The 72,089-nt window shown below is 36.9% G+C and overlaps 2 protein-coding genes across 3 annotated transcripts; both read right to left on the bottom strand.

Moving 5' to 3' along the window:
• Positions 1 to 6,997: 6,997 nt before the first annotated feature.
• On the bottom strand, positions 6,998 to 7,920 carry LOC131491302 (olfactory receptor 2G3-like). Its single transcript, XM_058694085.1, is given in 2 exon segments — positions 6,998 to 7,278; positions 7,281 to 7,920. Coding segments are annotated over 2 exon segments (921 nt in total).
• Positions 7,921 to 33,996: 26,076 nt separating this feature from the next.
• GCSAML (germinal center associated signaling and motility like) lies at positions 33,997 to 58,746 on the bottom strand. Of its 2 annotated transcripts, XM_058740842.1 has the most exons (5): positions 58,550 to 58,746; positions 50,795 to 50,854; positions 44,589 to 44,638; positions 35,148 to 35,176; positions 33,997 to 34,272 (listed from the first exon to the last, which is right to left on the bottom strand). In XM_058740842.1, the coding sequence occupies exons 1-5, from the start codon at positions 58,576 to 58,578 to the stop codon at positions 34,030 to 34,032; spliced, it is 411 nt and encodes a 136-aa protein (XP_058596825.1). In that variant the 5' UTR covers positions 58,579 to 58,746; the 3' UTR covers positions 33,997 to 34,029. The 2 variants fall into 2 exon arrangements, with proteins under 2 accessions (XP_058596825.1, XP_058596826.1); XM_058740843.1 differs by lacking the exon at positions 50,795 to 50,854 and having other exon boundaries at positions 58,550 to 58,745.
• Positions 58,747 to 72,089: the final 13,343 nt, after the last annotated feature.

Here is a 72,089-nt window from a genome sequence, read left to right as displayed (position 1 = left end):
TAAAAAACGTTGAAAAAAAAAATTTAAAAAAAAAATAAAACAAAGACTGTAACAAGATACAAAGAAGGGGAGTATAAAATTAAAAAAAAAAAGGTAATCCAACAAGAAGATTATTGTAAATACTACAACATAGAACATAGAAACACCCAAATACATAAGACAGTTAATAACAAACTTAAAGGAATGAATCAGTAATAAAGCAATAACAGTAAGGGACTTTAACACCCCACTTACATCAATGTATAGATCATCTATACATAAAGTTAACAAGGAAACAATGGGTTGGAATGACAAACTGGACTAGAGGACTTAACAGATATATTCAGAAAATTCCATCCCAAAGCAGCAGAATACACATTTTTTTCAAGTGTACACAGAACATTCTCCAAAATAGATCACATATTACCCCAAAATCCCCCCCTCAACAAATACCAGAAGACTGAAGTCATACCATGCATCTTTTATGATCACAATGCTATCAAGCTAGCAAATAACCACAAGAAAAAATCTGGAAGGACAACAAATAAATGAAGGTTAAATTGCATGCTACTGAACAATTAATGAGTTGATCAGGATATAAAGAAAAAAAAATTAAAAGTACATGGAAAGAAATGAAAATAAAATGGTACCAAACCTTTGGAATGCAGCAAAAGCTGTTCTAAGAGGGAAGCATATAGCACTACAGGTCTACCTCAAGAAGAAAGAAAAATCACAAATAAATAACCTACCCTTGGAATGCCTGGGTGGCTCAATTCGTTAAGCATCTGACTCTTGGTTTCAGCTCAGGTCATGATCTCATGAGTTTGTGAGTCTGATCCCTGCATCAGACTCCATGCTGACAGTGTGGAGCTTATTTGGTGTTCTCTCTCTCTCCCTCTCTCTCTCTCTCTCTCTCCCTATCTCTCTCTCTCTCTCTCTCTCTCTCTCTCTCTCTCTGTTACTCCTCCCTCTCCCCCTCTCTCTCTTAGGATAAATAAATAAACTTAAAAAAATAATAATCTACCCTTGCACCTATAGCAGCTAGAAAAAGAACAAACAAAACCTCAAACCAGCATAAAAAGGGAAATAATAAAGACTAGAGCAGAAATAAATGATACAGAAAACAACAACAACAACAACAACAACAACAAAAAGAACAAGAAAAGGATGTACACTCACACTACTTTAATTTAACATAGTAGTGGAAGTCTTAACTGCAGTAATCAAATAAATAAATAAATAAATAAATAAATGCCATCTAAACTGGTAAAGAAGAAGTAGAACTTTCACTATTTTCATATGACATACTCTATATAGAAAACCTGAAAGACTCCACCAAAAATAAAACTACTAGAACAGATAAACAAATTCAGTACAGTTGCAGGATTCAAAATCAATGTACAGAAATCTATTGCATTTCCATACATCAATAATGAAGCAGCAGAAAGAGAAATTAAGAAAACAATCCCATTTAGAATGACATGCAAAATAACAAGATACCTAAGAATAAACATAACCAAAGAGGTGAAACACCTGTACTCGGAAAAGTATGAAATGCTGAAGAAAGAAACTGAAGATGACATAAAGAAATGGAAAGATTTCTATGCTTACAGATTGGAAGAACAAATATTCATAAAATGTCTATAATACCCAAAACAGTCTACACATTTAATGCAATCCCTATCAAAATACCACCAGAATTTTTCACAGAACTAGAATAAACAATTCTCAAATTTGCATGGAGCCACAAAAGACCCTCAATAACCAATAGAAAAGCTGGTGACATGACAATTCCAGACTTGAAGGTATATTCTATAGCTGTATAATCCAAACGGTATGGTACTGGCACAAAAATAGACACATAGATCAATAGAACAGAATAGAAAACCCAGAAATAGACCCACACTTATATGGGCAATTTAATATCCAATGGGAAAAAGACACTCTCTTCAACAAATGGTGCTGGGAAAACTAGACAGCAACATGCAAAAGAAGGCAACTGGACCACTTTCTTTCACCATACACAAAAATGAATTCAAAATGGATGAGGGGCACCTAGATGGCTCAGTCAGTTGAGCATCTGACGTCAGCTCAGGTCATGATCGCACAGCTCGTGGGTTCAAGCCCCGCATCAGGCTCTAAAGCCTGTTTCACATTCTGTATTACCCTCTCTCTCTCTGCCCCTCCCCCACTTGTGCTCTTCTTCTCTCTCAAAAATAAATAAATAAACATTAAAAATTTTTAAATTCAAACTGTATGAAAGACCTAAATGTGAGACCTGAAACCATGAAAACCTTGAAGAGAATAGAGGAAGTAACTTCTTTGATACTGTTGATAGCGACTTCTCTCTAGATATGTCTCCTGAGGCAAGGGAAACAAAAGCAAAAATGAACTATTAGTACTTCATCAAAATAATAAGCTTCTGCAGAGTGAAGAAAATAACAAAATTAAAAGGCAAGATATGGATTGGGAGAAGATATCTGCATCTGCATACGACATATAGGAAAGGGTGAGTATCCAAAACATATAAAGAGCTTATACAGCTCAACACCCAAAAAAGCAAATAATCAAATTTAAAAATGAACAGAAATATGAACAAACATTTCTCCAAAGACATACAGACACATGAAACGATGTTCACCATCACTTTCTATCTGGGAAATGCAAATGAAACCACCATTAGATATCACTTTACAACTGTCAGAATTGCTAGAATAAAAAAGACAGGAAATAACAAGTATTTATGAGAATGTGGAGAAAAAGGAATCTTCATGCATTGTTGGTGGGAATGTCAAATCGTGCAGCCAACTGTGGAAAATTTTTTCCATTTGGCCTCATATCAATTACCTACCCTTCTCTGATTTCTGCTCTCTGCCAGGGAAAGCTGATCCTTATGGACTGTAGCTCAGATTATTTGCTTGCTGAATTCTAATTGGAGTTCCTGAGTCTAGGCAATTCAAGACACCAGAAAGACATGGAAAAAAATTGGAATGAAAGTCATCAGGATAATTTCTCCCTACTTTGTCCCTGCTTAATTACATCTCTGAGAGTAGCTACTTCCTTACAGCATGTGAAAAGCATCTCCATCTACAACTGTCAGTCTTCCTCTACATGGATGACACTTTCTCCTTCCATTTGTCTTTGAGGCAGTGAGGAACATGCTCCCCCATGAGGCTAACTTCTGGATGCTTCACTATCCCTTCTGTATTTCTAGATTCCCATTCAAAATGGTAGGTATATGAAATCTATAGGGGCACCTGGCTGGCTCAGTCGGTTAAGCGTCTTCATTAGACTCACTTTATCTAAACCATCTAGGATGATTTCTCTTACATGTAAAGTCCCTCCTCACTCCATACTTAAATGGTTTCTAATGGTATCATTGAACCACCAAGCTGCCAGACTACTTTTTGCCTAAAAAACATAGCCTAACTATATTTAAACAATTATTGCACAGGTGTCCTGTTCCTTGCACCAAAACTCATTCCACTCTCTTATATAGGCTTTATATATTTTTAATTTTTTAACATTTATTCATTTTGGAGAGTGAGAGAGACAGAGCATGAGTGGGGGAGGGGCAGATAGAAAGAGGGATACACATAATCTGAAGCAGGCTCCAGGATCTGAGCTGTCAGCACAGAGCCTGATGCAGGGCTCGAACTCATGGACTGCGTGATCATGACCTGAGCTGAAGTCAGATGCTTAACCGACTGAGCCAGCAAGGTGCCCCTATAGATTTCATATTAAATGCAACTTCCTCTGGGAATAAGTCCCTCTCAGTACTGTCATTTTTGCATTGCCTGTAAACCCCCATTGCATTCACTATCTCTCTCTCTCTTGCTATTTTCTACTTTTTAATTATCTTCAGAAGTTCTGTTCAGTTCAGAAGTACTGTTCTATGGTATTCTTCATTGATCATCAGAATTGTATTTCTATTTTGTTTTGTTTGATAAACATGAACTTTAATCTTATTTTTTTTATTTAAACTTTAATTGTTAACAGACAGTGCAATATGATTTCAGGAGTAGAATTCAGTGACTTATCACTTACATACAACACTCAGGGTTCATTACAAGTGCCCTCCTTAGTACCCATCACCCATCTAGCTCATCCCTCACCTCTTCCTTCCATAAACCCTCAGTTTGTTCTCTATCATTAAGAGTCCCTTGTTTGTTTCCCTCTCTCCTATCCCCCCCTTCCCATATATTCATCTGTTTTGTTTCTTAAATTCCACATATGAGTGAAATCATATGGTAATTGTCTTTTTCTGACTGACTTATTTCGCTTAGCATAACACATTCTAGCTCTATCCATGGGGAAAAAAAAGAATTGTAATTTTAGAAAAGCACTAGTTCAAAAGAATTATAAGCACTTATTAACATTGACTGAAAATACATAAATGAAACAATTATGAAATCCAAGTAAACATTTTAAAATTATTAAGACTTTATACCAGTTTTGCAAAGATAAGTCAATTTCTGTAAATATAATAATACTATTCATTAGAATAATAACCTTAATTAAAATTTTTCATATAATTTTTAAAGTAAATGCAGAAAAAAACATTTGGTACAACTCACCAGGAATTTGTGATTTCTTTTAAATCTCAGAAAATCAGAAATGAAATGGATATCCTTGTATCTATTAAGAATTATATACCAAAACCAATTTTAATAATATATTTAGTGAAAAAAACTGGAAAACGTTCCTTTTAAGACTACAAAAAAAAAAAGAAAAGAAAAAAAAAGACTTCCTGCCATTACTGATTCTACTAAAGACTCTTTGAATGGCCCAGGTCAATATAAGCTAGGAGAAAACACAGTTAATGAACAATTCAAAATTATGAAATATTTAACTGAATTTTACACTTTACTTGTTATTGCTGGTATATAAGGAATCTGCTTAATGTAGCACTGTTATATAAATATTTATTTATGCTTAATATGGGATTGTTACCTAACCAATTTACTGAACCTAACCTAATCATTATTTATTTGATTGATTCAATTATCCAACAAGTATTTATGCAGCCTATTGTAAGCAAATGACATTCTCTTTTAAGTTAGAATAGAAATGATGGCAAACTAATTTGAGGGGCGTTAAGGAGACATATCCATGGATATAATGACTAATTTGATATAGAAAGTGAGAGAGGAGAGGATTCACAATGTCTCTTTTGTTTCTGGTAGAGGCAGTCAAGCAGAAACATATTTTTTCTCGTTTTATTGTATTTTACAGGGACATAATATAATGATTTCTATAGTGAGAAAAAATACTTGGTGGAAAAGTAAGAAAAGGACTTCAGTAAGATGTGTAGGCTTCTGAGCTATAAATAGTCCTGAAAGTACTACACCTGTGGAGTAAGGATGTAATTCATAATTCCCACTACTTATGTCTTAGTAGATGTGGCAGCCTATTGCCTTCAGTGATATTATAGCCATTTTCCTTTTTACAAAGAGTGAGAGGAATCCCTATAGGAATTAACTAGAAGGTAACCTCCCAATTTTTAACTCAGGTTGGCTTTTAGCAAAATATATTTATGGAATGTGAAATACAAATTCAGCCCACCTTACTATATCCATATAAATCAACTTGATCAACAAAGTTGATTTGTTGAAGCAGATTTTTAAAAATCTTTCATTAAAATTTTTTATTTAAAAAATAAATACCACTATTGTGAAGAGAGCTGGCATCATGGTACCAAAGAAATAGTTGAAATAATTATGCATTCATTCAAAGAAGCTGTACACCACACAAAGGCAGTCTTTGACTTACAATGATTTGATTTACAATTGTTTGACATTACAATGGTGCAAAAATGATATGCATTCAGTAGAAATCATACTTTTAAGTTTTGATCTTTTGTCAGGATAGCAATATGTGGTGCAATACTCTCATGATGCTGGGCAGCAAGAACAAGCCAAGGTGCAGCTCCCAGTCAGCCATGTGATCACAAAGGTAAATAACTGATACACTTACAACCATTCTGTACCCATGCAACCATTCTGTTTTTAACATTCAGTGTATTATTCAATAAACTGCATGAGATAATTAATACTTTATTATAAAATGGGCTTTGTTCTAGATGATTTTTCCCAACTGTATGCTATTATAAGTATTCTGAGTTTGCTTAAGGTAGGTTAGGCTAAGCTATGATGTTTGATAAATTAGACGTATAAAGTATATTTTTTACTTAAAATATTTTAAATTTATGGTGGATTTATTATGGTATAATCCCACTGTAAATTGAGGAAAACTTGTGGTCTATTCCACATGTTGAAAATATTTAGGTGAAGGGAAGATTATATTGTCAAAGGATATTTTTTTCTGGCTCTATAGGCCAAATCCCAAATCAATAAGGTTGAATTAGTAGAAAGGCAAATTTCTAGCTTAATCTAATTTAAACAACAATATAATGAGTATATATTTCAAAATGTGGAGTATTACCTTGGGATAAAACACATTTTGTGGAAATATTGAAACAATTTTGAATGACCACTATTCAAAAGTACTTGACAGGGATTTGTATACTAGATAAATGAGGCCAGATGCCCTGTAAGATACCTATGAACTTGGATTTTGTACATTCTAAATAAACAATCTGAAACTAAAAGTAATCCCAATTATATTCAGAAATTCTTTTTTCACATTTTCAGGCTATAAAACATTACTTTATCTAACTCCATTTTCACAACAGCCTCTCAACTCTATAGGATGGGTATTTTCATACCCACTGAAAATAATAATGACAGTAAGAGAAACTACATGAGTTAACCACTGTCATGTAGCTAGTCAATGGTAGAGTGAAGACAGATGATCAGTAGCTAAACTTCTCATTTACCTAATCCTTGTAAGTAAGCTATAAAAATATAATAACATGATAAAATACATACGGACACAGGAGTTTGGCTACTCAGAAATAAAATAAACTTTACCATTTCTTCAGAATTAAAAGCATATCATGGTTTGCTTCCATTAAGCAATTCTCCAGTTTCCAACATCTCTTCAAATTCCTTTTTCTTTAATCTTTCCCTATCATCTTCCTCAGTGCCCCTTTCATGTCTTTATTACGTAATGTGTAGATGAAAGGATTTAGAGTTGGAGTGACAATTCCATAGAGCAAGGCCATTAACTCGTCCCGGTCCTGGGAGGTGGCTGCAGTGGGCTGCAGATAAGTGGCCATAGCAGTGCCATAGAAGAGAAACACCACCACCAGATGTGAAGAGCAAGTCCCAAGGGCCTTTTGGCGGCCTTCATGCGACTGGATCTTCCACATAGCCTGAACAATGCAGATGTAGGAAATAAGAATGAGAGAGGCACCAGCAGTAAAAATGCGCTAACCAGGAAGAGTTCCATCTGATTAAATGTGGTATCCACACAAGCAAGTTTGAGGAGAACTGGTACTTCACAGAAGATATGGTCTATAACATTCCTTCCACAAAGAGGAACCTGTGTGATGAGCACAGTCTGCACCAGTGAGCTAACCAAGCTGGCCAGCCAGGTTATGGCCACCATTTGCCAACTGAGGCGTGGATGCATGAGAACGGTGTAGTGCAAAGGCCAGCATACTGCCACATAGCGGTCAACAGCCATGACTGCAAGGAGAATGCATTCTGTGGAACCCATTGCCAAGGACACATACAGCTGACCAACACAGCCTCCATAGGTTATTGTCTTTTCTGGACACTGCAGGTTAAACAGCAGCTGGGGAACTGTGCTGGTGGTGTAGCAGAAGTCCATTAAAGACAAGTGAGTGAAGAAAAAATACATTGGGGTGTGGAGCCGGGGATCCAGATGAGCCAATATAATGATGGCGATATTGCCAAGCAGAGTCAACAAGTAGAAAAACAGGATGATAACAAAAAGGGTCATCTTTAACAGAGGTTGCTCAGAGAAGCCCAACAGGAAAAATCCATCAAAGGAGCTGACATTAGGAATAACCATTACTTTTCATTGCATTTAGACAGAATAGAAATCTATTATACTCTCATCATCTTTCCTAGGTTCCAACCTAAAAGACGCAAAGAGAGCACATCCCTCTCTGAACCATAAATGATCACTGAAAATTTAAACTCTTAACTCTCTCTTATGCTTACATTAATATCTTCTTCCTGCCTTCCTTAGAATTTTTTTTTCATTTGCTCATTTTATATATCTACACTATCTGGAAACTTGTCTTCTCCATTTCTTTACTTTGTCTTCAAATATGCACATATCTCCCCTAGTTTGAAAATTGAAAACAGAGATTTTCATTCTGAACCTAGCTAAGGACCTCAGATATGTTGCAGCTTACTTGGAGCTTTATCAGAAGTTTCCGTATGCCAGTTCCTATTGCCAAAGAAATTCTTTAAAAAGGGTCTTAGAATAGGCAGGAAAATAAAAATACATTTGGCCACTTTAAAATGGATTATGTTTGTATACACCATCCCTATTTTACTTTCTTAATATTTTTTAAACTTTGGTTTATACTTTCTGAAAAATTCAATCAAATTATAGAGTGTTCTATTATACTTTTTAATCTATATAATAACATTCATGTAATGGAAAAGGACAGAATTCTTTATTCATGTCAAATCCAAATATTGTTTTCAAGTTAGCACTTCCTCCATTACAGAGTGAAAAGATTGGCAGTTTTGGATCTATGTGCAAATAATTCATTCAGTCGATTCACACCAAAGAAACATATATCTGTCTGGTAAAATACTGAAAAACAATCTTATTAACTTCCCTTAAATCAAATTAATAACAGAAAACTTTATTCAATTATGTATTTGTTATTAAAAAAAAATCCATGAACAGTTGCTTTACTTTCCATAGAGCTTCTTATCTAAGATCTATGGACACATACACATGAAGAGAAAAAAGAGCAATTAATACTGACATTTTTTTACCTGAGGTGAAAAGGCAGACATCAGGAAAGACAAAATAAATCTACTCCTGAAAGGATTATACTCTCCTTTGTCTCTAAAATGAGAGTATAAAGAAGTAACAAAGAGGAATATGGAGTATGTTTATTTGGCCAAGGTCACTGGGGCAAAGAACCCTAAGGAAGCAATTAAGACTTGTGCTCACTAGTGTATAGTTAGTCAGGAATCACTTAGGGAAAAGGATGGCTATAGGGCAGATATTTCTGTCAGTCAAATCTTGCTACTTAGCAAGGAATTACGTGCAGTTTTCAGAATCCAAATAGGAGGAATAAATGGTATGAGGCATTACCTACATTTGGAATCTCTAACATTTTCCAAACCTCTGTTCAAAATGCATCTTCTACAGACACAGTTTTAACTGCTATAATAACCCCATCCCTCTAAATAAAATGAGAAATGTAAAATGTCTTACTGGAATGTCTGGTGTAGGTAACATCATTGAAATAGGCTTACAAAAGTATTTAAGTTCGGTATGAACTATTATGCAAGCTTAATCACAACACTCAGACTAACAAGCATAAATAATCCCAAACAACATGAGTATATAACTTTGGGGCAAAAACCAAGTTGGAAGATGATGAGAGTGTCACACATGATTCCCCTGTCTGTGAAAAAGGCATCAATTTAGAAGAAAAACATATGAGCAATTCTAGGAATGCACATGTACATGCACATACATATGTATACATGAGGCTGGGTTCCATGTCACTTTCTGACAAGATCTTCACAGACATTTTCCACTTGTTCAAAGACATACCACCTTGAGAGTCCCTGTTTTCTAAAACTTTTCGTGCTCAGACTCCTGGAAGTACTCACTGACTGCAGATTATTTTATCTAGGTAGTCACAAACTCTCTCAGAGCCAAGGATCGGCATGTGTTTTTTCTTTCCCAAGTTTAGAACTTGTTTAGAATTATTTTCCTTTTCGTTTTAAATTTTGTTGCGTTGTGACCAGACAACTGTTGTGGGGTAAGTGCTTGTGTTTTAAAAGGTGTTATTATCAGGATGCCTGGGTAGTTCAGTCAGTTAAGCATCTGACTCTTGGTTTCGGCTCTGGTCATGATCTCACGATTTGTGATTTGAGCCTAAGATTGGGCTCTGCTCTGACAGCACAGAGCCTACTTGGGAGTTTCTTTCTCTCTCTGCTCCTCCCCTGCTTGTGCTCTTTCTCTCTCTCAAAATAATTAATCATTTTATAAAAGTTTTATTATCAATTATTATCATCATTATTATTTTAGTATTTATTTTTATCAACATTATTATATACAAGGCTAATGCCAGTTTATTTAAACCTAAAAACCAGATAATTGTGTCCCGTCCAAGAAGGTTATGTTGGAAGACACTGAATTGAATTCCTCCACACACACCAAACCTACACCTATATGGAAAGCAATTCCTCTTGAAGAAAAACTGAGGACTAACTGAACAGCTTCTGTACAACAAAAGAAAGAGAGACCACACAGAGAATAACAAGAAAGATCGAGACAATAATACAAGGAACCCTCACTCCTGATGCTGCAAACTTTAAATCTTTTTTTTTAATGTTTCTTTATTTTTGAGAGAGAGTGAGAGAGTGTGAGCAAGGGAGGGGCAGAGAGAGGGAGACACAGGATCTGAAGCAGGTTACAGGTTCCGGGCTGTCAGCACAGAGCCCAATTCGGGGCTCGAACTCACAAACCACGAGGTCATGACCTGAGGTCATACGTTTAACTGTCTGAGCCACCCAGGTGCCCCTGATGCTGCAAATTTTATAAGGAAGGATGGTACTGAGGGACTATGAGCCAATTCATCTTCTCTGGGGTACATAAAAAAGTGCCACAGTTTAAAACAGCAACTAGTATATTAAAGATCTAGCCTTAGAACTCCACCAAATAGCAAAGGAGCTGCTGGAACTCTCCATATTGAAGGGCTAATGAGCATCATGGTTTGTTTTCCTCATTCACCTTGATACTGGAGAAAAGACAGGGTTCTAGGTGTTATGACTCATCTGTCACCTCAGCAAAGTCCATGCCCTTGCCCCATACTAGTCCCAGATGCCCTGAGGCACATTAAAAAAAAAAAAGCTGTACTTTAAAGTGCAACTAGAATAAAAATAAATCAGCCCTAGAACTTTACTAAGTGGTGAAGTTGCTGCTGGAACTCTTCTGTTGGTCAGAGGACCTGAAAGCACCACGGTTTCCATTCCTCATCCACCTTGATAGTGTAGATGGATACTGGGTTCCAGGCACCATATCCAGCCGGCTGCCTCAACAAGCCCTGGGCACCTCACCCAAGATGAACCCCAGACACCATGGGGCACACAGAAAAAACTGTAAAAGAACAGTTGTACAAGAACAACTAGACTGTAAAAGAGCCAGCCCTAGAATTCCTCCAAACAGTGGAGGAACTACTGGAACACCCTCTGTGTTGAAGGTTTGGTGAGTAATATGGTTTACCTTCCCTCTCCAACCTCAGAGCATGGATAAAGCAAGTTTGGATGCCACAGCTGGCCCGCTGCCCAGTAAGCTCCTACCCGTAGCCCACACCAACACTACCCATCCTACCAAGGTGTCCCTAGCACTGCGCACACTGGGTTGCCTCTGGTCAGCATTCACTACAGCTTCAGCCAAGGCGATGACGTGGCCCTGGGGCAAAGCACCCTGGAACACTCCAGGCCCACACCATTTTGGTTCCATACAGTTTGCTAGGGCATTTCCTGAAAAAGAGTGCTTCAGATCTCACTGGCCCAACAAGGCAACCCATAGATGGAGTGATCTATGAGCCCTCAGTTCATACTTGCCTTAGTTCCAGCCTCCCCACCAGGCCACCCCCTACTCTAAGCACCCTAGACCATCTGCCCACACCCTGCTTCAGCCCCAGCCACCCCAGGAGGACACCCTTTATATGGAGTGCTCTAGAACACTGAGGAGCCCATCCATCTTCAGCCCCAATAATCCCACCAGGACACACCCTGCACTGAGCACCTCAGGACACCCCAGCTTGCAACCACTTCAGCTATAGCTGTACTCCCATAGCACCCTCTGCACAGAGAGGGCTGGGACCACCCCAACCCATGCTCACTTCAGCTATAGCTGTCCTGCCAGTGTGCACCCTATGCAGAGTGATAGGGTGGAATCACTGGCCTGAGCTCTATCTCAGCTACAGCCCCACAACCAGGGGGCCATCTGCACAGAGAGCCCCAGGTCACCCTAGTTTACCTCTACATTGGCTTCAGCAGTCTTGCCAGGTGACTTCTGTGCAGAGAATACAGGGGCTGCCCCAGCCTGCGCCCACTCAGACTACATCCTACCAGTGCATACTGTGCACAGAAAGCCTCAAGATGCCCTGGCTTATCCCTACACCAGTTTCAGCTGTCCTGCAAGGGTGTAATCTGCAAGGAGAGCCCCAGGATCTACCCCAGCCCATGCTCACTTCAGGTTTGGCTATTCCACCATGGCCACCCCAGCACAGAGTGCCCCAGGATCCCTGCCCATGCCAGACACAGATCCAGATAATCAGCTAGTCACTAGACTCGCACTGTATATACAGATAAAATCCTACAAAAGACTATTTTTTTCCACTGTAGAAGAAATAGCTGTTTCATATAATTCATAGAAACAAACCCAAAAGTTAAGCAAAATAAGGATATGGGAGTATAAGCTCCAAACAAAAGAATAAGACAAAACCCAGAAAAATAACTGAATGAAACAGAGAAAAGCAATATGCCTGATAGAGTTTAAAGTAATGATCCTAAAAATGCTCACTGGACTAGAGAGAAAAGTGGGACAACTCAGTGAGAACTTCAAAAAGATAGAAAAAAAAATTTAAATCAAAGTTGAAGAATATAATAACTGAAATAAAAAAAATATACTAGAAGGAGTCAACAGTAGATTAGTGAATACATAAAAACAGATCAGTGATCTGGAAGATAGGATAATGGAAAACACCTAAGCAGAATGAAAAGCAGAACAAAGAATTTTTAAAAATGAGAATAGGTTAAGGAATCTTTTGGACAACATCAAGCAAAGAAGCAGTCACATTGTAAGTGCTCCACAAAAATAAGAGAGAGAGAAAGAGGCGGAAAATTTATTTAAAGAAATAATAGCTGAAAACAACTAAATGGGGCAAGGGAACAGAAATCCAGGTCCAGGAATCACAGAATTCAAACTAAGATGAACCCAGAAGGTTCTCACCATAGCACATAATAATAGTCAAAAATTAAAGGTGAAGAGAGAATTTTAAAAGCAGGATGAGAGAAGCAACTGGTATCAAGGAAACACCATAAGACTATCAGGGAATGGCCATAATATATTCAAATGGCCATAATATATTCAAAATTCTGTAAGGAAAAACCTACAACTAAGAATACTTTACCCTGTAGATTATTATTCTGATATTTATTTATCTTGAGAGAGAGAGAGAAAGATCGTGAGCTGGGGAGGGGCAGAGAAAGAGGGAAAGAAAGAACTGTGAGAAGGCTCTGTGCCATCAGAGCAGAGCCCAATGCAAGACTCAATCTCACAAACCATGAGATCATGACCTGAGCATGATTTTCTGCTTAGAAGATCTGTCCATTGATGTAAGGGGTGTGTTAATATCCTTACTAGTATTGTTTACCATTAATTTCTCTATTTACATTAATACTTGCTTTATATATTTAGGTACCTCAATGTTGGGTGCATAGATATTTACAATTTTTATACCCTCTTTTTGGATTGATCCCTTTATCATTATATAATGTCCTTCTTTGTGTCTTGTCACAGTCTTTGTTTTCAGGTCTATTTTGTCTAAGTATTCCCACCCCAGGTTTTTTTCTTTTCTTTTTTTCTTTTTCTTTTTTTTTTTTTTTTAATCACTTCTATTTATGAGGCATATGTATTTTTTCTCCTTTCACTTTCAGGCTATCTTAGTCTGGTTTGTTTATTATAGGTGGCATATAGTTGAGTTCCACCACCTTATATCTTTTTTTTTAACTTTTTTTTAATGTTTATTTATGTTTGAGATACAGAGACATAGTGTGAGTGGGGAAGGGTCAGAGAGAGAGAGAAAGACACAGAATCTGAAGAGGCTCCAGGCTCTGAGCTGTCAGCACAGGGCTCAATGCCAGGCTCGAACTCACAAGCCCTGAGATCATGACCTGAGCCGAAGTCTGACGCCTAACCAACTGAGCCACCCAGACACCTCACTATATATTTTGATTGGAGAATTTAGATCATTTACATTTAATAGTTCTGTATGTATTGCCATTTTATTAATTGTTTTCTGATTGTCTTTGTAGTTCTTTCCTGCTCCTTTCTTCCCTTGCTCTCTTTTTTTTGGTGATTAGTGAGTTTTTCAGCTGTTGTGCTTGGGTTTATTTCTTCTTATTTTTTGTATATCTATTATAGGGTTTGAGTCTGTGGTTACTATGAATTCCATATGCAGGATCCTAAGTATATAAGTTTACATTATTCATGGTCATTTAAATTTGAACACATTCTAAAATAACTTCTTTTTTACTTCCCTTTTCATGTTTATAAATATGTTGTTAAATTCTACATTTTTATTTATAAAAACCCGGCCAGGCTGCCCTGCCCCCATCCATGTTAACCCAAGTCCGCGTGCAGACCCCAGCTCCGTGGCTGCCCCTGGGAGCCTCCTGATAGCACAGCCTCATCTGCACCCTTCACTGAGGCCCTGGAGACAGCAGCTCCTGGAGCGCGGCCCTGCACAGGATCCCCGGATCTGGCGTGGGGTACTGGGGTTCTCCCCTGAGACTTGCCCTAGGCACCCTAGAGACGGTGAGCAGGAGGAGCAGACGTGTCCCCTCTGCAGCTCGGGGCCCCCGCCTGAGCTGTAACTGACCAGTGTCTAGAACGAGTTGGAGGCGAGAGAAACGACTTAAGAGACCAGAGGCTCCGCGTCTGGATATTCACACTGTTTACTTACTGCGATCTCTGCCTGGACTCGGCCATCCTTCTCAGAAAGGCGGCTGGAGAGCGCATAACCACAGGACATTGACAGGGCAGCCGCGCCCCCTAGAGGGCACTGTGCGGGCTTCCAACATGTTGAGAAAACCTCACAAGTTGGTGCACGCTGTTAAGGGGTTAATCACAGAAACTGCGAAGCATAGGAGTAATTTGCGGGGAACAAATTAGAGCAATGGAACATGGTTTCTCCTACCACACTGGGAAACCCTATAAAAATAGGTAACACCTGTCATAAACTACGGGACGGGAACTTAAAAATGAGATGCTCTCCCTGGGAGCCTTTTGGAACAAGGAATCAAAAGGCTTTCTTGAAAGTGCCTCCACTTTGATCTAGCTATTCCTTTTTTGTGTGTTAATCCTTAAGTTTCTGACAATCAAGAAGAGGAGTAGTAAATTAAAGGATTACACAGAAGCATTGGTTATCATAGCAAAATTAAGAAAAATATTCAATTGTTTAAACACACTAATAACATCCATATAATGGACTACTATGCAATTATTAAAAATGATACTGTGAAAGAATACAACCAATGGATCAATTGACAAATCACAAAGGGTACAAAAAAATACATGGAGGGGTGCCTGGGTGGGTACCTCACTGGGTTGAGCATCTGTCTGAATCTTGATTGCAGCTCAGATCACGATCTCATGATTTGTGGGTTGGAGCCCATCCAGCTGGCTGGCTCTGTGCTGACAGTGTGGAGCCTGCTTGGGATTCTCTCTCTCCCTCTCTCTCTGCCCCTCCCCGGCTTGTGTGTACATGTGCTTGTGTTCTATCTTAAAATAAATAAATAAACTTTAAAATATACATAAAGACAAATGAAAATGAAAACACAAAATCCAAAATTTTGGAGAGGCAATAAAAGCAATTCTAAGATAAAAATACATAGCTACACAGGCACACCTTAACAAACAAAACACTCTCAAGCATTTAACTTCACACCTAAAGGAACTAGAAAAAGAATAATACACAAAGCCCAAGGTTATATTAGTTCCAGGAGTACAATACAATGATTCGACAATTCTACACATTACTGAGGGATCCTCAAGGTAAGTGCACTCTCAATCCCCTTCACCTATTTCACACATTTCCCGCCCCCTCTTCCCCACTGGCAACTGCCAGTTTGTTCTCTATATGTAAGAGTCTGGTTTATTTGTTTGTTTGTTTCATTTTTATCTGTCATTTGTTTGTTTAAGTTCCAAATATGTTTGAAATCATATGGAAAATTCTAATGTTTTACAAATCATGAAGAATCAACAGTCACTGTCTTCCTGCAACTGAAGTCAAGCTTATTCTGTACACCATAGGACAGGCCAATAAGTCAAGAGGCACAATGTTGGGGTGAGAAAATGACTTTATTAGGAAGTCCAGCAAACTGGGAAGATGGCATACTATTTTCCTAAAGAACCATTTTCCTGTGGCATGAAATTTGAGCTTTTGTGTTAGCAAAAGGGGTATGCAGGAAGGGGCTCGAATCAAAAGATGACTGACATTTGCAAACATCCAAGGAAAGATATGTAACTTCTCAGTCCATGGTCAGCTGATCTTTGCATAAGAAATCTTGTCATGTCATTTCTGCAAATCTTAAACATAATATACTCATTTCTGTACATACTTTCTTTTTTCCTCAGGTGAAGAAGTAGTTTTCAGGTAAAAGCAGTTTTTGCAAATCTTAGCTGTAAGCAAAATTTATTTAATTATTAACATGCCAACATGCAGGGTTAAGCAGAAGTTTCTAAGCTATAGCTCACAACTGTAAGGGAAATAGAAGCAACATGGTGTCAGACATGCTGTTTGTTTGTTTTGTTTTTTTCTGTTACAATCCCATTATATAAGCTGCTTTATAACAATATATTACTGACCTTCATTCTGTGTTTTAATTTGAGTGATCCTGGCTTGCCGACCTCAAAGGGCCATGGACCTGGGGCGGCGAAGGAACTGAGAAAAAGAGAGGACAGTATAGCGAGGCACAGGGGACCCCGAGCTAACAGCCCGAGGTACCGAAGTTTATTGTACATCTTCTTATATACTTTTTCAGGAAAAACAGATCAGCAATGATTAACAGCAGAAGCTTAGGATAGCATGTCAACAATGTACATCTGATTCAGCTATCCTACTTATCTTGAGTACAGAGCAGTCTTGCAGATACATATGATCCGATAAGAATCTTTATGATAGAAGCAAAGACAAAGAAGGGAGTGAATGTTCTGTACAATATACAGTTGGCTTCCTTTGAGCAGAACATCCCTATCTGTCTACTAAAGAACAGACTGCATTTTCCAAGGGCAATTCACTCAAGTCCTTTCAGGTTATTTTTAACCTTATGATCTCGAGTTTTCTCAGAGATCTCAGAGGCTGAATGAATATGCGCCTATGGTCATTGTGATGTTCTGTTTCCCACACTGGCATGTGAAATTTTTGATGTGTTCACAATAAAATTTTACTAATTACAATTTTTTTATTCATTGGTTTTACTTCAGCTATTCCTGAACTTTTGACAATTTCATTGAAATACATTTCACATCAAAAGAAAAATTATAAGAAAATATTTAACTATAGTCATGGTATGCATGGAGAAGTAATTAATATTGGAATATCCTAATGTCTGTGACTTAATTTTAAATGCTTCAAAAAACTAAAGTTAATTGATGAATAACTTTTCAGTCTCCAAAGAACCAGAACCAATAAGATCAACAGATCTTTATCTATCATCTATCATATTTATCTATCATCAATAATCTATTCTCCATTTATCTATCTATAGAGAGATATTAAGGAATTGGCTCACACAATTGTAGGAACTGGGGTGTCTGAAATCCCTAAGATAGGTCTGCAGGCTGGAGATTCAGGTAAAAGCTAAAGGTGAAGTCTTGACCCTAAATTCTACAAGATAGCAGTCTGAGGGTTTGGTGGGGTTTCCATGTTGCAGTTTTAGAGAAAATTCCTTCTTTCCTGGGTGATATCACTTTTTATTCTATTAAGACTTTTAACTGAATGGGTGAGCCCCACCTTCATTATAAACCATTATCTGCTTTACTCAAAGTCTACTTATTTAAATGTTAATCAGATATAAAATTATTTAGTAGCAAGATCCATACTGCTGTTTTGCCAAACATCTAGGCACCATAGCCTAGAGAAATAAACACATAAAATCAACCATCACAACCCACCTCCTGTCTATGTGGAATTCATACACATCTCTCTAACCAATACTAAATATCTAAATAAAGAAACTAATAGGCAAAATGGGTGAGGGTGGCCAAAAGCTAAAAATTTCCACTTGTATAGTAGGCATTTACCCAAATGATGCAAAAATATAATTCAAAGAGATACATACACTCCAATGTTTATAGCAGCATTATCAAAAATAGCCAAATTATGGAAAGAGTCCACATGTCCATCCACTGATGCATGGATAAAGAAGATGTGGTTATATACCTACAATGGAATATTACTCAGTCATAAGTGCCATTTGCAATGACATGGATGGAGCTAGAGAGTATTATGTTAAGCGAAATAAGTCAGAGAAAGACAAATACCAGATGATTTCACTCATGTGTGGAATTTCAGAAACAAACAAACAACAACAACAACAAAAAAGGAACACAGGGGAGGGGAAGGGGAAGAGAGGAAAACCAAGAAACAGACTCAACTATAGAAAACAAACTGATGGTTACCAGAAGAGAGGTGAATGGGAGAATGAGTTAATTTGATGATGGGGATTAAGGAGGGAAATCTTTGTGACAACCACACAGTGTTGTATGCAAGTGTTGAATCACTAAATTGTACACCTGAAATTGATGTTATGCTGCGTATTCACTAACTGGAATTTAAATAAAAACTTGAAAAGAAAAAAAATCCAGTTATGAGATTTAAAAAATATCTTAGGGATGTAATATTAAGCATGACTTTGGTTAGTGAGACTTTATTGCATATTTGAAAGTTACTAAGAGAGTAAATCTTTGTTTTTAATGTTTGTTTAAAAAATAGAGTGTGGGGGCTGGGATCAGAGAGAGAGGGAGACAGAGAATCCCAATAAGGCTCCTCCACTCTGTCAGTGCAGGGCCTGATGTGGGGCCTGAACTCATGAACAATGAGATCTTGACCCGAGCCAAAATCAAGAGTTGCATGTTTAACCGACTCACTCATCTAGGTGCCTTTAACAAAGTAAATCTTAAAAGTTTTCATCACAAGACAAAAAAAAAATTAACTATCCTTGGGAATTTAACTATCTATGATGGATGTTAACTATATTTACTGTGATAATTGTTTTTCAGTATATACATATATCAAATTATGTTGTACATCTAAAGCTAATACAATGCAATATGTAAACTATATCTCAAATTAAAAAAAAAAACTTAAAAACTAAAGAGTAAAAAACTCTCAGAGATTATCAGACTGGATTAGAAAAAAAAAGAATCTAGGGGTGCCTGGGTGGCTCAGTGGGTTAAGCATCTGACTTCAACTCTAGTCATGATCTCACAGTCCATGAGTTCGTGCCCCAGGTTAGGCTGTGTGCTGACAGCTCAGATCCTGGAGCCTGCTTTGGATTCTGTGTGTGTGTGTGTCTCTCTCTCTTCCCCTCCCCTACTCTCATTCTGTCTCTCTCTCCCCCTCTCAAAACTAAATATTTTTTTAAAAATTAAGAAAAATGAAAAATGAAAACAATAATCTAACTATATGCTTTTTGAAAGAGATGTCTAAAACATAAGGACACATAAAAATTGAGAGGAAGGGGCACCCAGGTGGCTCAGTCAGGTAAACATCTGACTTCAGCTCAGGTCATGATATCATGGTCTGTGAGTTCGAGCCCCATGTTGGGATATGTGCTGACAGTTCAGCCTGGAGACTGCTTAAGATTCTGTGTCTCCCCCTCTCTCTCTCTGCCCCTCCCCTGCTCTCTGTCTCTCTCTGTCTCTCACTTTCTCTTTGAAAAATAAACATTTTTTTTTAATTGAGAGGAAAATATTAGAAAGAGATAGGGGCACCTGCGTGGCTCAGTCGGTTAAGCATCGGACATTGGCTCAGGTCCTGATCCCACAGTTTGTGGGTTCGAGCCCCACATCCGGCTCTGTGCTGACAGCTCAGAGCCTGGGGCCTGCTTCGGGTTCTATCTCCTTCTCTCTCTGACCCTCCCCTGCTTGCACTCTCTCTCTGTCTCTCTCTCTCTTTCTCTGTCTCTCTCAAAAATAAACATTAATTTTTTTTAAAGAAAAAGACAAATATGGCAAATATTAACCAAAATCAAACTGATGTGACTTTATTAATGGTATAAAAATAGACTTTAAGGGATTCCTCAATTAAAGAGGGTTACAATGACATACAATAACTCTAAAATTTTCATCCAGCTAAATAACATCTTTCAAAATATATAACTAAATTTGGTATAGTACAAGTGGACATTGACAAGCTTATCATCATAATGAGAGATTATGAACACATTTCTCAGTAATTGGCAAATATAAAGAAAAAACAATAAATGTATAGAAGATTTGAACAACATAGCTAACCATATTTACTTAATGGAAGTATAGAGAACAAAACTAAAGCACTTTATTTTTTAGTTCAATATGGGATAATTTTTAAAATTGTCCACTATTACACCATAAAACAAATCCCAACAAATTTCAAAGAACTAGACATCTTTATCCAACAATGATTAATTAGAAATTAATAATAAAAAATTAAAATAGTAAAAAAGATAAAAGAAAAGTTTTTGTTAGAAATTGAAAATGTGCTATTAGAGAACTCAGTCAAAAAGAGATTGTAATGAAAAATAGAAAATATTGAAAACTGAACAATAATAGACATTCTGTATCTTAAAATGCATGGAAAACAGGTTAAACCTCACTTTAAAATTTTTAACTTTAAATATTAGAATTATAAAAGAAGAAAAAAATAATTTATGAATAATGAATATTAGGAAATTAGTAAAAGAACAATTAAACAAAATTATACTTTTGCTTATTTTTTTTCCTGAAATTCACTCTCAGTTCACATGGCTGCAGCTGATATTTAGAATTACCTTATTTTACTACACATTACATATTCCCTTTGCCTTCAGCAAGTACCTAAGCTGGTTGAGGTTCTTTACTTTCATTCCTGAAATTTGTGGGCCATTTGTAGTTGCCTAAATTGGGTTGTTGTAGTTTTCCATTGACTTTAATCATATGGCATGTTAGTATTAAGGAGACACCTAAGGAATCTCCTGGATTCTAGACATATTTTTCCTTACCTCCACTCTGGAGTAGCAGACCAATTTCCCATTGGTAGTCAGGATAACTACCCCAGCCAGCACCAGTAATTCCCTTCTCTGCCTGTTGATCCAGACATATGAGACTAAAGTGGTTAAATGGTAATCTTACCTACCAGTTCATTGAAAATATTGTTGTTTCTCCTGGTCAAAGCATTCCTTATTTTGGAATCTCTAACCCAGCAGAGCATAAGTTTTTGAAGATAGGAAGCAAAAATGTTGCCAGTGGGTCACTGGAGGTAATAGTGAGTGGTGTCACCTCCATTTACACTTTTGTGTATGGAACTGTGGGATCTGGGACTGTGAATCCTGGTTATGCAAGAAACAATACCATATACTAGACACTGATTTAAAGCATGTACAATCTCCTGGAGAACCTTTCCTCAAAACTGAAAGGTACTGCCACCAAACTGGCACTGTAATCGAATCTTCAAAAGACATTCTCAATTTTTTATCAATCCAACTACTTCAGTAAAGTAGGGAACATGGCTAGTGAATTCCATTATCATGGGCCCACCGCTACACTTCTTTCTCTATGCAGTAAGTTTCTTGATTAGAGGCAATGCTGTGTAGAATATCATGATGGTGGATAAGGCATACTATAAGTCCACAGATGTATATTGGGCAGAAGAATCGCATGCAAGAAAAATTGATATCCAAAGTGTGAATTCCAGTAATGACAAAACACTTTCCCTTCCATGATGGAAATGGTCCAATGTAATCAACCTGCCACCAGATAGCTGGATGATTACCTTTGAAATTATACCATATTAGACTCTCACCGTTGGTCTGTTGCTGGCAGACTGCACTCAGCAGTGACCATAAAGCAGTAGACCTTCATAACTGGAAGTCTGTGTTGCTGAGTACATGCATAACCTCCATCATTTCCATCACGGCCACTTTGCATGAGCCCCTAGGACAATGGCAGGGTGGTCAGGAAAATAGGCTGAATGGTGTCCACAGAACAGGTTATCCTATCCACTTGGTAATTAAAATCCTCCTCTGCTGAGGTCACACTTTGCTGAGCACTCATTTGGAACATAAATATCTTCACATTTTTAGGCTTTTCACATAGGTCTATCCATATACCTTTTCCCTGACCTCTTTGTCACCAATTTTCCAATCATGTCCTTTCAAAGTCCCTAACAATGCAGGCAAACCATTGGCCACAGTCCATAAATTGTAATACAATAGCACATCTGAACATTTGTCTTTCCAAGCAAAGTGCACTACTCAAAGTTCTGCCCACAGGAAGGATTTCTCTTCACCGTTGCCCTTCAGGGATATTCCAGACAGGGGCTATAGTCCTGGAGCTGTCCACTTTGGGGTAATACCCACATATTATGCATAACTGTCTGTAAACTAGTCTAAGTTCTTTCCTTCTCTGTCATCTGGTTATAATGAAGTCCCCATGCTGCAATAGGTACAGGTTGAGAGAGAGAAGAGCCTATGGGGGACGAGTGGGGACCATGGGCATGTGAGCTACTTCATGTAATCTACTTTGGCCTTCAGGGCATGCTTGGCTCAAACTCATATATACCACTTCCATTTGATGATTGAGTGCTGTTATGTATGAGCAAATTAATGGCTTGGTGGGTCAGATTACACCCAGTTCATAGTGCACAGCTCAGTTTGCAAGGGAACTTGGTGACCCATGGTTAAGTCTTCAGTCTCTACCAAGGCTCATAACAGTCAAAGAGGGCTGTTTCTGAAAAAAAGAATAGCTCTCCGCAAAGAATGGGATTTGTTCCAAAATTCTACAGGTTTGCACTATGATTCACCACTGGGTCTGCTGAATCATATTGTCCAAGTGGCAAAGAAGCTTGTACAGTAGCCTGGACCTATTTCACATATTTCTTTTATTCTGGGTCCCACTCAAAATCAGCAGGTTTTTAGGTTACTCTTTACTTTTTTAAGTTTTTATTTAAATTCCAGTTAGGTAGCATACAATGTAATATTAGTTTCAGGTGTACAATATAGTGATTCAACACTTACATACATCACCCTGTGCACATCACAAGTGCACTCCTTAATCCCCATCATCCATTTAGCCCATTCCCCCACCCACCTCCCCTCTGGGAACCATCAGTTTGTCCTCTATAGTTAAGAGTCTGTTTCTTGGTTTCCCTCTCTCTCTTTTTTTTCCTTTTGCTCATTTTTTCTGTTTCTTAAATTCCACGTATGAGTGAAATCATATATGTGTCTTTCTCTGAATGACTTATTTCACTTATACACTCATTTCCATCCACATTGGTGCAAATGGTAAGGTTTCATTCTTTTTGATAGCAGAGTAATATTCCACTGTGTGTGTGTGTGTGTGTGTGTGTGTGTGTGTGTAGCCACTCTTCTTTATCCATTCATCAGTTGTCAGGTTACTCTTTATATGGGTCAGAGCATCACACGCAAATAAATAATATGTTGTCTGAAAAATCCCAAAAGGCCCCCAAGTGTTGTGAATCATTTTTTTGCTTAAAAGAGGGTCACATGCAGTTATTTATCCTTTACCTTACAAGGGATATCTCAACATGCCCCACACTACTGGACCCCTAGAAATTTCACTGGGCTAAATGATCTCTGAATTTTAGTTGGATTTATTCTCACCCTATGCTCAGCACATAAATGACTTAACAATAAGTCTAAAAATAACAATAAGTCTGTAAAATCATCAGAACCCAGAGGAGAGGCATGAAACAGACTTCCCCTTATCAGCCCAAGAAAAATCCAACCCTCTGACACTTTGATCTCACACTTTAATCTCAGACTTTCCAGTCTTTAGAATTGTGAGAAAATTAATTTCTCTTGTTTAGGTCATCTAGTCTGTGGAACTAGCAAACAAATACACCTGATTATCCAAGTATATTTATAATAGCTTTATTCATACTGTCAAATATCCATCAGCAAATGATTATATTAATAAATCATGGTATAATCATCGAGTAATATACTACTGAAAAAATATATTGACTACTAATGTAAGATTAAAAAAATGGATGAATCTCAAAAGCATGATGAATGCAAGATGCCTTACGCATTAAAAAAATACTGAAAGGGACAATTTCTATGAATCTCCAGCACAAACAAACATAATGTATAGTTATACTATGCAGATCATAGGTTGCCAGGACTGGAAAAATTGACTGAAAAAAGAGCACGATAGAGTACAAATGCTCTATCTCCTGATAGGAAAGTGATTACTGGGTGAATACCTTTGGAAAAATTCTTATAACTCTGTCCTTAAGGTGGTTACATTTTGTTGTATACAATTATAGTTCAGGAAATTTTACTTAAAATATAAATTATAAAGTTCCAAATATTTAGATGCATAAAAAATTAACGATGAGAAAACAGCTTATGGATTAAGAAACACTTTTACAACAATAGTTCTTTGCTTTTGCAGCTGCATAAAATAGGAATTTTTTTTTTATATTCTGCTTTGATGAGAAACTGAATCTCAGAAAGATCAATTGGTTTATCCATGACTTATGGTTAAAGAACAGGTCATATTTAAGCATTTCAATTTTAATGTTCTCTCTACTAAACAAGACTATTCATTAATCGATTACCTGACCCTTCTGTAATACCACACCTTTTTGTTTTATTGATGGTTTCCTTTTCTGTGCATAACATATTTATTTGGATACAGTCTCAAAGAGTAAAAATTTGTATAAAACATCTAAGTTAGTTATGTCTATCAATTGATGTTTGTCAATGACCAAAAGTGATGTCTATCAATTGATGTTTGTCAATGACCAAAAGGTCAATATGTCATAATTGTATAGAAAAACGAATCCTAAATGTTTTGTCAGTTTTAAAAAGTTGACATTTTATTTGTTTATATTTATTTATTTATTTATTTATTTTTAATAATTTATTGTCACATTACCTAACATTCAGTGTATACAGTGTAATCTTGGCATCGGGAGTAAATTCCCATGATTCATTACTTACATACAAAAGTAGCCATAGTAATAAAGGTAAAAATAGAGGGATTATTTACCAATTTGCATGAATTTTATTTTTATTACTGAAGTAAATTAATATACAGTGTTTTATTAGTTTCAGGTGCACAGTATAATGATTCAACAATTCTATATATTTCTCAGTATTCATCAAGGTAAGTGTACTCATAACTCCCTTTATCTTTTTCACCCATCCACCCCACCCACCTCTTCTCTAGTAACCACCAGTTTGTTCTCTGCATTTAAGAGTCCATTTTCCTTTGCTTCTTTTTTCTTGGTTTGCTCATTTGATTTATTTCTTAAATTCTGAATGAGTGAGACTACATGGTACTTGTCTTTCCCTCTCTAACTTATTTCACTTAGCATTATATCCTCTTTTCTGTTGTTGAAAATGGCAAGATCTCATTCATTATTATGGCTGAGTAATCTCCCATTGTTTATATTTAACATCACTTTTCTATCCATTATCTACTCTCCAGTATCTATGCGTGGACAGTTAGGTTGCTTCCATATCTTGATCATATATCATATATATGCTACAGTAAATATACAGATGTATATATCTCTGTGAATTAGTCTTTTTTTATCCTTTGGATAAATACCCAGTCATGGAATCACTGGATCATATCATAATCTTATTTTGAATGTTTTCAGGAAACTCCATAGTGTTTTTCCAAGGTGGCTGCAGCAGTTTGCACTTAAATCAACAGTCCATGAAAGTTCTTCTTTCTCCATATTCTTGCCAGCACTACTTATTGTCTTTTTGATTTAGTCATTTTTACAAGTGTGAGGTAGTATCTCATTGTGATTTTGATTTTCATTCCCTGGATGATTAGGGATGTCAGGCATCTTTTTATGTATCTGTTGACCATATTTATGTCTTCTTTGGAAAAATATCTTTTCAGGTCATCTGCCTATTTTAATTGGATTATTTGGGGTTTTTAGGTGTTAAGTTGTATAAGTTCTTTATATATTTGTGATATTAACCCCTTATTGAAAATATCATTTGCAAAAATGTTTCTCTTATTCTGTATGCTGCCTTTTTGTTTTGTTGATGGTTTCCTTTACTGTACATAAGATATTTATTTTGATAGAGTCCCAAAGTTTAACTCGGCTTTTATTTCCCTTGTCTAAAGAGGCATATCTAGATAAATAGTTCTACAGCTTATGTCAAAGAAATTACTGCCAACAATTTCTTCTAGGATTCTTATGGTTTTCAGGTCTCTGAATATATGTATGTAGGTCTTTAATCCATCTGAGGTTTATTTTTTATGTATGGTATAAGAATATAGCTTTTAAGTTTTCCCACACCACTTATTGAAGAGACTATATTATCTGCATTACAAATTGTTGCCTCCTTTGCCCTAGATTAATTGACCATATATATGTGGGTTTATGTCTGGACTCTGTATTCTGCACCATGGATCCATGTGTCTATTTTTGTGCCAGTACTCTACTGTTTTTATTACTACTGCTTTGAAGTATATTTTGAAATCTGGGATTGCAGTACCTCCAGCTCTATTCTTCTTTCTCAAGAATGCTTTGGCTATTCAGGTTCTTTTGTGGTCCCATACAAATTTTAGATATTTGTCCTAGCTCTGTGAAAAATGCTATTGGTATTTGGATAGAGATTCCCTTACATCTGTAGACTCCTTTGGGTAGTATACACATTCTAACAATATTGGTTCTTCCAATCCATAAGCATGGTGTATCTTTCCATTTGCTTGTGTTGTCTTCAATTTCTTTCAGCAGGGTTTTATAGTTTTGAGAGTTCAAGTCTTTCACCTGCTGGGTAAGTTTATTCCTAGGTGTTTTATTCTTTTTGGTGCAATTGTAAATGAGAGTGTTTTCTTAATTTCTCTGCTATTTCACTATTAGTATATAGAAATGCAACCTATTTCTTTATGTTAATTTTTATCTTGTGGATTTGCTGAATTCATTTATCAGTTCTAATATTTTTTGGTGGAGTCTTTAGGATTTTCTATGTATAATAGCATGTCATCTACAAAAAAGTGACAGTTTTACTTATTCCTTATCAATTTAGATGGGTTTTATTTTTTTGTCTTGTCTGATAACTGGGGCTAGGACTTCCAATAATATGTTGAATAAAAATGGGGAGAGTGGACATTCTTTTCTTGTCTCTGATCCTAAAGTATCTTAGCTCTCGGTTTTCCACCACTGAATATAATGTTAGCTATGGGTTTTTCACATATGGCCTTTATCACATTGAGTTATGTTCCCTCTAAACCTACACTTTTGAGAGTTTTTTAAATCATGAATGGAGGCTCAATTTTGTCAAATGCTTTTTTGTGTCTATTGAAATGATCATATTGGTTTTATCTTTTCTCTTGTTAATGTTACGTGTCACATTGATTGATTTGCAAATATTGAACCACCAAATATTGAACCAGTTTCATCCCTAAAAAAATCCCACTTGATCATGGTGAATGATTTTTTAATGCATTGTTGGATTCTTTTTGGTAATATTTTGGGCAGTTTTGCATCTATGTTCATCAGGGATTTTGGCCTGAAATTTGGCCTGATGTTTTCTTTGTTTGCAGTGTCTTCATCTGGTTTTGATATCAGGGTGATGCTAGCTTCATAGAATGAATTTGGAATCTCTCCTATTTTTTTAAATAGTTTGAGAAGCATATTTATTCATTCTTCTTTAAATGTTTGGTAGAATTAACTTGTGAAGTCAACTATTCTTGAACTTCTCTTTGTTGGGAGTTTTTTTTTTTAATGTTTATTTGTTTTTGAGTGAGAGAGACAGAGACAGAGACAGAATGTGAGGGGGGGAGGGCAGAGAGAGAAGGAGACACAGAATCTGAAACAGGCTCCAGGCTCTGTGTTTCTGTTAGCACAGAACCCGACACTGGGCTTGAACTCATGAACCACAAGATCATGACCTAAGCCGAAGTCAGACACTTAACCGACTGAGCCACCCAGGGATCCCTGTTTTTGGGGAGTTTTTATTATTATTATTACTGACTCAACTTTATTTCTAGTAACCAGTCTGTTCAAATATTCTATTTATTCCTGAATCAGTTTTGAAAGGTGACATATTTATTGGAATTTATCTATTTCTTTAGGTTGTCCAACTTGTTGGCAAACACTTTTTCATAATATTCTCTTATAATCCTTTGTATTTCTGTTGTTTTTTTTTATAATGTTTATTCAAATTTCAGTTAGTTAACATACAGTGTGATATTAGTTTCAGTTTGTGTTGGTTTTTATTTCTGCTCTTTTATTTCTGATTTTATTTATTTGACTCACTTCTCTTTTTTTGTTGATGAATGTGATTAAAAGTTTATCAATTTTGGTTTTTTGTTGTTGATCTTTTCAAAGAACCAGCTCCTGGTTTCATTCTTGTGTTCTATTTTTTTTCTCTATTTTATACATTTCAGATTTAATTTTTATTATTTAATTTTTGTTTCTGCTGGCTTTGGATTTTGTTCTTCTTTTTCTAGGTCCCTTATGTGTCAGATTAAGTTGTTTACTTCATGTTTTTCTTGCTTCTTGAGGTAGGTCTATATTGCTAAAAAATATCCCTTTTAGAACAGCTGTTGTTACATCCTAAAGATTTTGAACCATTGTATTTTCAATTTCATTTGTCTCCATGGCATTTTTTTTTCATTCCCTTTTGATTTCTTGGTTGACTCATTTATTGTTTAGTAGCATGTAATTTAGCCTAAAGGTATTTTGTAATTTTATATCTGGGATTGATTTCTAGTTCCATACCATTCTAGTCAGAAAAGGTGTATGATATGATTTCTATCTTTTTTAATGTATTAAGACTTGTTTTGTGGCCTAAAATGTGATCTATTCTGAAGAATGTTCCATGTGTACTTGAAAGTAATGTGTAACCCACTGTTCTAAATGCAGTGTTTTGAATATATGTTAGATCCATCTGGTCCAATGTGTCATTCAAAGCCAGTTTCATTGTTTTTCTGTCTGGATAATCTATCCATTGATGTAAGTGTGTTTTTAAAAAGTCCTTTGCTATTATTGTATTTCTGTCATTTTGCCCTTTATTTCTGTTTTACATATTTAGGTGTTTTCCATGTTTGGTGCATATATATTTATAATTTTTATATCCTTAGGTTACTTCCTTTATCATTATATAGAGTTATTCTTAGTCTCTTATTCCATTCTGTTTTAAAGTATATTTTGTCCAATATAAGTATTGCTACCCCAGGTTTCCTTTTGCTTCCATTTACATTAGTAAATATTTCTCTATCCCCTCACTTTCAATCTGCAGGTATCTTTAGGTCTGAAGTGAGTCTCTCTTGTAGGCAGCATATAGATGAGTCTTGCTTTTTTAACCATTCAGCCTCTCTCCCTGCCATACAGTGTTATATTAGTTTCAGGTGTATAATATAGAGATTCAGTAATTCTATACATTATTCAGTGCTCATCATGATAAGTATACTCTTAATCCCCTTCACTTATTTCACCCATCCCCCATCCACTTCCCCTCTAGTAGCCATCAGTTTGTTCTGTCTACGTAGGAGACTGTTTTTTGGTTTGTCTCTTTTTTTCTTTATTTTGTTTCTTAAATTTCACATATGAATGAAATCATATGGTATTTGTCTTTCTCTGATTGACCTATTCACTAAGCATTACACTTTCTAGATCTATCAATGTTGTTGCAAATTGCAAGATTTCATTCTTTTCTTGTATTAGTTTTATATATATATTATATATAACATATATATACATAATACACCATATATCTAGTATCACTATATATGTTACTATATATATAGTATTACCCTATATATTATACATATATAATACACTATATATATAGTGTTTCTATATATATTACTATATCTATAGTATTACTATTTCTAGATCTAGATCTAGATCTAGATCTATTCAAATTAGAGTCTTTGTATTCTTTAGGTAAATATCCAGTAGTGGAGTTACTGGATTATATGGTATTTCTATTTTTAATTATCTGAAGAATGTCTATACTGTTTTTCAGTGGCTGCACCAATTTGCATTCCCACCAACAATGCACAAGAGTTCCTTTTTCTCCACATCCTTGCCAATATGTGTTTCTTGTGCATGTGTGTGTGCGTGTGTGTGTGTGTGTGTGTATGTTTCTTTTAGCCATTTCGACAGGTGTGAGGAAATATCTTATCATGGTTTCAATTTCAATTTCCCAGAGATGAATGATGTTGAGCATCTTTTTATGTGTCTGTTGGAAATCTGGATGTCTTCTCAGGAGAAATGTTTGTTCATGTCTCTGCCAAACACCCTATGTCTTTTGATTGGAGCATTTAGTTTCTTTAGATTTAAAGTAATTATTGATTGGTATGTACTTATTGTAATTTTATTTCTCACTTTGTGGTTGTTTTTGTAATTCTTGTGTGTTCCTTTCATTTTGTCTTACTATTTTCACTATTTCTTTAGTGGAATGCTTTAAAATCCTTTAAAATTTTTGTCTATCTGTTATAGGTTTTTTAATTGTGTTTACCATTAGCTTCACATATAACATCTTATTAATATAGTAGTCTACATTATCACTAAAGTTTGAACACATTTTAAAAGTACTAGATTTTTACTCCACTCTGCACATTTTATGTATATTATGTCATAGTTTACATTCTTTATTTTGTGCATCCCTTGGCTGATTTTTGAATTTATAATTTATTTTACTGCTTTTGTGTTTTAACCACCATGCTGATTTTATAATGATTAATCTACTACCTTTTTATATGTTTGCATTACCTTTTAAAGGTTTTCCTTTTACAATGTTCTTTCTCCTGATTATGGTCTTTTCTTTCCACTCAAATAATTCCCTATCATATTTTTTGTAAGGCTGGTTAAATAATAATAAACTCCTTTAACTCTTGTTTATCTGGGAAATTTTATAACCCCTTCTATTCTGAATAGTGATTTTGCTGGATTATCTTGGCTTCAGGATTTTTTTTAATCTTTTGAGGGCTTTGAATATATTATGCTTCCTTCTTTTGGCTTGTAAAGTTTTTGTTAAAAGATCAGTTGATATAGGTCACCTTGTGGCTGAGTCGGTTAACTGTCCAAGTCTTGGTTTTGACTCAGGTCATGATGTCATGATTTGTGAGGTCAAGCCCCTGCATTGGACTCTGTGCTGACAGTGTGGAGCCTGTTTTACATTCTCTCTGCTCCTCCCTTGCTTACTTTCTGCCTCTCTCTATCTCAGAATAAAAAAATTAATTAATTAATTAATTAAACTAAAAGAAAAATTTTTAGAAGATCAGCTGATAGCTTTATGGGATTTCCCTTGTATATAACTTTTCTCTTCTCTACTGCTTTTAAAGTTCTTTTATCACTACTTTTTACCATTTTATTTGTTATGTGTCTTGGTGTACATCTCCTGGGGTTGATTTTTCGGGAGTTCTCTGTGCCTCCTGGATGTGGCTATCTGTTTTCTTCCCCAGATTAGGGAAATTTTCAGCTATTATTTCTTTAAACAAATGTTTTGCCCCCATCTCTCTGTCTTCTCTTTCTGATATCTTTATAATGCAAATGGTATTAGGTTTGATAATGTCACCTAATTCCCTTAACCTATTCTTATATTTTTTATATTTTTTTTCTCTTTGCTGTTTAGCTTCATTATTTTCCATTACCCTGTCTTCCAGATCATTGATCTGCTCTTCTGCTCCCTCTAATATGCTATTGATTCCCTTTACTGTATGTTTTATTTCAGTTATTGAGATCTTCATCTCTGGTTCTTTTTTATATTTTCTCTCTCTTTGTTGAAGGTCTCACTGAGATTTTCTCTTCTTTCCTCAAGTCCAGTGAGTATCTTTATGACCATTACTTTGAATTTTCTAACAGGCATATTGCCTATTTGTTTTATTTTGCTCTTTTGCTGTGGCATTGCTATTCTTTTATTTGAGACATATCCCTCTGTCTCCTCATTGTGTCTGATTGTCTGTATTTGTTTCTATGTATTAAGAAAGTCATCTATGTTCCTGATCTTGAAAGTAGTGCTTTATGAAGAAGAGTCCTATGGTGCCTCGTAGCACAATATCTCTTAGTCACCAGAACCAAGCACTTCAGGTGCATCTTCCACGTCAGTTGTATGTTCCCAACTCTTGCAGCTGAGCCATGTATGTTTTCAGTCCAGTTGTCTGCAGTGACCCATTTTGCCTGTTATATGCACACTAAGCTGGGTTTGGTTCTAGTTCTGTTAATGGGCTTGTCTCCAGTTGCCGTGGGCTTGTAGTTGGCAGTGTCAGTAGTCAGAGCTGATGCCTCCCTCAGCCTATTTGCTGGGACTGCTGTCACAGTGAATGCAGGGCACTTTCACTATGCTGCCTCCTGAGAAACTTTTGTTGTTGGGATGATCTGGCCATCAGACCAGATGACTACTCTAAATCCATCTATTGAGACTTCAGTCACACCAACTTGAAAGGTGCTTTCCCTGTATTGTCCCCTGAAAAGCTTTCATTGGTGGGCGAGATCAGTTAGACTAGATGCCTGCCCCCAGTTCATCCACTTGGGTTGAAATTGCACTGATCAGTCAAGCACTCTCTCTGTGCTGCCAGCTATAGGATTCAGTTGCTGGGACTGCTGGTACACTGGTCTGATTATCTTCTCTTCTCCCCAGGGCAGGAGTCACTTCCAAGTGGTACTAGTCCCTATTGGGGTTGCTTCCAGGGTGTGTTGGGGCTTGAGGCACTTTGGAGGGAGGCCTACAGAGTGGGGTGGGTTAGAGGGTGTAGATCTGCAGGGAAATGTGTAGGTGAAGTGCATGGAATTAGCAATGTGGAAGACATTCCTGGAAATATTGTCTGGTTATTTAGAAAATGGTGACCACCAATATTTTTATTCTTGGTGAAGCCTTTTAATGATACCTGCCCCTCCGATACATGTTCTGAGATTAGTAAATAAATCTCTTGTACACTCTAGGCACTTTTCAAACTGCTGCTTCTATGCTGCATCTCAGCAGGGTTCGCTCTTATGTTGTCTCCTTAAGGGTGGGCACTCAGTTTCCTATTGCCCTCCAGCTGTCCTAGAGCTAAACCCACTGATTTTTAAAGTACCTGGAGTTAAGGCCCACTGACTATATAAACCCACTTGTTTCCAAAGGCAACAAGTATTTGTTTCCCAACTATGTATCTTCCTTTTCTACCTTTTTCAATATGGCCTCCTCTTTATGATTAACTATGGAAGATCTGTTCTCCCAGTCTTCAGGACCTTTTCAGAGTTGGTTGCATTGATGTGTCTGTTATCTCAATGTCTCTGTGGGGCGAAGTGATCTCAGGATCTTCCTATGCCTGCCATCTTCCAGAAATCCAATATACTGAATTTTAAGACAAAACTCTTCACCTTCCTTCAACACAAGTAGCTAGTCATAAATTAAATTAATTAGTATGTTGTGAGCAAAGCTATATGCACAAACCTTATATTTGTTTTTTTACTAATCTTTGAACCTTGATTTACCATTGGAGGAAAATACAATAAGCAACTAAATTTGATACATTTATTCTTTTATAATGACTCCCAGCTTCTCCTCTCAGAAAGGTCAACATCAAAACCTATGGATTTTTGAACTGTGACCTCAGTCACAGTTGGAAGCAAAAACTTCCAATATGTGAAAAAAGTCAAAATTTAAGTAAAAATCAGGTTAACAAATGGTCTGGTCTTATATTGTAAAAGTTTATTGAGTAGATTATACCTCAAAAATGAAATAGATTATGAGTGGAAATTTTGTCATTTGAAATTTGTAGAGCAGTGTTGGAATTGGATGTTAGGTCATATACTGAGGGATGTTCAATGCCCTAGGAAGATTCCACCATTTCCATGTCTTCAAACCTTACAAAGAAATGTAGAATACTCTATAACCTTATGTCAATTTATATGGCTTAACCAAAACCACAAAGATGTCATGTTTCAGAGATGCAGAAACACTCCTTTGGAGGCTACTAGTGTGTATCATCTTTTTTAGTGGAAGCATGAGATTTCTAGTGGGGAAGCACAAGTTCATAATCATGGTCAGCGGTACAGGAAGAAGGCCTAGTAGCACAAGTCATCCTGAGAAGAGCATATTCTGTTTCGGGCCCATTTCTAAATGGCTTCACTGTCTTTGTGGTGGAGTCGATATTCTCATAACCATCATCGTTGGAGCTCAGGGAGGGCCTCCGATAGGAACTGTGACTAATGACAGTGTAGCACACTTCCTCAGAACCACTGCCATTCTCATGTTCCTGCCAAGCACAGAAAAATAAAAATAATAATAAATAAAGGATCCAGGATCATCTATCAAATTTGCGCTCAACATCTGCCCTTTGTTTCTTCTTGTCTGATGGTGATCTTACATTAGGTATCCAAACTACTACTCATTATGCTTTCATTTCACTTCAAATATTAAAAGGGAAAAGAAGGATACTATTATCCTTCTGAATATTTTTTTAAAAAAGTAATGATATACATTAAGTCACAGATATTCAGACATAATATATGCAATAATTATATGTCAATAAGTAGTCAAACTACATAAAAAATAAAGTGTCATAAGATAAAATACGATTAAAATTTTGACCTTAAATACATTTTTGTTGCATAGACCATGAAAAAAAAATGGAAAACATTAAAATACTGCATTATAATTAAATCAATAAAATGCTTGTGATATAGTATTAAAAGGAATAAACATTCTTTATGTGTCTATTAACCACCATGTGGTCCACCATGTTTGTAAATATAAATGCTAATTCCTGGGTTTAAACATTAGAAGGCAATATGAAAAGCTGAAAAGAATTAATGTTTTTGGTGGTCAAATTATAAGTGTAAATTGACTTAATTTTATTTTTGTTACAGTAGTTTTGAAAATTAAAATGATAAGCTTCAGTAGAATTAGGACAACAATAAGGACAACAACAAACTTGCCAATCATTTAAATCAGTTAAAATATATATATTTTTTAATTTTACAATTTTTGCATTAAAAATATAAGGAAAATTATTTAAAACATAAAGTGCTTTACAAGCTCATTCAGAAATTATCAGAAGGACCTATAGCTACCCTTAAATAAAGTCATCTGTATTTTGACATTTATCACACAAGTTAATATTTTTATTACCTGATTAGAGGCAGATAAAACTTCTTTGCCTAAAGGATAAAAACAAAAATTGACATTTTTGGACTATCACAAGTTAGGGGGAAAAGGTTTTCAATACAGTGATCTAACTGCAAAGAAGCCCATCATCTAAGCATGTGACATTATCTCATGTTGTTATGGAGGTTCTCAGACCTGAATGACAAGATCAAGAAAGAATATATGTTCAGGAAGCATTAATACTATGTTTTTGTGTAAGTGACATGCACCATATTTGCTGAATAAATGTGGATTTTGGAATTGGGTAATAAAATTTTCTCCACAAACATGCCATAAAAATAAAGTATGGGAAGTTCAAAGAAAAAAAAATTATATATGAAATTTAGGATATAAATTTGATTAAAGTATCACAGGGAAATCATATGTATTTTTTAAATTTTGTAAAGTTTACTAACTTTTGAGAAAGGGAGAGACAGAGTGCAAGCAGGGGAGGAGCAAAGAGAGAGCAGGAGACAAAGAATCTGAACCAGACTCCAGACTCTGAGCTGTCAGCACAGAGTCTGATGTAGGGCTTGAACTTGCAAACTGCGAGATAATTACCTGAGCCACAGTCGGATGCTTAACCGACTGAGCCACCCAGACACCCCATATAATTTTTAAAGATAAGCAATCATAGAGATAGATACTCAAATAACAAGATTAACTATTTCAAATTAAATACAAATATATTCAAGCTAATTATATCTGTCAATGATGAAGTAGTTTGTATTTTTGTTGTTAAGATTAGATTCACAAGTACCATTTTTTAGATACTTATATATTCACTTGTTCATGTCAATTTTTAAGAGTTTATTTTGGTTTTTCATTTCCTTGCCTCAGGAGACATATCTAGAAAGAACTTGCTACAGACAATGCCAGAGAGTTTACAAAACTAAAAAGGTAACCTACAAAATGATAGAAGATATTTACAAATGACATATTTGATAAGGTTTTATACCTAAAACATATTAAGAACTTATAAAACTCAATACCCAAAAAACATAATCCAATTACAAAATGGGCAGAAGACTTGAATAGACATTTTTCCAAAGAAGACATCCAGATGACCAACAGAGACATGAAAATATGCTTAACATCACTCATTATCAGGTTAATACAAATTAAAACCATGTTGATACCATCTCATACCTGTCAGAATGGCTAAAATTAACAACACACAAAACAACAGGTGTTGGTGAGGATGTGGAAAAAGGGGAACCTTCTTGCACTGTTGGTGGGGATGCAAACTGGTGCAGCAACTGTAGAAAACAGTACGGAGGTTCTCCAAAAAGTTATAGTGTTTGTTTTAAAGTATAAATTGTCCAATATAAGTATTGCTACTCTGGCTTTTTTTTGACATACATTTGCGTGATAAATGTTTCTCTAGCCCTTCACTTTCAGTCTTTTGGAAGAGCAACTTAAAATCACTCAATGGCTGTTCCTACCCATTCAGCAGCCTGAAGAGTGGGATCTGCAGACTAGTTTTCAGTGGCAAGCTGAGTACTCCAATCTTCAGTAGGGAACTGCTGAATAGGCGCAGAGGGCACCTGCATGCCTTCAGGGCAGTCTGCGACTTCAGGATGAGTGAACTCAGGAGGTGAAAAAGTACATTCACCTGGAAATTGCTCCTTGATCACAGTCTTTTCAGCAGAGGTGTGCTCTTTCTTTTCAGGATCTCTGTAGAAGTAGAGATCAGGTATGATATCCCATAAGTGTTCACAGGCTATGATATCATTCATTCAAACAACTTCCTGGGCAAGCATCCACCAGATCAGACCCATTTAGTGAGCTCCCTATTGTTGCACAAGATGGCAATGTCCACATAGTGCAGAGGAGAGTCTGTGTTACACAGAGCGATGGTAGGCAGGTTAACATAAGATGCCTCTGTGAGATCTGGTTGTCAGCCCTGGGATCAGTAGCCATCAGAGGTCTTGGTTCCCAGAAGACCTCCTGGATCTAGTTAGTGAAGTTTCCAAAAATGAAATGGCCAGCAATAAGTGTGGCTCCAGTAGCATCAACACACTGCAGCCCAGCTCGCTGGCCAGTACTCCTGGATGGGATAACACTGACATCAGCCAGGTTTTCAATGGCAACACAGGCACAAGCTGCCAGCAGAAGCTTCTCTCAGGTTCTCTTCAGATCTTTGACGTAGATGCCATTAATTTTTCTTTTGTAGATGTACTGTTCCATTTGGAAGTCAAGGTTGGTGCTACCTATATGGGTTCCTGCCACAAGGAATTTGAGGACGTCCTCCTCATTCATTTGCAGGACATCAAGTCTCTGGATTTTTCCCTTTAAGTTATGACTAGAATGCAATATCATATGAATCCCTCCCTGGGTAGCATGGAAAGGGATGGGTCTTTATTTTTTTAATCCATTCTGACACTTTATGTGTTTTGAGTGAAATATTTAGTCCATTTACATTCAAAATAATTATTGATAGATATGTATTTATTGCCATTTTATTACTTATTTTGTCCTTGTTTCTGGAGATTTTCTCTGATCCTTGCTTGTCTTTCTATACTTTCCTGATTTTCTTTAATGGTATATTTGGATTTTTTTCTCTTTATTGCTTGCATGTTTACTACTGGTTCTTATTATATGGTTACTATTACATTTGTATACAAACTCTTCTTCAAATTGAAATCTATATTAAGTTGATAGTCATTCAAGTTTCAACCCATTTTTGCCCTTCCTTCCCCTGTTTTATGTTATCATATTTTATAACCTTTTTTTTTAGTGTGAGTTCCTTGACCAAATTTTATAGAAATATTCATTTTTACTACTTTTCTGTTTCATGTGTTTACACTGTCACTTGAGATCTCTCCTTTCCACTTAAAGAGTCCTCTTTAGACTCAGCGGGACAAAATTTCAGAGGCAGCTGGGAAGATGGCAGCATAGAAGGGCGCTGGGCCCACCGCGCGTCCCGCTGATCACTTAGATTCCACTTACACTTGCCTAACCCAGAAAACCGCCAGAAGACTAGCAGAACGGAGTCCACAGAGCCAACCGCAGACGAGAGGCCGACAGAAGAGGGCCCCTCCCGAAGCGGATCTCCAAAGGAAAAGCGAGCTGAGCCTTCCCCTCCCGCCTGTGCACCTAGCTGATCCACCCCAAGTAATAAGCCAGATCCCCAGCACCACAAGCCTGGCAGTGTGCAAGTAGCCCAGATGGGCCACACAACCCCACAGTGAATCCCGCCCCTAAGAGAGGGGAAGAGAAGGCACACACCAGTCTGACTGTGGCCCCAGCAGTGGGCTGGGGGGCAGACATCAGGCCTGACTGTGGCCCCGCCCACCAACGCAAGTTATTCAAGACAGCACAGGGGAAGTGCCCGTCAGTTCCACACCACTCCAGGGACAATCCAAAATGACCAAACAGAAGAATTCCCCTCAAAAAACGTCCAGGAAAAAACAACAGGTAACGAACTGATCAAAAATGATTTAAACAATATAACAGAAAGTGAATTTAGAATAATAGTCATAAAATTAATCGCTGGGCTTGAAAACAGTATAAAGGACAGCAGAGAATCTATTGCTACAGAGATCCAGGGAATAAGGAACAGCCAGGAGAGGCTAAAAAATGCTATTTATGAGCTGCAAAATAAAATGGAGACAACCAAGGCTCGTATTGAAGAGGCAGAGGAGAGAATAGGTGAACTAGAAGATAAAATTATGGAAAAAGAAGAAGCTGAGAAAAAGAGAGATAAAATCCAGAAGTATGAGGGTAAAATTAGATAACTAAGTGATGCACTAAAGAGAAGTAATCTGTGCATAATTGGTACTCCAGAGGAGGAAGAGAGAGGGAAAGGTGCTGAAGGTGTACTTGAAGATCATAGCTGAGAACTTCCCTGATCTGGGGAAGGAAAAAGGCATTGAAATCCAAGAGGCAAAGAGAACTGCCTTCAGACATAACTTGAATCGATCTTCTGCACAACATATCATAGTGAAACTGGCAAAATACAAGGATAAAGAGAAAATTCTGAAAGCAGCTAGAGATAAACGTGCTCTAACATATAAAGGGAGACCTATAAGACTCGTGACTGATCTCTCTTTTGAAACTTGGCAGGCCAGAAAGGCATGGCAGGAGATCTTCAATGTAATGAACAGAAAAAAATATGCAGCCGAGAATCCTTTATCCAGCAAGTCTGTCATTTAGAATAGAAGGAGAGATAAAGGTCTTCCCACACAAACAAAAACTGAAGGAATTCGTCACCACGAACCCAGCCCTACAAGAGATCCGAAGCGGGATCCTATGAGACAAAGTAGCAGAGACATCGCTACAAGCATGAAAACTATGGACATCACAATGACCCTAAACCCACATCTTTCTATAATAACACTGAATGTAAATGGATATATGTGCCAACCAAAAGAAATAGGGTATCAGAATGGATAAAAAAACAAAACCCATCTATTTGCTGTCTACAAGAGACTCATTTTAGACCTGAGGACACCTTCAGATCGAGAGTGAGGGGATGGAGAACTATATGTCATGCTACTGGAAGTCAAAAGAAAGCTGGAGTACCCATACTTATATCAGACAAACTAGACTTTAAATTAAAGGCTGTAACAAGAGATGAAGAAGGTCATTATAGAATAATCACAGGGTCGATCCATCAGGAAGAGCTAACAATTATAAATGTCTATGCACTGAATACAGGAGCCCCCAAATATATAAAACATTACTCGTGAACATAACCAACCTTACTGATAAGAATGTAGTAATTGCAGGGGACTTGAAGATCCCATTTACAGAAATGGATAGATCATCAAGACACATGGTCAATAAAGAAACAAGGGTCCTGAATGATACATTGGATCAGATGGACTTGACAGATATATTTAGAAATCTGCATCCCAAAGCAACAGAATATACTTTCTTCTTGAGTGCACATGGAATATTCTCCAAGATAGATCATATACTGGGTCACAAAACAGCCCTTCATAAGTATACAAGAATTGAAATCATACCATGCATACTTTCAGACCACAATGCTATGAATCTTGAAATCAACCACAGGAAAAAGTCTTGAAAACCTCCAAAAGCATGGAGGTTAAAGAACACCCTACTAAAGAATGAGTGGGTCAACCAGGCAATTAGACAAGAAATTAAAAAATGTATGCAAACAAACGAAAATGAAAATACAACAATCCAAATTCTTTGGGATGCAGCGAAGGCAGTCCTGAGAGGAAAATACATTGCAATCCAAGCCTATCTCCAGAAACAAGAAAAATCCCAAATAAAAATATAACAGCACACCTAAAGGAAATAGAAGCAGAAGAGCAAACACAGCCTAAACCCAGCAGAAGAAGAGAAATAAGAAAGATCAGAGCAGAAATAAACAATATCGAATCTAAAAAAAAAACTGTAGAGCAGATAAACGAAACCAAGAGTTATTTTTTTTAAAACATAAACAAAATTGGGGGCGCCTGGGTGGCGCAGTCGGTTAAGCGTCCGACTTCAGCCAGGTCACGATCTCACGGTTCGTGAGTTTGAGCCCCGCGTCGGGCTCTGGGCTGATGGCTCGGAGCCTGGAGCCTGTTTCCGATTCTGTGTCTCCCTCTCTCTCTGCCCCTCCCCCGTTCATGCTCTGTCTCTCTCTGTCCCAAAAATAAAAAAAAAATAAAAAAATAAAAAAATAAAAAAATAAAAAAAACATAAACAAAATTGATAACCCTCTAGCCAGGCTTCTCAAAAAGAAAAGGGAGATGACCCAAATAGATAAAATCATGAATGAAAATAGAATTATTACAACCAATCCCTCAGAGATACAAGCAATTATCAGGGAATACTATGAAAAATTATATGCCAACAAATTGGACAACCTGGAAGAAATAGACAAATTCCTAAACACCCACACTCTTCCAAAACTCAATCAGGAGGAAATAGAAAGCTTGAACAGACACATAACCAGCGAAGAAATTGAATCAATCATCAAAAATCTCCCAACAAATAAGAGTCCAGGGCCAGATGGCTTCCCAGGGGAGTTCTACCAGACGTTTAAAGCAGAGATAATACCTATCCTTCTCAAGCTATTCCAAAAAATAGAAAGGGAAGGAAAACTTCCAGACTCATTCTATGAAGCCAGTATTACTTTGATTCCTAAACCAGACAGAGACCCAGTAACAAAAGAGAACTACTGACCAATATCCTTGATGAAGATGGATGCAAAAAATCTCCATAAGATACTAGCAAATCGAATTCAACAGCATATACAAAGAATTATTCACCATGATCAAGTGGGATTCATTCCTGGGATGCAGGGCTGGTTCAACATTCACAAATAAATCAACGTGATACATCACATTAATAAAAGAAAAGATAAGAACCATATGATCCTGTCAATAGATGCAGAAAAGGCATTTGACAAAATTCAGCACCCTTTCTTAATAAAAACCCTCAAGAAACTCGGGATAGAAGGAACATACTTAGAGATCATAAAAGCCATTTATGAAAAGCCCACAGCTAACATCATCCTCAATGGGGAAAAACTGAGAGCTTTTTCCCTGACATCAGGAACAGGACAGGAATGCTCACTCTCACCGCTGTTGTTTAACATAGTGTTGGAAGTTCTAGCATCAGCAATCAGACAACAAAAGGAAATAAAAGGCATCAAAATTGGCAAGGATGAAGTCAAGCTTTCACTTTTTGCAGATGACATGATATTATACATGGAAAATCCGATAGACTCCACCAAAAGTCTGCTAGAACTGATACATGAATTCAGCAAAGTTGCAGGATATGAAATCAATATACAGAAATCAGTTGCATTCTTATACACTAATAATGAAGCAAGAGAAAGACAAATGAAGAAACTGATCCCATTCACAATTGCACCAAGAAGCATAAAATACCTAGGAATAAATGTAACCAAAGATGTAAAAGATCTGTATGCTGAAAACTATAGAAAGCTTCAGAAGGAAATTGAAGAAGATATAAAGAAATGGAAAAACATTCCATGCTCATGGATTGGAAGAATAAATATTGTCAAAATGTCAATACTACCCAAAGCTATCTACACATTCAATGCAATCCCAGTGAAAATTGCACCAGCATTCTTCTCGAAACTAGAACAAGAAATCCTAAAATTCATATGGAACCAAAAAAGGCCCTGCATAGCCAAAGTAATTTTGAAGAAGAAGACCAAAGCAGGAGGCATCACAATCCCAGACTTTAGCCTCTACTACAAAGCTGTCATCATCAAGACAGCATGGTATTGGCACAAAAAGAGACACATAGACCAATGGAATAGAATAGAAACCCCAGAACTAGACCCACAAACGTATGGCCAACTAATCTTTGACAAAGCAGGTGAGAACATCCAATGGAAAAAAGACAGTCTCTTTAACAAATGGGGCTGGGAGAACTGGACAGCAACATGCAGAAGGTTGAAACTAGACCACTTTCTCACACCATTCACAAAAATAAACTCAAAATGGATAAAGATCCTGAATGTGAGACAGGAAACCATCAAAACCCTAGAGGAGAAAGCAGGAAAAGACCTCTCTGACCTCAGCCTCAGCAATTTCTTACTTGACACATCCCCAAAGGCAAGGGAATTAAAAGCAAAAATGAACTACTGGGACCTTATGAAAATAAAAGCTTATGCACAGCAAAGGAAACAACCAACAAAACTAAAAGACAACCAACAGAATGGGAAAAGATATTTGCAAATGACATATCTGACAATGGGCTAGTATCCAAAATCTATAAAGAGCTCATCAAACTCCACACCTGAAAAACAAATAACCCAGTGAAGAAATGGGCAAAAAACATGAATAGACACTTCTCTAAAGAAGACATCCGGATGGCCAACAGGCACATGAAAAGATGCTGAACGTCGCTCCTCATCAGGGAAATATAAATCAAAACCACACTCAGATATCACCTCACACCAGTCAGAGTGGCCAAAATGAACAAATCAGGAGACTATAGATGCTGGAGAGGATGTGGAGAAACGGGAACCCTCTTGCACTGTTGGTGGGAATGCAAACTGGTGCAGCCACTCTGGAAAACAGGGTGGAGGTTCCTCAGAAAATTAAAAATAGACCTACCCTATGACCCAGCAATAGCACTGCTAGGAATTTACCCAAGGGATACAGGAGTACTGATGCATAAGGGCACTTGTACCCCAATGTTTATAGCAGCACTCTCAACAATAGCCAAATTATGGAAAGAGCCTAAATGTCTATCAACTGATGAATGGATAAAGAAATTGTGGTTTACATAACAATGGAGTACTACGTGGCAATGAGAAAGAATGAAATATGGCCCTTTGTAGCAACGTGGATAGAACTGGAGAGTGTGATGCTAAGTGAAATAAGCCATACAGAGAAAGACAGATACCATATGTTTTCATTCTTATGTGGATCCTGAGAAACTTAACAGAAGACCATTGGGGAAGGGTAGTGGAAAAAAAAAATTTACAGACAGGGAAGGAGGCAAACAATAAGAGACTCTTAAAAACTGAGAATAAACTGAAGGTTGGGGGGGCGGTGGGAGGGAGGGGTAAGAGGGTGATGGACATTGAAGAGGGCACCTGTTGGAATGAGCACTGAGTTTTGTATGGAAGCCAATTTGGCAATAAGTTTCATATTTTTTTTTAAAAAAAGTAACTTGTCATGATGAGCACTGGGTAATGTATAGAATTGTTGAATCAGGGGCGCCTGGGTCGCGCAGTCGGTTAAGCGTCCGACTTCAGCCAGGTCACGATCTCGCGGTCCATGAGTTCGAGCCCCGCGTCAGGCTCTGGGCTGATGGCTCAGAGCCTGGAGCCTGTTTCCAATTCTGTGTCTCCCTCTCTCTCTGCCCCTCCCCCGTTCATGCTCTGTCTCTCTCTGTCCCAAAAATAAATTTAAAAAAATGTTGAAAAAAAAAATTTAGAATTGTTGAATCACTATATTGTACACCTGAAACTAATATACCACTGTATGTTAAATATACTAGAATTTTCAAAAAAGCTAATAAATAAAAAAAAATGTACAATTCACAAGAAAAAAAAAGAAATTCAGGCTACCCAAGAAAAACTTAAATATTTCTAATAGGGCATATAGCTAAGAATGTTTTTTTTTTTTTTTCCTGTATGTTACATGTCATTTGGTCAACAGTCTTTGGATTATTACATTTTTAACAAGGTAAATAAATTATATCTCTAATAAAAAAAATGACTACAAAAGTGTAAAAAAAAGTAAAAATCTAAGGAAAACAATATAAATAAAACAAAATAAATCATAAATAAATCATTACTGTAATACAAAAAGTAATAAGATCAGTTTTATTAGACAAAATAATAATAATAATAATAATAATAGTGACACCAAGCAGCGCTTCCTTCAATCCTGTCTAACATAGTATCAGAACCACTTTAGGTGTTTAAACTTACAACTTCCCTTGTATGAAAAATATCATGAAGCAATGACTTACTTTTCTTATCTTGAACTGGATTTTCTCTCTCAAATGTAGCCATTTCCTGCCTACAAAGGAAAGAGATAATAACATGATACACTCCAGTTATCTGAAGCTGAAGACACACTTGAAGGAAATGTATCACTGCTCTTAACATACAGTCATTGGGGCGCCTGGGTGGTGCAGTCGGTTAAGCGTCCGACTTCAGCCAGGTCACGATCTCGCGGTCCGTGAGTTCGAGCCCCGCGTCAGGCTCTGGGCTGATGGCTCGGAGCCTGGAGCCTGTTTCCGATTCTGTGTCTCCCTCTCTCTCTGCCCCTCCCCCGTTCATGCTCTGTCTCTCTTTGTCCCAAAAATAAATTAAAAAAAAAAAAAAACATACAGTCATTGGTAGATTTAGAATTCAAGTGTTAATTGAAATTAAATCCTGCTTACTTTGTTTCTGAAAAACCATGAAATAGAGCTGATAACACTGTGAGAGTTGATGGTTATGTTAATTAAGTTAATGAGGGGGGTTCTTTTCACAAAGTATACATAAATCACATTTGCTTTAAGTATTTTAAAGTTTTGTCAGTTATAACTCAATGAAGCAGGAAAGAAAAACCCAAAGTCTAGCAAAAGAATAAGGAGCAGAGAATAAAACTCCATATTTTATGAAACTTAAAGAATTACTACACCATCATACTAGGTATAATATCATATGTATGTGGAACATATGTGCAATATAGTGAAATTTGGAACAATTTGAGGGAGAATATTGAAAGGCAATTTATTTCTCTGTTGTTCTTGATGAGGGAGGTAAATAAGGTAAAAAAAAAAAAAAAAAAAAAGGAAGGTAAATAAGAAGGTCCAAAAAATTCAGAACACAAATTTACAATGACCTAAATTAATAAGTGCAGACTGGTGATGAGAGAAATAGATTATCTCTACAGTGACACGATTCCACACCAGAACAGGGAGTGAGTGGCTAAAAGGAGATTGAGTACCAACACATGGTCTACTATTTCTCTGTCTCCCAGTCTCATAAACTTGAGGGAAAATGTAGACAAAGAATTTTGTAATGACCTGCCCACCTCAAAGAGGGCAATATACACAGAACAGAGATGTGCCCACTGCAGAGGACGAATTTTTGGTGAGGAGGCAGTCTGAGACAACATACCAAAAGCAAAGCCTGAATCTTAGCTTATTTCTCCTTTGTATCTTCCCTAAAGAAATACACAAAGGTACACACACACCATGTTATCTCACCTACTTCCATTCAAAACACTAAGCACAAAGTTGCAAACATGAATTAGATAAAATAATAATAATAATAATAATAAAAAGAAAGCAGAAATTATATTAAAGGCAGATAGATATAATATGTTAATTATTATTAAAAATAATAAATGGATAAAGTAAGTGGCTAGCATAAAGCAGGAAAACAATTGAAAGAAACGATAAAATATTTAGATTAAAACAGCACTAAAAGCATCAATATGTAAAATCAATTATTTCTAAAACAAGCCAGCAGCATATGCTTGAAATAAACATTAACTTGTAGAAAATGAGAATGTAGTATGGTTAGAGAAAGGAAAATAAAACATAAAGAGATGATGTCATACATACAGATTAGTTAATCTTGGAGATGAGAACCACATAAATGAAACAAAACCATTCAAAGATACAATAAGATACCTGAAATAAAGACTTCAGCCTGAAAATTGGTTTTATGGAGAACAAACACAAATCACATGGAATATTGAGATATGCAATAGATTCTGCACTTCAAGAATAATGATAAATTCTAAAACATCCATGAGGAAAACATTGTGAAACTACTTCATCAGTGAGGTGAGTTTAAGGTAGCCCAAACTTCCATCTGAAGGCAAGCCCACAAAATGGTGAGGAAAATAGGATTACAAGAATCCTATGACTCTCCAATAAATGAAAATGGGTATTGTCAAATATATTAGTATTGAGGGGATATAAAACCTATGAATTATTTAGGAAAAAAGAACAAATCAGAAGATAACTGTAAAACCACATTTCAATTTTATAAAATGCAAAGTCATGTTATAAAGAAGTTGTTGAATGATGAATCTAACCTGTGCAGCCAGCTCTGTGGTTGAAGGTCTGGCCATAATTCATCTAACTTGAGTTTTGTCCTTATAAGAAGAGGCAATTTGGACACAGATAGTCATAGAGCAAAGATGATATGAAGACACAGGTAAAAGATAGGGATATAAGCCAAAGTGAGAGGCCTGAGAAGAGACTCACTCCCTAGCACTTTGATCTTGGATTTGAGGCATCAAAAATTGTGACAAAATATATTTCTGTTGAATTTCCCAGTTTATGGAACTTCATCATGGTAGCCCAAGCAAAACAAATGCAGCCTAATATGTAGAAATTAGTTCAGACAATATTAAGTGTTAATACATACTCACTTTTACCCTCTTTGTTTCCTGCAAGGGAGTTGCCTGTTATTCCCCAACCTACCTTGACCCTTCCACCACATGGGTCTACACACACATTACAAGATAAAGACAATAAACTGCTCTCATTTCAGAACAAAGATGGACAGGATATGACATAGATAAAGACAAAACCACAAATACCTACAAATGTGATGAACTATTACTTACCAAAATAGAATCAATATGAAGCAAAGAAAAAAAAATGAACACGAACTGAAACAAAGTAGTAGTAGATTAATTTCTCTCAGACAGCAAGAAAAAATCAAGAAAAATAAAAACAGAGAATATCTGAAATACATAATTAATCAAGTTTCCTGGGGCACCTGGGTGGCTCAGTTGGTTAAGTGCTATCTTCAGCTTAGGTCAAGATCTCGTAGTCTGTGAGTTCAAGCCCCGCATCGGGTTCTGTGCTGACAGCTCAGAGCCTGGAGCCTTCTTCAGGTTCTGTGTCCCTTTCTCTCTCTGTCCCTCTCCTGCTTGCTCTCTCTCTCTCTCTCTCTCTCTCTCTCAAATGAATAAACATTAAAAAAAATTAAACATCAAGTTTTCCTAATAGATAAATTTCAAAAAGTATGATCCTTAAAAAACCCGTCATTGTAATTTTCAAAGTCTATGGGGCATAATAAACAAAATGCTAACTAATACTTATCAAATGCTGGTTCCACTCAGGCATTGTACTAACGTATGAATGTTAATTTTTAAAATGTTACCTTTACAATCTAAAGTTACAGTATTTTTAATTTTAAAATTATTTTCCATATGAAGAAACCACAATTTAAAGAATATAAGTAACTTGTTTCAATGTTGAGGCACAATAGATGGTAAAGAACTTTGATAAAATCCACAAGCAGAAATAACATTACAATGCAATAAAATCAGAACTTATTATCAAAAATAGAAAACAAATTTGGAATTAAAAACAACTCATATTCAAGAAAACATAAAAAGCCAAGTAACAAAATGTTGGAAAATAATATTTCCTTTAGCAACACATGGGATACATATAGATAAAATATTATTTAGAGAAAAATTTATATTCCTCCATGTCCAATTTTTAAATAAGAAAAAAAAATAGAAAACACAAAATTTAAGTTTTGAATTCTAAGCAATTAGAAGAGCAACAGTGAAAAAATAAAGAAAGCAAAAATAAAAACCTCATAATGATAAAAGCAATGATACTGTGACATCTTGAGAAAAAAAGCAAAACAAAAATCAGATCAGTAGTTGCCAGGGGTTGCTGGTGAGGGGAAAAGTGATAAAAATATTCCATATCTTAATTGAGATGACATGAATGTATGTTTTTCTAAACTTATCACACAATTTACCTAACAGTGTGAACTTTATGGTACTATAGCTCTATAAAACTATATTTTAAAAAACTAAGTGACTTGAAAGAGCTCATACTATCCTTAAACATATGTTTAAAATAATGAATTAAATGATAATATTCTAGTGAAAATAAGATAACCAAAACTGACTGAGGAAGATGCACAGAACATAACATCATTCAAAGAACATCATCCTATCAAACTAGCCAAAAATGAAACTGAATTTAATTCTAGCCCACTTAAGTCTTATGTTATATATATATGATTACAATTGACTTGGGTAGTCAAAACAATTGAAATCTTCCTCACCAAGCTGACTGGTTAAAATTCTGAATCCTATTCATAAAATTTGCAGTCACTCTGGAAAATGGTTTGGAGGTTCCTCTAAAAGTTCAAAATAGAACTACACTGATGATCCAGCAATCACACTACTAGGTATTTACCCAAAGGATACAAAAACACAAATTCAAATGGATATATGCACCCTGATGTTTATAGCAGCATTATCTACAATAGCCAAGATATGGAAGCCCAAATATCCATGGAATATTACTCAGGCATAAAAAAAGAATGAAATCTTTTCATCTGCAATGACATGGATGGAGCTAGAGAGTATTATGCTAAGTGAAATAAGTTGATCAGACAAATGCCACATGATCTCACTCATATGTGGAATTTAAGAAACAAAATAGATGAGTAAAGGGTAAAGAGAGAGAGAAAGAAAGGCAAACCAAGAAGCAGACTATTAACTATACAGCAAACTGATGGCTACCAGAGGGGAGGTGGGTGGGGGATGAATGAAATAGATGAAGGGGATTAAGTCCCCCCTTAGCATGATAAGCACTGAGTCATCTATAGAATATTGAATCAATATATTGTATGCCTGAAACTAATATAACACTCTATGTTAACTAACTGGAATTAAAATAAAACTTAAAAAAATCGTTTGGATGGGAACACTGTAGAACATTTCATTTTTCTTCATTTAGTTATTGTCTGTTTATAATAAAAACTTGCATGTATTTGAAAATATCAACACTTCAATTCCTTTAAAAGGGAAAATTAGAAAAGAACAATAGCATAGATCTCATTTCAGACATGATAAAGCAAAAGCCGAATTTAAATGACTTTGCGTTGTACAGAATGTATTTGTGGCAGCCTGAGAAAAGGATCTTGGTTCAATAACATCACCTCTTCAGCCACACAATATAAAGGGGAGTTCATTACAATGGCGGCATAGCCACCTTACTGTCTCTACCTTTTCCTCTGTGAAAAGAAAGCGTAAATTAAATACTTAGGGAATGGCTAATTACTCCAAACATCATTTCATATCACCAACAAATATGGGCCTTCCCCTCAATCCCTCATTCTTTCACACTTAGAGAAAAAGAAACCATCTCATAGATAAAAACCCACATGATGAGACGCAATGATTAGGAAAGAGGTTGAATACAAAGATATGAAAATCCCATGGTCAGCAAAGAAGGGAGGGTGTTTCTTTCTATATAAGCTGGGGCAAGTTATCAGTGTGAGATAGCTGTTGTTTTTCCACTCTTTTTTTTTTTTTTTTTACTTTGAGTATCTTGTAAAGGTTGGGCAACAGAGAGACAATGGCAAGTCAAGCAGTGGTCAGAGATTCAAAGAGCACATGGACTATAAAAAGCTAAACTAACAAATATAAGATTACCAGTTGATAGAAAGGTTTAAAGCAGTACAGGAAATCCATGGGGTGTGGACGCAATGTTCTCACATCATGTACTTAAGGACATTTTTGGGAGAACAGTGTGAGAGTCAAAATTTCCAGGAAGAGATACTTTCAGGCATAAGGACAGAAAATAAAAACCATGAGTGCTAAAAGAGCAGTACTAGTGCACAGTAGGGCATTGACTTCAGGCTGAGCTTGGTGGCTTAAAGAACATTAAATGACAGCAGAATTCCTGGAAGATAATGGCTGAGGATGGGGAGTGGGGAATGAAAGTAGAGAGGCATGCAGGGGTCAATCCTTATAGGATTGTAGTCCCTGGTGAAGAGTTTGTATTTTATTCTGAATACAGTGTAGAACAATTGAAGGGTCTCGAGGAAAAAGCATGATGAGACTTATATTTCCCAAAAATTATTCTAAGTGTGAAGAATAAGTTGGAAGTGTGTCCATTGTAAATAGCCAACCTGAAATAACCATCCTTTATTTCAGTTTTGTTTGTGCATGTACTTTGTATAACCATGAAGAAATGAAACTTGTGCACCAATAGCCCATTATTTTTAGGGTCTCCAAATAAACTTCTGCCAAGTCTTAGAGGCAAAGACCAAAGAATTCTATCATTCTGTCCAGCTCTAAGAGGTCTCAAATAAGATGTTAACTTTTGTGAGACAGAGATTCTCAGTCTCTTGTGAGACAGAGATAAATCTCAGAGAAAAATACTCTGATATGCTGTGTTCTTACCATTTTCTTTCCACATGTTGGTTTACTTTCTTGTGCTTCTTTTGATTGTTTCTCAGGCAACTAGATGGAAACACATAGAAAAGAAGAGATTCTTATCTCCCTTCAAATGTCTTCACCCCCTTTTCTTGCTTTCCTTACCGTTAAAACAAAGTCTGCCTTTTCTTTTTGACAAACTTCTTTGTCCTTTAGAAAGGGCAGACGGTCACAGATATAGAATGCAGTTCAGAAATTAACCACAAGAGGCCAAGCCTACAATAGGATGAAATGGCTACAGTCTGACCTGTCAGAAGGTGGTGGGAGGGGCCAAGAATAGAGAAAGATCCTAACCACAGAAAGGCTTGACTTCTCTAGGATGACCAGAGGAGACCAGCATCTCAAGTGCATCCATCCCTGTGGAATACTAGCACTATCAACCTTGGCCATGTGATCCAGAGCAAGATTCTTCAAGCCTTGCTGTTTGGCCATACATATACATACAGAACATTATGATCCTCACCCACCTTCAGAGAAGTTGGTTGTGCATATTACTCTTGATGTTTTCCCACCAACTATCATCATCCTTATAAGAATCAAGCAAGCACTCAGTGATGGAATTGAGGTGAGAGAAATCAGTGGCTTTCTTGCTTATACAGTAGTGAGATACAGACCCAAGCTTGTGATTCAGTGAATCAAATTTTCTTCTACACCAGTTGTCCAAATCGTATTTCTTTGAATGTTTTCTTTTCCTATATTATCACATCCCAAACATGTGTCTGTTCTCCTGCTTCTCTATAGAAGATTGTATGCAAAATATCCCAGACTATGATAGCAAGATCCCCACTCTTGCTTGACATCAATATTTACAGAAGACTTTTCCTCAGTGTTCATGTTTAAAAGCTCAATATCATCATCATATATGGGCATATTTGACCAGTAAGCAAAGAATAGAATACATATGTATTTGTTAAATACAAAGTAAATCAGATTTTTGGAAGAAGAGTCCTTTGTGGAGATAAGTTCTGACATACAGATTTCTGGATAATATTCACTAACGGCTAAATTTGGATGTAATGATTACCAAATGGCATAGACTGCAAATCAGACAACATTTAATTTTAGTGTCCTATGTGCTCTCTTCTTTTTCCCTAGAGCCTGGTTTTCTCATAATTCCATTTTTCTAAACTGGCCAATGAAGAATCTTATAAAACAATTCTCCTTGAGATTATTAATAGTTCACTGACTTGTCCTTCTAAGACATGTTTGCATTTTAAAGTTAAAAAAAAAACATAAAATCCTTAACATTAGCAGGAACCTAATTGAAATTCCATGTCATTATTACTGAACATAAATGAACACTAAATTCTGCTGTACACTAAGTATTTCTTTAATCAAGCAAAATTTAGATAATGTCAGGCCATAAACATTTGTTGGCTGAATTAAGGAATCATTAAAACTAATAATTAAAACAATAGACATTAAATTAACCTTAAAATGTATCTTGGTCAAAGTGTTGAGATCAAACGTGATTTTTCCATACTTTCTGTGTTTTTTGACAATTAATTTTTTTTTTACTTCCCAAATATTTGGCATAAGTTTCAAACATTATAACTTCATAAAGGAAATCTAAATACCAAAAAATCAACAATTTTCACTTGATTTCTTTTTTTTTAATTTTTTTAACGTTTATTTATTTTTGAGACAGAGAGAGACAGAGCATGAACAGGGGAAGGGAAGAGAGAGAGGGAGACACAGAATCCGAGGCAGGATCCAGGCTCTGAGCCATCAGCCCAGAGCCCAACGCAGGGCTCGAACTCACAGACTGCAAGATCGTGACCTGAGTTGAAGTCGGACGCTTAACCGACTGAGCCACCCAGGTGCCCCTTCACCTGATTTCTTTATGAAGTAAATCGAAAATCAAAAATTAAATATCTAAAAATGTACATATGTCAGGCACTGTAATGTAATAAGTAATCCTTATTTTAAAGAAGGAAACAATAAAGAAAATTTCCTGAAATACTCTTAAAATGATAAGCCATAGAAGACAATTTTCAGGATATAAATAAAGGGAAATGTGAAGAAAATGAGCTGTTAAAATACATTCATAAGAGGAAACAAATGATTGAAAATGACAACGTAAGCAGATATCTTAAGAAGTTGGAAAAAAGAAAGAAGAAATAAGGAAAGCTATGGAAAGAAATGTGGTAGAGAACTAAATATTAGAAAAGGATAAAATTGGCAGGATGAGCAAAAATCTGGCAAAGTCGATTAAGTAAAAAGAAAAGGGGAATTAAACAAACATGAAAACACATTTCAGAGAGTTGCCTGAGTGGCTCAGTCAGTTAAGTTTCCGACTCGCTTTCAGTTCAGGTCATGATCACAGGGTTGTGAGATTGGGCCCCACATTCTGTGCTGACAACATGGAACCTGCTTGGGATTCTCTCTCTTCCCCTCTCTCTCTGCCCCTCCTTGCTTGCTCTCTCGCACTTTAAATAAATAAATAAATAAATAAATAAATAAATAAATAAATCAGAATAAGTGCTACAGAGATAAAAACAAATAGTATGAACTATCACATAATAAACATGATGACGTAAAATAGATATCTCAGAAAAACAAAGTGCAAGGGACACCTGGGTGGCTCAGTTGGTTGAGCGTCCAACTCTTGATTTTGGCTCAGGTCATGATCTCAGAACTTGTGAGTTCAAGCCCTGAGCCAGGCTCTGCTCTGACAGCACAGAGCCTGCTGGGGATGCTCTGTCTCCCTCTCTGTCTGCCCCTCCTGGTTCATAGTCTCTCTCTCTCTCTCTCTCTCTCTCTCTCTCTCTCACTCACTCAAAAATAAACATTTTTTTTAAAGTCTTTAAGAATTTCACAAGATTATCTCATTATTTTCTATAATTACTGTATGATGTGGTTGTTATTATTACCCTTATATACTATGATCATGAAATAAATAAACAGGCAAATAAATGTGGGTTGCACAGTTGGACATATTGATTAATTGGTAATGGGAGATATTTTATTCCAGTAAGTAAAATAAGGTAATTTCTGTCTAAAGCACCCCTTTCACTGGTAATTTTTTTATTTATCCAGAATATTTTTTTTTTACATTACAAAACAATTTTGTCAATTATATCTTAGTAAAGTTAGGGAAAAAATATGTACCTCCTAAGGAAAGTCTACAAACTGCCTATGGAGTATCCCTCTCCGCCAACTTCAACCTTGGATTTGATCAAGAAGCTAGATATAAACATCAGTTTATAATTACAACTTGTAAGAGACATATTTGAAACAACAGCATACAAATGTAACCAATAAAATCCAGATCATTTCTTCAACAGATAAATTCCAAGAGGGATAAACAAGAGTGGAAAAAACCCTAACAGTTCAAAGGAACTTTAGACAGCTATTACTTAAGTGGAATATATGAGTAGTATTTGGATTTTTTTAAGTTTTTTATTTTAATTTCAGTTACCTAATATACAGTATTATATTAATTTCAAATTTTCAATATACTAATTCAATGTTTCCATATATTACCTGGTGCTCATCAAAACAAGTGTACTCCTTAATCCCCAACAATGATGTAACCCATCCCCCCACCTGCCTCCCCTCTTCTGGTAGCCATTAGTTTTTCTCTCTATAATTAAGAGGTCATTTCTTGATTTGTCTCTCTCTTATTTTTTTTCCATTGGCTCATTTGTTTTGTTTCTTAAATTCCATATATGAGTGAAATCATTAGTATTTGTCTTTCTCTGACTTATTTTGCTTAACATAATACTCTCTAGCTCCATCCATGTCATTGTAAATGGCAAGATTTCATTCTCTTTTGTGGCTAAATAATATTCCATTGTATATACATACCACAACTTTATCCATTCATCAATCCATGGATACTGGGGTTGCCTCTATATCTTGGCTATTGTAAACAATGTTGCTATAAACAAAGGGGTGCATGTATCCCTTTGAATTAGTGTTTCTGTATTATTTGAGTAAATTATTGGTGAACTTTGGAAAGCACATTAGCATCATTGCTTGGAGGTCATACAATTAGATAAAAAGGGAATAGATAGTTCCCAATAAATTTCACCTTGGAAATCCCTTCTTGCTTTTCCTATAGTACTGGATACATTCCTTGGTTTCTTTGATTCCATATCCCCATATTCAAAGTAGGGGTATGAATATTGCCAGATCCTAGATTTAGTAGTGAAGATAAAATGAAACAATTCATATAAGCTAGAAAGAACATGGTAGGTGATTAATCAGTGATAGCTGTTTTTTAACTACTTGTTTTCAGGTTCTTGTGCTATATAGTGTATATTTTGTCTCAGTGAATCACTCACAGGAATTATGTAGTTCACAAGGAACATCATTCAATGAACATTCATCCTCTGACTCCTGGAAGTAATCACTGACTGCAGATTATTTTATCTATGCAGTCACAAACTCTCTAAGAGCCAAATATCTGCATGTGTGTTTTCTTCCCCAAGTTTAGAACTTCTTTAGAATTATTTTCCCTTTAGTTTCAAATTTAGTTGCATTATGACCAGACAGCTGGTGTGGAGTTAAGTGCCCGTGTTTCAAACGGTGTTATTATCAGAGTGCCTGCATGGCTCAGTCAATTAAGTGTCCAACTCTTGATTTTGGTTCAGGTCATGATCTCATGGTTTGTGACACTGAGCCCCACACTGGGCTCTGTTCTGACAGCATGGAGCCTGCTTGGAATACTCTCTCCCTTTTTCTCTGCTCCCCACTGCTCTTTATCTCCCTCCCCCACTCTTTCTCTCAAAATAAATAAACATTAAAAAATAAAATTTAAAAATCAATGCAAAAAGGGACACGACTAAAAATGGAAGACTCCTTTTAATCTCAGTATTCTGAAGCAGATCATCTTTCTGGAATGAGAATTATACATGCTTCTTCATAACAGCCAAAAGAAAAAAATATATAGAAAGCCTACTTTCCATAGAGCATAAGCATAAGTTTCAAGGATTTTTCAGGTTTTAAAGGCACTGTCATTGTAATCAGAGGATCCATAATCTAAAAGACTTGTATATGTATAATCATGACACTAGGTAGAATGTGGTTAGTGTCATAAATGCACATAAACCATTTACAAGTCACAAAAAAGTGAAAGGATAATTTCTGGCAGAGATAAGTAAGATGTAGCATTTGGCCAGGGCATTGAAGAATGAATATTTTGATAAGGAAAGATGGTTGAAAATGTACTTTTGACTAAGAGTTCTGATAGCCAGTGCACACAAGCTTAAAATTAAAAGAGTAACCAGTGGTCAGATTGATAAGGATATAAGGTCCATAAAACATATTTATGGTAGAAAGGGCAGAAAAGTATATTTAACAAAATTAATTATACTTTCTTTAAATCCTTGCTTTGTGCTAAGTTCTAGAGAGACACAGAGAAAAGGCAACAATTACCCTTGAGAGATTCCCTAGTAAATAGAAAAAAGTTGATTAGAGTTTGGTTGCTAAGTCAAGTGATGGAGGCAATGCCCAAAGTGATAAGAGAACAAGAAGGAGGGACTTAGTAAAACAGAATATATAAGACCTCAAATTGCAAAACAAGTGGTATATAATTTACATGTTAGGTAGTGGGAAATGGATGTGCCCACTGAAACACAGGAGTAAGGTGATTAGAGTTTTGCCATGGGCAGATTAACGCAGTTGTGTCAAAGAACACAACCAAGTGGCCAAGTTACATTAAATAGTGCTCAACATTACTAATCACTAGGGAAACACATATCAAAACCACTTTCTCAAAACCAATATTTCTCCCTCAAAATAAACAAAAAAAAAGTGGGCAGAGGATCTAAATAGACATTGTTCCAAATAAGACATACAGATGGCCAATAGGTCCATGAAAATATGTTCCATGTCACTAATTAGTGGGGGAATGCAAATCAAAACCACAATGAGATATCACCTCACACCTGTTAGAATAGCTACCATCAAGAAGAAGAAATCAAGTGTTGGCAAGGATGTAGAGAAAACGGAACCCTTTTACACTGTTGGTAGAAATGTAAGTTGACCTAGCCACTATGGAAAGCAATTTTTGAACTAAAAATTGAACTACCATATAATTCAACAATCCCGCTTCTGTATATACAGCCAAAGGAAATGAAAACAGGGTATCAAAGAGATATCTGCACTGCAATGTTTATTGCAAAATGACTTACGCTACTCAGGATGTGGAAACAATCTAAGTGACTATCAATAGACAAGTATATAGAGAAGATGTGACAGATGATGGATGGATAGATAGATAGATAGATAGATAGATAGATAGATAGATAGATAATATATGTTATGTATTATATAATATAAGGCATGACCTTGAAGGCATTATGCTAAGTGAAATAAGACAGAGAAAGACAAATATCCCGTATATGTGCAATTTTAAAAAGCTAAATTAGTAGAAACCAAGAGTAGAATGGTGGTTACCAGGGCCGGGGGTGGGGAATTAGGGATATATTATTTAAGGGCCCAAACTTGCAATGAATACATAAATATGTCCTGGAGATGTAACTAATAGTATAGTGATTATAATCAATAAGATTATATCGTAAATTTCAAACTTGCTAAGGGACTAGATCTTAATTGTTCCAATCACAAAAAAAAAGAAATGACAATTTATGTGTTGTGATAGAGGTGTTTGTTAACACTATGGCAGTAACACAGTACAACATATATATGTATCAAAGTAGCAAGTGGTGCACTTTAAATGTGTACAATGTTACATGTAAATTATATATTAATTTTATTTTTACTTTTTAAAATTTTTTTAATGTTTCTTTATTTCTGAGACAGAGAGAGACAGAGCATGAGTGGCGGAGGGGCAGAGAGAGAGAAGGAGACACAGAATCGGAAGCAGGCTCCAGGCTCTGAGCTGTCAGCACAGAGACCAATGCGGGGCTTGAACTCACAAACCGTGAGATCATGACCTGAGCCAAAGTCGGTCGCTCAACCGACTGAGCCACCTAGGCGTCCCTATATCTTAATTTTAAAGATCTACTCGTGCTATATAACACAAGATAATAAGATTGTGTGGAAGGAGTTAGGGTAAATGGATGGGAGAGTGAGGTGCTGAAAAACAATCCTCTAAGATTAAGCAGAGTGATGCCTATTATCCATATATATTCTACAACTTCAAAAGCACTCAAAGAAGATAAGGAAGGATAAAGTCACCACAAAAAGGCACTACTTAGATCAAAAGGATTGGTGTACATTATTTTGTATCCATGACTTTCAAGAACCTGACTGTTTATTCTCATACAGAGAGACCCCATGAAGTTGAAGAGTGGGAAGATAAATCCCATACCCAGATGAGAATAGAAAGATGCAGAAAGATTCAAGTGACTACAGACCAAGGTTCCTGAATAAAATGCAAAATGCACAGTTAAATTTGAATTTCAGATAAAGAACAAATAATTTGTTTAGTATAAGTATGACCAAGCAATAATGCTCCAAATATTACATAAGGCATATATACACTAAAAAAAATTGTTTATCTGAATTCAAACTTGAATTGGCATCCTGTGTTTTTATTTTCTAAATATGGTAACCTTACAACCTTTCCAAAGTAAGGCAAAAGAAGGAGTGAGTAAACTGAGGCAGCGAGAGGTCACCGTGAGTTCTTAAAGAATGCTGTCTTCAGGTACACACCTCTTAAAGCAAACTGTCTCATCATTCAAAATGCATACACCCAGTCTCCTTTTCCCTCTTCTTCCAAGAAACAGCCTTACCCAGAGCCAGACTTACTTGAGTTCTCTCAGTAGAGAATTCCCCATTCTCTCACTGTGACCCTGTTTTTCAGCTCCTGAGTTTCACTCCACTTTCGGCAACAATGGGCACAGTTATGAGCAGGACGTTGCATCTGACCACTGGCTTGTGTGGTCACAACCATGAGCTGCTAAGGGCTGGGCATGGTAGAGAAGGCAGGAACTGCTCTGAAGGGGAGGGGGAAAGGAAGACATGTGTTTGTGCTTGTGTGTAAAGAAATATCAAGCTGAAACATCAGAGATTAAACCTAACGTTCTGTGTTCACTTTGCTTTCAAGGAAATTCCAGATTGGAGACTCAGAAGGGGTAGGGGCTTTCCTATTCTTCAGAAATCTGAGATCTCCAAAATACCAATATTTCGTCCTCTTCCAAACACACAAAAAGAAAGCTTCTTGTAGGAAATGTGTAAAAAAAAAAGTGAAATTTGCTTGTTCCTGGGATTATAAAAATTAAATCAAACATAAATGTTTTTCCTAAGAGGTCTAATACTTCAAAAAAATAAGATGTAAAAAAGAGAGAAAAAGTATGAAAATAGAAGAGTACTGATGTTATTCAAGCTAGGTAAAGAAGCAAATGTGCTTCTTCCTGTTGTTCCAAGGCTAGTGTTGCAATGGGGAAAGAGAAGAGCCTGACAGACCCATCTCTACCATCTGGTCTCCCACTTCCTCCCCTACACCACCCAGCAGAGCCACAGAGTACAAGCTGGCCTCAGTGATAATTTCCAGACAGGCGATTAGCTGACTGCTGACCCTGAGTTGTTGCTGTTGGGGGAATGAAGTAGCTTATTCACAATGTCTCTCACCCAACAGAGTGTAGAACAGATAAAAACTTCAGTTTTTATCCAACAAGGAATTGATTTGCTAACTTCAGAATTACATGCTCATCTATCCCAAAGTGTTTTTTTCAACTGTATGATGACGCCAAGACTGAGGAAGTTTGTTACTGCTCCCCATCAGCAGAGCTCAAGGGTTTCAAATGCTTTGCAATCATTTCTAAATATTGTATTACTCTTTTTTGTTTCAATCAGAGCATGGGAAAACTGTATTTGAAGCAGGACTGTCACACACCGCATGCTGGGGTTATGCTTTACCAAATTCATATTTGAGAACTTATGCACCAAACCCTGTTTCCTGGACTTTCACATCTTACCAATCATCAGAGGACTCTGTTAAATGCAAATTCTGATTCTGTCAAACTCAGCTCAACATTCTGCCATTCTAACAAGCTGCTGGTCATGCCACTCCAGCAGTTCCTTTGAGTAGCTAGACACTAGGCCACCAATCCTCCGAGTGTTGTTATTGAATATAGTTACACTCTGGTGAATTTGGCTGTATATACACAGTCATGATAATACCATCATCACAATCAAAGTTATAAGGGTATATATCACCTCCAAAAGTAGTTTCCTTATGTCCTTTTGGGCTGTGTGTGTGTGTTAAAAATACTTAACATGAGTTATATTCTTCTAACAAATTTTTAAGTTTTTAAGTGTGCTTTTGTCCCTTTACCTTGATAAGGTGGTATATAAGCTCTCATATTTTATTGCTCCATTAGAAATTCACTTCCTTGCTGTGAAACTCCATGAATGTAAAACTAAAAATTAATAAATTTGTAAGCCTTGTCTCAGTTAATCTGTCTGTTGTTAGTTTAATTCACAAGACCCCAGGAACCATGTTTTTACTGAAGCTTTTACTAAGTTTTATCTAAAGTTTTCTTCCCTTATAATTTCTTGGCTGATGATCTCTGTCATGATCATGATTGCTTTGTGCTTAAGAATTATATAATCGGCCTAATTGGTACTCATCAGGAATTTGTTGGGAATGTACCTACCTTGGTGGTCACAAAATATTTGCAAATGTAGAAGAAAAATTTCCTATTATGATGCCACTTGCCTGAATATGTCACAATGAAGTGTTGTGTTTCCTCCAGTGTTGTTGCCCAAAAATGACCAGAAATTTGAAGGCTACAAAAGTCAAAGTGTTGGAGGATTTGAGGAGGTCCTATCCACCATCCTTTTTAGGATCAGAACCTAGTTGAAGACATTTGCCTGAATGATGAATGTTTCAGTTTGGTTTGACAAATTGCACAGATTTGTGGCCTTACTGCATGTGTCCGGAATGCAAGTATTTAACCTTTCATTAGCACACCTGTTATGAACATTCTTCCTGTAACTTCCTGGGAACTTTCCTCTCAGCAGATTTCATGGTGCACTTTTCCCCAGGCATATTGTCTCTTGTCTGGACTATCAGCTGCCTTTAGTGCTCTGATACTCTGTTGTTTTCTTTGACACTAGGAATTAGCAAATTTTAAGGTTTCTAGTGCTTATGTTCTAACAATATTAGAGGTAAAGCTGTAGAAATTGATGTTATTATACACTTATCACTGATAGAAAAGCAGGTGGTTTTAGATTTGTTGTAAGTATAAAGTTAAAATTATATATAATTTAGTAATCTTAATTTTGTATAAAAATCTCTATTATTCAAAATGTTCTTAGAACAAGCTCTTTTGTCATTCTGCTATGTCCTCAATAATTAATAGGAGAAGAAGAAGAACAAGAAGAAGAGGAGGAGGAGGAGGATAAGGAGGAAGTCAATAAAAATATTTTCACATATTCCTCAAAATAAAATTTGAACATTCCATTTTCTTTTCCGGTAGAAAGACACATCATACTGAGGACAATTAATCAGGTTTTATGGTTAAATTACATATGCATGGGCATTTCCTTCTCCTATTTTCTTTCTTTTTTAAATTATGTCCATTTCTTTCTTTTTTTAAAGTATGAGCCTCGGTGGCTCAGTTGGTTAAGCCTTCGACTTCGGCTCAGGTCATGATCTCGTGGTTTGTGAGTTACAGCCCCACGTAGGGCTCTGTGATGACAGCTCAGAGCCTGGAGCCTCCTTTGGATTCTGTGCTACTCCTCTCTCTTCCCCTCCCATGCTTATGCTGTGTCTCTCTCTGTCTTTCAATATTAAATATACGTTAAAAAATTTAAGTATTCCAACACCTTTAATTTTTTACTAAGATATACTTGACATATAATATTGTAGAAGTATAAGATGTATAAGATAATGTGTTGATTTGATACATTCATATGGCACAAAATGATTACCACCTGCATTGTCAATTAGCTACCAGCTCTATCCTATCACTATGATTTTTTTCACTTCAAAACCATTTCTAATTGATATAGTTGACATGAAAAGTTAAATTACATTCAGGTGTACAACATAGTGATTCAACAATTTTGTACATTATACTATAGTCACCACAACTGTAGCTACCATCTTCCCCATTACAAACTATTATAGTATAATTTACTACATTCCTTATGCTGTCCCTTTTATATCCATGACTTCTTCATTACATAACTGGAAGCCTGTACCTTCCACTCCCCTTAGCCCATTTTACCCAACACCCCCCACTCTATTCCCCCTGGGAACAATCAGTTTTTTCTTTGTACTTGTAGGTCTGATTCTAATTTTATATTTTGTTCATTGGGTTTTTTAAGATGCCACATATGAGTGAAATCATATGGTATTTGTCTTTATCAGTTTGATTTTTTTCACTTAGCAGAATACCCACTAGGTCTATCCATGTTGTCTTAAATGGCACAATCTCTTCCTCTGTATGACTAATATTCCACTTAAACTAGACACAAAAATCAATGTGAAAGAATAGAGGACCCAGAAATAAACCTACAATTATATGGTCAATTAATTTATGACAAAGGAGGAAAGAATATACGATGAATAAAAGATGGTCAATTAATTTATGACAAAGGAGGAAAGAATATACGATGAATAAAAGACAGTCTTTTCAACAAATGGTGATAGGAAAACAACAGCTACATGCAAAAAGAATAAAACTGGATCACTTTTTGACAGCATACACAAAAACAAACTTAGAATGGATTAAAGATCTAAATGTGATACCTGAAACTATAAAAATCCTAGGAGAAGGCACAGGCAGTAATTTCTTTGAAATAGGCAAATGCAACATTTTTCTAGATATGTCTCCTGAGGCAAGGGAAACAAAAGCAAAATTAAACCATTGGGACTACATTAAAATAAAAAGCTTTTGCACAGTGAAGAAAATCATTAAATAAAATGAAAAGGCAACCTATTGGATGGGAGAAGCTATTTGCAAATAATACACTTGATAAGGGGCTAAATCCAAAACATATTAAGAACTTACATAATTTAATGTCAAAAAACAAAAAACCCAATTTTTAAAAATGAGCAGACTTGAATAGACATTCTTCTAAGCAGATATACCAATGGCCAGCAGGCTCATGAGACTATACTCAACATCACTAGTATCAGGAAAACCAAATCAAAACCACAATGAGATATCACCTCACATCTGTCAGTTTGACTATTATTATAAGACAAAAATAAAAAGAATTGGTGAGGATGTGGAGAAAAGGGAACATTCATACACTGTTGGTAAAAGTATAAATTGGTGTAGTATAGAGGTTTCTCAAAAAATTAAAAATAGAACTACCATATGATCCAACAATTCCAGTTCTAGGTTTTTACCCAAAAAAAAGTGAAAACACCTATTTGAACTCATATGTTCATTGCATTATTATTTATAATATCCAATATATGGAAGCAACTAAGTGCCCATTGACAGATGAATGGGTAAAGATGTGATACACACACACACACACACACACATATATATATATATATATATATATATATATATATATATATATATAAAGAGGGGAAAATATCTGTTGGTTATCAGAGATGGGAGGTGTTGGGAATGGGTAAAATAGGTGAAGGGGTTAAGAAGTATAAATTTTCAGCTATAAAACTAATAAATCTTAAGGATGTAAAGTACATCATAGGGAATAAAGTCAATAATAATTTAATAACTTTGTATGGTGACAGATGGTACCTGGACTCGTGGGGATTGTTTCATAACATAAAAATATCTAATAACTATGATGTATAACTAAAATTGATTGGATATTGTATGTCAATTATACTTCAATTAAAAAAAGAAAAAGAAAAGAAACAATATGAAAATACCTAATTGAATAGATTATTATCAAAATTGCCCTCTCTTTGGGTCCCTAGATACATTATAATAAGCCACAGAAAATGGAGCTCATCCAGATGGGGAGCTGAGCCCTGCCTTATCCTGGAAGTGAAACAAGCCCACAGAGAGTTATTAAAGCTACTGATTCAAACTTTTACTCTGGATAGTGGATCCAGAATCCCTGACAGTAAAGGGTCTGCATTCTTGAAGCATATCATGTCTGTGGTGCTCATGGTGCACAGCTCATGGGCTGCGCTTTGTTAGAATATATGTTGGTGAAAAGGTTCTCAGTAAGAATGACACAGAGCTGGCTTTAGGATGTGGAATACCCCATACCCCATCTTCCTGGACCAGAGATCAGCATTCTTACTTTCTAAAAAAATTTAGTTAGTTAGTTAGAATTGCTTTTTTTTAAAAAACTGTATTTATTTAAAGTATACAACATGATGGGGGAGATCTCAGGAAGATGGCAGAGTAGGAGGACCCTGACCTCAGCATATCCTATATTTTCAACTAGATATCATCCACATTCAAGTTAATAAGCCAGAGAGGGATCCCAAGACTGACAGAACAAACTCCACAACTAAATACAGAGACATTGAATCTGAAAGATTAAGAAAGGGGGGCTCCTGGGTGAGTTAGTTGGTAAGTATTCTCATGGTCCCTGAGATCAAGTCCCATGTAGGGCTCTGCATAGTGCAGAGCCTGCTTGGGAATCTCTTTTCTTCTCTCTCTCTCTGCCCTTCCCACCTTGTGTTCTCTCTCTCCCTCAAAATAAACTTTAAAAAATAAAATCTTAAAAAAATAATTATTGAAAGGTTAGGAAAGTCAGATAGCCAAAGGGAGGTTGCTTGTAGGAGAGAGAGCAGGAGCTCTGCCTTCAGAGAGGGCACAGAAATAGGCCTTCACCAGGGAGCCCAATCAGGAAACTAATCTTCACAATATTTGTCTTTAGCATCCAAAGGGGCTGAATTTCATGAGTTTTTTTTTTTTTTTTTTAACCAGTGGGACATGGAGCCTGGAACATTAAAAGTCAACTGACTCAGCACTAGACAAGTCAGGAAAGCAAGTGATACCTGAGTCACAAATCTAAGATACAGCAACCTGTGCAGAGAGGCAGTATAAAAACTGGCAGGTTACTCAATGCTGGGCACTAATGAGAGACAGATCTGTTCATACTGTTTCCAAAGCATGTTGGGGGACTTCTTTAAAAAGTAGGGAGATGGCAGATGCCATTTTCCTCCCCTGCCCACCAGCATAAACACAGAGCCACCTGAGGGAAGTCAGGTTGCACAGACATTTGTAGCCTAAATCCAGGTCTCATGTCACATTTTGTTAAATCTCCGAACGGGCCTACCCACCATCACAAACCAGGCCCAGCCATGCCCAGCCATGCCATGGCGCACTGTGCTCAGCCTCACACACACCCACTGCCCCCCGTGAAATCCCCCAGCTGCTACAGTGCTTCAGGGGATCCAACATAAGACTAGTGGCTAAACACAAATCCTGCTAATACCACACACTACTCCCAAGTTCCCTGGCAGACATGGTTCCTTAGAACTCATCTGGCAGGGTTTTATAATGCAACAAAGAGCTAGCAAGACCCACAACAGGCAGAGAGTCGGTGCAGAAAACCACACTCAAAAGAAAGGTGACTCAGACACAACATCAGAGTGTAAGCAGCACAGATAGGACACTCTCCTGAAGAGCCAGGTTCTGGTGAACAGGTGATAATGCACTGCAGGGCATGACAGGACCTCCTCTTCATAAAGTCACTACTGTCAAGAGCACAAGACACAGTTGAATTTCTCAACACAAAGAAACACACACACAACCAAAAACCATAAGATACCTAGGAATAAACCTTAACCAGAGAAGTAAAAGATCTGTATTCTAAAATCTATAAAACACTTATAAAATAAATTTGAGTTAAAAGAAATAAAGAAATGCGGAGGTTCCGGAAGATGGCGGCGTAGGAGGACGCTGGGCTCACCGCGCGTCCTGCTAATCACTTAGATTCCACCTACACCTGCCTAAAGAACCCAGAAAACCGCCAGAGGATTAGCAGAACGGAGTCTCCGGAGCCAAGCACAGATGAGAGGCCCACGGAAGAGGGTAGGAAGGGCGGCGAGGCGGTGCGCGCTCCACGGACTGGCGGAAGGGAGCCGGGGCGGAGGGGCGGCTCGCCGGCCAAGCAGAGCCCCCGAGTCGGGCTGGCAAAAGCGGAGGGGCCGGACGGACTGTGTTCCGACAGCAAGCGCGACTTAGCGTCTGGGAGGTCAGAAGTTAACAGCTCTGCTCAGAAAGCGGGAAGGCTGGAGGACAAAGGGAGGGAGAGCTGCTGAGCCCCCGGACGGACGGCAGAGCTCAGCTTGGCGGGGAACAAAGGCGCTCGCCAGCGCCATCTCCCCCGCCCATCCCCCAGCCAAAATCCCAAAGAGAACCAGTTCCTGCCAGGGAACTTGCTCGCTCCGCGCAAACACCCAACTCTGTGCTTCTGCGGAGCCAAACCTCCGGCAGCGGATCTGACTCCCTCCCGCTGCCACAGGGCCCCTCCTGAAGTGGATCACCTAAGGAGAAGCGAGCTAAGCCTGCCCCTCCTGCCCCCGTGCACCTTGCCTACCCACCCCAGCTAATACGCCAGCTCCCCAGCACCACAAGCCTGGCAGTGTGCAAGTAGCCCAGACGGGCCACGCCACCCCACAGTGAATCCCGCCCCTAGGAGAGGGGAAGAGAAGGCACTCACCAGTCTGACTGTGGCCCCAGCGGTGGGCTGGGGGCAGACATCAGGTCAGACTGCAGCCCCGCCCACCAACTCCAGTTATACACCACAGCACGGGGGAAGTGCCCTGCAGGTCCTCACCGCTCCAGGGACTGTCCAAAATGACCAAACGGAAGAATTCCCCTCAGAAGAATCTCCAGGAAATAACAACAGCTAATGAACTGATCAAAAAGGATTTAAATAATATAACAGAAAGTGAATTTAGAATAATAGTCATAAAATTAATCGCTGGGCTTGAAAACAGTATACAGGACAGCAGAGAATCTCTTGCGACAGAGATCAAGGGACTAAGGAACAGTCACGAGGAGCTGAAAAACGCTTTAAACGAAATGCAAAACAAAATGGAAACCACCACGGCTCGGATTGAAGAGGCAGAGGAGAGAATAGGTGAACTAGAAGATAAAGTTATGGAGAAAGAGGAAGCTGAAAGAAAGAGAGATAAAAAAATCCAGGAGTATGAGGGGAAAATTAGAGAACTAAGTGATACACTAAAAAGAAATAATCTACGCATAATTGGTATCCCAGAGGAGGAAGAGAGAGGGAAAGGTGCTGAAGGGGTACTTGAAGAAATTATAGCTGAGAACTTCCCTGAACTGGGGAAGGAAAAAGGCATTGAAATCCAAGAGGCACAGAGAACTCCCTTCAGACGTAACTTGAATCGATCTTCTGCACGACATATCATAGTGAAACTGGCAAAATACAAGGATAAAGAGAAAATTCTGAAAGCAGCAAGGGATAAACGTGCCCTCACATATAAAGGGAGACCTATAAGACTCGTGACTGATCTCTCCTTTGAAACTTGGCAGGCCAGAAAGGCTTGGCACGATATCTTCAGTGTGCTAAACAGAAAAAATATGCAGCCGAGAATCCTTTATCCAGCAAGTCTGTCATTTAGAATAGAAGGAGAGATAAAGGTCTTCCCAAACAAACAAAAACTGAAGGAATTTGTCACCACGAAACCAGCCCTACAAGAGATCCTAAGGGGGATCCTGTGAGACAAAGTACCAGAGACATCACTACAAGCATAAAACATACAGACATCACAATGACTCTAAACCCGTATCTTTCTATAATAACACTGAATGTAAATGGATTAAATGCGCCAACCAAAAGACATAGGGTATCAGAATGGATAAAAAAACAAGACCCATCTATTTGCTGTCTACAAGAGACTCATTTTAGATCTGAGGACACCTTTAGATTGAGAGTGAGGGGATGGAGAACTATTTATCATGCTACTGGAAGCCAAAAGAAAGCTGGAGTAGCCATACTTATATCAGACAAACTAGACTTTAAATTAAAGGCTGTAACAAGAGATGAAGAAGGGCATTATATAATAATTACAGGGTCTATCCATCATGAAGAGCTAACAATTATAAATGTCTATGCGCCAAATACCGGAGCCCCCAGATATATAAAACAGTTACTCATAAACATAAGCAACCTTATTGATAAGAATGTGGTCATTGCAGGGGACTTTAACACACCACTTACAGAAATGGATAGATCATCTAGACACACAGTCAATAAAGAAACAAGGGCCCTGAATGATACATTGGATCAGATGGACTTGACAGATATATTTAGAACTCTGCATCCCAAAGCAACAGAATATACTTTCTTCTCGAGTGCACATGGAACATTCTCCAAGATAGATCATATACTGGGTCACAAAACAGCCCTTCATAAGTTTACAAGAATTGAAATTATACCATGCATACTTTCAGACCACAATGCTATGAAGCTTGAAATCAACCACAGGAAAAAGTCTGGAAAACCTCCAAAAGCATGGAGGTTAAAGAACACCCTACTAACGAATGAGTGGGTCAACCAGGCAATTAGAGAAGAAATTAAAAAATATATGGAAACAAACGAAAATGAAAATACAACAATCCAAACGCTTTGGGACGCAGCGAAGGCAGTCCTGAGAGGAAAATACATTGCAATCCAGGCCTATCTCAAGAAACAAGAAAAATCCCAAATACAAAATCTAACAGCACACCTGAAGGAAATAGAAGCAGAACAGCAAAGGCAGCCTAAACCCAGCAGAAGAAGAGAAATCATAAAGATCAGAGCAGAAATAAACAATATAGAATCTAAAAAAACGGTAGAGCAGATCAACGAAACCAAGAGTTGGTTTTTTGAAAAAATAAACAAAATTGACAAACCTCTAGCCAGGCTTCTCAAAAAGAAAAGGGAGATGACCCAAATAGATAAAATCATGAATGAAAATGGAATTATTACAACCAATCCCTCAGAGATACAAACAATTATCAGGGAATACTATGAAAAATTATATGCCAACAAATTGGACAACCTTGAAGAAATGGACAAATTCCTAAACACCCACACTCTTCCAAAACTCAATCAGAAGGAAATAGAAAGCTTGAACAGACCCATAACCAGTGAAGAAATTGAATCGGTTATCAAAAATCTCCCAACAAATAAGAGTCCAGGACCAGATGGCTTCCCAGGGGAGTTCTATCAGACGTTTAAAGCAGAGATAATACCTATCCTTCTCAAGCTATTCCAAGAAATAGAAAGGGAAGGAAAACTTCCAGACTCATTCTATGAAGCCAGTATTACTTTGATTCCTAAACCAGACAGAGACCCAGTAAAAAAAGAGAACTACAGGCCAATATCCCTGATGAATATGGATGCAAAAATTCTCAATAAGATACTAGCAAATCGAATTCAACAGCATATAAAGAGAATTATTCACCATGATCAAGTGGGATTCATTCCTGGGATGCAGGGCTGGTTCAACATTCGCAAATCAATCAACGTGATACATCACATTAACAAAAAAAAAGAGAAGAACCATATGATCCTGTCAATCGATGCAGAAAAGGCCTTTGACAAAATCCAGCACCCTTTCTTAATAAAAACCCTTGAGAAAGTCGGGATAGAAGGAACATACTTAAAGATCATAAAAGCCATTTATGAAAAGCCCACAGCTAACATCATCCTCAATGGGGAAAAACTGAGAGCTTTTTCCCTGAGATCAGGAACACGGCAGGGATGCCCACTCTCACCGCTGTTGTTTAATATAGTGCTGGAAGTTCTAGCATCAGCAATCAGACAACAAAAGGAAATCAAAGGCATCAAAATTGGCAAAGATGAAGTCAAGCTTTCGCTTTTTGCAGATGACATGATATTATACATGGAAAATCCGATAGACTCCACCAAAAGTCTGCTAGAACTGATACATGAATTCAGCAAAGTTGCAGGATACAAAATCAATGTACAGAAATCAGTTGCATTCTTATACACTAACAATGAAGCAACAGAAAGACAAATTAAGAAACTGATCCCATTCACAATTGCACCAAGAAGCATAAAATACCTAGGAATAAATCTAACCAAAGATGTAAAAGATCTGTATGCTGAAAACTATAGAAAGCTTATGCAGGTAATTGAAGAAGATATAAAGAAATGGAAAGACATTCCCTGCTCATGGATTGGAAGAATAAATATTGTCAAAATGTCAATACTACCCAAAGCTATCTACACATTCAATGCAATCCCAATCAAAATTGCACCAGCATTCTTCTCGAAACTAGAACAAGCAATCCTAAAATTCATATGGAACCACAAAAGGCCCCGAATAGCCAAAGTCATTTTGAAGAAGAAGACCAAAGTAGGAGGCATCACAATCCCAGACTTTAGCCTCTACTACAAAGCTGTCATCATCAAGACAGCATGGTATTGGCATAAAAACAGACACATAGACCAATGGAATCGAATAGAAACCCCAGAACTAGACCCACAAACGTATGGCCAACTCATTTTTGACAAAGCAGGAAAGAACATCCAATGGAAAAAAGACAGTCTCTTTAACAAATGGTGCTGGGAGAACTGGACAGCAACATGCAGAAGGTTGAAACTAGACCACTTTCTCACACCATTCACAAAAATAAACTCAAAATGGATAAAGGACCTGAATGTGAGACAGGAAACCATCAAAACCTTAGAGGAGAAAGCAGGAAAAGACCTCTCTGACCTCAGCCGTAGCAATCTCTTACTCGGCACATCCCCAAAGGCAAGGGAATTAAAAGCAAAAGTGAATTACTGGGACCTTATGAAGATAAAAAGCTTCTGCACAGCAAAGGAAACAACCAACAAAACTAAAAGGCAACCAACGGAATGGGAAAAGATATTTGCAAATGTCACATCGGACAAAGGGCTAGTATCCAAAATCTATAAAGAGCTCATCAAACTCCACACCCGAAAAACAAATAACCCAGTGAAGAAATGGGCAGAAAACATGAATAGACACTTCTCTAAAGAAGACATCCGGATGGCCAACAGGCACTTGAAAAGATGTTCAACGTCGCTCCTCATCAGGGAAATACAAATCAAAACCACACTCAGATACCACCTCACGCCAGTCAGAGTGGCCAAAATGAAGAAATCAGGAGACTATAGATGCTGGAGAGGATGTGGAGAGACGGGAACCCTCTTGCACTGTTGGTGGGAATGCAAATTGGTGCAGCCGCTCTGGAAAGCAGTGTGGAGGTTCCTCAGAAAATTAAAAATAGACCTACCCTATGACCCAGCAATAGCACTGCTAGGAATTTATCCAAGGGATACAGGAGTACTGATGCATAGGGGCACTTGTACCCCAATGTTTATAGCAGCACTCTCAACAATAGCCAAATTATGGAAAGAGCCTAAATGTCCATCAACTGATGAATGGATAAAGAAATTGTGGTTTATATACACAATGGAATACTACATGGCAATGAGAAAAAATGAAATATGGCCTTTTGTAGCAACGTGGATGGAACTGGAGAGTGTGATGCTAAGTGAAATAAGCCATACAGAGAAAGACAGATACCATATGGTTTCACTCTTATGTGGATCCTGAGAAACGTAACAGAAACCCATGGGGGAGGGGAAGGGAAAAAAAAAAAAAAGAGGTTAGAGTGGGAGAGAGCCAAAGCATAAGAGACTGTTAAAAACTGAGAACAAACTGAGGGTTGATGGGGGGTGGGAGGGAGGGCAGGGTGGGTGATGGGTATTGAGGAGGGCACCTTTTGGGATGAGCACTGGGTGTTGTATGGAAACCAATTTGACAGTAAATTTCATATATTAAAAAATAAATTAATTAATTAAAAAAAAAAAAAAAAAAAAAAAAGAAATAAAGAAATGGAAAACATTTCATGCTTATGGACTGGAAGTACAAACATTTTTTATATACTTTTATTTTTTTTAATTATAGGTAATTACATTATGATTTACATATTCATAGTAAATAAGGGTGTTTTTTGTAATTTACATACAAGTTCATTAGCATATAGTGCAACAATGATTTCAGTAGATTCCTTAATGCCCCTTACCCATTTAGACCATCCCCCCTCCCACAATCCTTCCATCAATCCTCTGTTCTCCATATGTAAGTATTTTATGTTTTACCCTCTCCCTGTTTTTAAATTATTTTTGCTTCCCTTCCTTTATGTTCATCTGTTTTGTATCTTAAAGTCCTCATATGAGTGAAGTCATATGATATTTGTCTTTCTCTGACTAATTTTGCTTAACATATGCCCTCTAGTTCCATCCACGTAGTTGCAAATGGCATGATTTCATTCTTTTTTATTGCTGAGTAATACTCCATTTCTTCTTTATCCACATCTTCTTTATCCATTCATCCATCAGTGGACATTTGGGCTCTTTCCATACTTTGGCT

The sequence above is a fragment of the Neofelis nebulosa genome, chromosome 1, assembly GCF_028018385.1.
Source record: "Neofelis nebulosa isolate mNeoNeb1 chromosome 1, mNeoNeb1.pri, whole genome shotgun sequence".
NCBI lineage: Eukaryota > Metazoa > Chordata > Mammalia > Carnivora > Felidae > Neofelis > Neofelis nebulosa.
This window is presented reverse-complemented; position numbering and strand designations above follow the sequence as displayed.

Bases quoted from the DNA above. Each gene is read 5' to 3' on its own strand.
- GCSAML (XM_058740842.1), bottom strand. From the start codon at position 58,578: ATGGGGAATTCTCTACTGAGAGAACTCAA. The intron at 50,855-58,549 runs GTAAGTCTGGCT...GTTTCCATCTAG, and splicing joins TCTCTACTGAGAGAACTCAA to TTGCCTGAGAAACAATCAAA. The intron at 44,639-50,794 runs GTAAGAACACAG...TTTCCTTTGTAG, and splicing joins CAACATGTGGAAAGAAAATG to GCAGGAAATGGCTACATTTG.